We start from the raw sequence: 72,089 nt of genomic DNA on the forward strand, positions 1-72,089 counted from the left end.
ACTTATGCAGATATCAAATGTACTCTGAGGTGTACTTGTGGGTTTAACCTCTCACTTGGCTGGCAAGGAGGTTCAAGTTGTCTTAATGGGTAACGTACACATTAAGTATTTAATTTGTATTTAACCCTTATTTTTACCAGGCAAATTGACTGAGAACACATTCTCATTTACAGCAACAATCTGGGGAATAGTTACAGGGGAGAGGAGGGGGATGAATGAGCCAATTGTAAGCTGGGGATGATTAGGTGGCCATAATAGTGATAATAGTGAGGGCCAGATTGGGAATTTAGCCAGGACACCGGGGTTAACACCCTTACTCTTACAATAAGTGCCATGGGATCTTTAGGCACCATAGAGAGTCAGGACACTTGTTTAATGTCCCGGCTGAAAGTCGACACCCTAAACTTACAACAACAACAACAAAAATATTAGAATCTGGGATGGCACCAATATGGCAGACCTTAGTCAGTGAAGTTGACATATGTCCAAGCTGTTATTGTAAACTCAACCAAGTTAACCCAGATGGTACACATTTGGGGGGCAAGTGCAAGCAACAACATTGAGTGTAGATTTTGAAAAGTGCATATTCACAATAAGGTAATTCGAGTTTATTGAGCCTCCAATCTTTGTAATCTCGGACGCCCAGTGTCCTAAATCTTTCCACAGGATATTATAACCTTGTGACAGTTATTACTGAATCAGATGCAGCTAAGAATTTAGTGGAAACTTGCACCTATCAAGTGCACATGCAATTAGCCTACAGTGCATTCAGAAAGTATTCAGACCCCTTCCTTTTTTACACATTTGTTACGTTACAAACTTATTCTAAAACATTTAAATATGTTTTACACCTCGACAAGCTAATGACAAAGTGATTTGCATATGTATTCAGACCCTTTGCTATGAGACTCTAAATTGAGCTCAAGTGCATCCTGTTTCCATTGATAATCCTTGAGATGTTTCTATAACTTGATTGGAGTCCACCTGGGGTAAATTCAATTGAATGGACATTATTTGGAAAGGCACACACCTGTCTATATTATGTCCCACAGTTGACAGTGCATATCAGAGCAAAAACCAAGCCATGATGTTGAAGGAATTGTCCGTAGAGCTCCGAGACAGGATTGTGTCGAGGCAAAGATCTGGGGAAGGGTACCAAAACATTTCTGCAGCATTGAAGGTCCCCAAGAACACAGTGGCCTCCATCATTCTTAAATGGAAGAAGTTTGAAACCACCAAGACTCTTCTTAGAGCTGGCTGCCTGAGCAAACTGAGCAATCGGGAGAGAAGGGCCTTGGTCAGGGAGGTGACCAAGAACCTGATGGTCCCTCTGACATCAGCTCCAGAGTTCCTCTGTGGAGATGGGAGAACCTTCCAGAAGGACAACCATCTCTGCAGCACTCCACCAATCAGGCCTTTATGTTAGAGTCGCCAGACAGAAGCCACTCCCCAGAAAAAAGGCACATGACAGCCCGCTTGGAGTTTGCCAAAAGGCACCTTAAGGACTCTCAGACCATGAGAAACAAGATTCTCTGGTCTGATGAAAGCAAGATTGAACTCTTTGGCCTGAATGCCAAGCGTCATGTCTGGAGGCTGGCACCATCCCTACAGTGAAGCATGGTGGTGGCAGTATCATAATGTGGGGATGTTTTTCAGCAGCAGGGACTCTGAGACTATTCAGGATCGAGGGAAAGACAAATGGAGCAAAGTACAGAGAGGTCCTTGATGAAAACCTGCTCCAGAGCGCTCAGGACCTCAGACTGGGGCAAATGTTCACCTTTCAACAGGACAACGACCCTAAGCAAACAGCCAAGACAACACAGGATGCGCTTCGGGGCAAGTCTCTGACTGTTTCTGGGTGGCTGAGCCTGAGCCTGGACTTGAAACCGATCAAACATCTCTGGAGAGACCTGAAAATAGCTGTGCAGCGACGCTCCCCATCCAACCTGACAGAGTTTGAAAGAATCTGCAGAGAAGAATGGGAGAATCTCTCCAAATACAGGTGTGCCAATCTTGTAACATCCTACCCAAGAACACTTGAGGCTGTAATCGCTGCCAAAGGTGCTTCAACAAAGTACTGAGTACATTTTGTAAAAACCTGTTTTTGCTTTATCATTATAGGGTATTGTTTGTAGATTGAGGGGGGGGACGGGACTATTTAATCAGTTTTAGAATAAGGCTGTAAAGTAACAAAATGTGGAAAGTCAAGGGGTCTGAATATTTTCCGAATGCACTGTACATATACAGTATGTAAAAATATTTCCAATGTAATATGTGCAAAACAAACAAAGACCCTCTAAGACCAATGTACATGCGCGCGCACACACACACACATGCTCCAGCTCAGTTCTGTCTCCTCAGTGGAAGTGTAGCCTTCCCTCAGCCTCAAACAGCTTCTCTTCCTCTTCAGAAAGACAGTTTCCTTTCAAACTGTGGGTGAGTGATGACAGAGCACCTAATAATCAGGAACCAGCAATGCATTCAAAGACTCACAGACAAAGTAGAAATGGTGAAAGATGTTTTGGAATAACAATTTATTAATATATAAAATACTATATGAATATATAAAATACTATTATTAACCTGGTTTAAAATAGAGGAATGTGCCTTTAAGCGAGCATGAGTGTGACATTGTGTACACTCACCAGATCTCTTTGAGTGATGTGTTGTGGGAGAGAGCCTCTGACAGCTGTCTGATTCCATCCACTGTCAGCTGATTATTGATTAACCTGCGCAGAATGGAACAGAGGGGTCACTAGGTTAACCGGCTAACTTTTATTCACATTCAGAAATACATTTAGTTCACTTTCTGGTTAATTCTAAAGCTAAACTTCGTTATTGGTTGTTGGGAGTGTGTTGAGACGGGCCTGCCTTACCAGAGGTGAGAGAGACCCGTGTTGGATCTGATCAGCTCTGCCAGGTCTGGTGCTACATCATCTGACAACTCGTTTTGCACCAACCTAGAACACCACAACACACATTTAAACTGTACTGTACTCCAAGACACAGATACACCTTGTCAAGTCTTGTGAACATGAGACAAGCATACATGAAGGTTAATTCAAGTCCTACCAGAAAATTCGGAGCCTTCTATTGTCTTTCAGTGCTTTGGCCAAGCTCCGCCCACCTTCTGAAGTGATACCATTGGCTGAGAGACTGAGGGAGAGAAGAGCAGAGTGACATAGTGTAAAACAGATACTATAGTTTCTCTGTGTATCTAAAAGTAAGAGTTCAATAACCTATACTGTATAGCTGATTATACAACAGGTGAGTCTAATCCTGAATGCTGATTGGTTAAAACCCGCATTCCAGCCGAAACCGGCTAAATCTATCACGTTAAAATTCCTAATTACTCTGTTCCACTGACTGCGCAATCCACTGTCTCATCAGCCCAGCCAGACGATATATAAACTTGATCTCCACCATAAAAAGCATCTAGACATTATCTCACATTTCTGTTAACTAAATGTTAGTCTTTCATGTCCCATAGTAATGAATGTGTCGGGAGTCGAAATCTTGAAATCATGAATCAGCATAATTGTTATGGATATAAACAAACAACTATCCCTAGAAAACAGGTCAAAACTAAACAAAGTGCAGCTAGTTTGCAGTCTTTCCAGCTTCAGTTTGATGTGATTTTGTTAGCTGTGTTGTTGGCTAGCTCCTCTGAACCACAGTGTCCTGAGTAGTGAGCACATTTTCCATGCCAGATGAAATCATGCCTCATTAGCTCATGTGGAAGGACCACCAGAGGGCAGGCTGGGCTCACGGATAGTAGCCCAACCAGGCATGTGAGTCAATGTGACCAGAGGCAATTAAGCACAGCTGATGGTACTAATGACTTATTATCTTTTCCCTACAAGAGGGAGGAGGGAACCAGCGAGGAGGGAAGATGAACTATCTCTGGAGGGTGGCCACCAAGAGAGGGGAGCTATTCAAGAAGAACCATTAAGACGGTGACAAACCTGTGGTTTTTGTTATAGTTTAAAGATAAGACGATTATGTTCCTGTTTAATCTAAAGGATATGTTTTTCCTTGGGAGATTCTCATTGATTGTGTTGGAGTGTTTGTATTGACAGAAATCCCTCAATAGAGAACTGTGTTCAATCAAGAAAACCTTCTCCTGACTCGTTTATTCCACCTTTCCACTTTAGAGTGAAACCAAATTACTTGGTCCGCTCACACCCATTATTATGGATGTATCCAAATAAATGTCACTAGAAAACAGCTTAAGCAAATGCTGCTACTTTGTTGATATTCTGGCTACACTGTTTGACTTGACTGTAAGTTAGCCGTAGTTGGCTAGCTAGCAAGCAAGGGATAAGAACGGAACATTGGAACATAAATGGAACATTTAGGACGAACGACTGGGTCGCGTCCATAGATACGAACGACTGGGTCGTGTGCCTGGCACCTAAAACGATAGAACAAATGTCCAGCCGGCTTGGGTAGCAACCCCAGATTTGTGTCGGGACTAAATCTTGTGGAAGGATGAAATAGTATGAATAAACATGAATAAATTCATCAAAATAACGTTTTTAATGAAAATGTCAACCATTATTTGAACATGTTGGTAACCAGTTGCATAAAAGTGATAATGCCCTTGAAGACGATGTTTGGAGGATATATTCGCACGGTTTGCCGGCCCTCGAATTCGTCTCCGGCCTAACAACACCCGTGCCAATATATCCTCCAAACACCGGCTTCTCAGGCGTCATCAATTAAGTGTCCGTTAGTGAAATGATGCGCCAATGGGTTATACAACCTCATTACTGACATCAACTGTCATGAACTACAGCTGTGGGATAACTGAGAATGGCATGGCACAATTAGTGCCACTAGCTAGGTTTCCATTCAATTGGCACATTTTCATGTGAATATCCTAAAAATAAAATATTTTCCCAAAAGTGGTAGGTTTCCACCAAATGGACTTGTTGTGGATAAAAATCAATGCAAGTTGACAGCACACACAAAATGTTATTTTTTGCTAAGTTTTCATGTACCAAACGAAATTCTAATATACCGATCACAAAAGCTGTTGCGTTGAATAGCAAATTTGCCCACTCTAGTCTTGGCAAGTGCACTCTAGCATCAGTTCTCAGATACAGTGAAGGTAGACTAGTCTACATGATGAGAATATTAGGGATATTTCTATTTGTCAAACGGCAGTCAAGCATCGATCATCATGTTACCAGAATAAGACATTCAATATTTATTGGAAAGGAATATCTAGCTCAGCACTGTCCACTTTCAGCACCCTGTGAAGTTCATGATACTTACAGTATTTCATCTGTAGCCTAGTACACTGCATGGTCTCCCAAGTTGTAGTGGGAGGACCACATACCATATCAAAACACCACTCCAAGTTACTTCGATATGATGGTTATTATATCAATATTTGTGGCGTTTCCACCGCCATTTCTTGCATTATTAATTTTACCGACACTAAAAGATCCCACAATGTCCAACAAACCAATGCATTTATAAAGTTGTACCAAAACGTCCTGTTTCCATCACAGCTGTCATGATTGTTTTTATACGGTATGACTTTACCCGCGTAAAAACTGTGGATGGGAATGTGGTTACTGTGCCAAATACTTACTCAGTTAAATAAAAACAATAATGAGATATCTTGCCATCTATCTCACCAGAGGTTGGTAAGACTTGGGTGATTCCTCAGGACCTCTGCGAATGCTCTTGCTCCTTCATCACCAATGCTGTTCTCCCACATTCTGAAAAACAGGAACAATCCATCCCATGCACTCTGTTAATTAAATAAACAAATATTGTAATAGTGCACTTACCCCACGTCAAAGATAGATGTGCTCTTCTGAATGGCACTGGCCAGATACCTGCCACCCACACTGGTGAACTTGTTGCTGCCAACCCTTTGAACAAATCAAAGTGCCAAAAATAAACATTTTAATTCATACACAAGTAATTATATAATTGATTGGACATACTAATTTACATACTTGACGACTCTTAACTTAGGACATTCCTCAATGATATGAGCAATTAGCTTGGCTCCAATGTCCGTGATGTGATTATTGTAAAGTCTGTAAAATCAAGAAAGCAGAAATAGTCACGTTATATGAATTTGTTATACAGCATAATACAGTATAAAGTTCGACAGGCAAGTTGACCCTGATAGACACTGACTCACCCCAAAACCTCCACCACTCTGTATTTGATAAGCTCCTCAGCCAGTACTTCAATGCTGCTGTCTGAGATCTGATTGACACACAACCTGAAATGGAGAAACAAATTTAGCTGAAAAGCTATACTTTATTTATGAGTGCTGGTAGCCTTTTTTTAAACAGTGGCATAAAGTACATAGTGTTTCCATCTGCATGTATTGCTAATTCCTCACCTCACCACGGTCATTTTACTGAATGAAGGCCTGAGCTGCTTGACCCCATAGTCACTGATGTTGTTGTTGTCCATGTCCACCCCTAGCCTCTTCCGCCGGTGCTGCAGCACAAAGTTGAGGGCACTGCAGTCGCCAGAGGACACATTACAGTAGCCCAGCTTGATGTAGTCAGCTGTGATTCCCTTCGCAGTCAGCTGGGCCACCTCTTTACTTCCTGTCTCGAAGATGCAGCGCAGCATCCACAGGAAGTTGGGCAGGACATGCACCTTGCTGCCCTCCTGCTCTGTGCTGTGGAGTGGCAGACCGCGGAGGTGGGACCTCACGCTGGTGGACAGGTAGGACTTGAGGACCGCCCGCTTCCTCTTCAGCAGTGCTGGAGGAACCATGTGCTCCAGCAGGCCGGCATTGGCCTTAGACAGCAGTCCACACAGGAAGAGGTTGGCGTACTGGAGATGCTCATTGGTCTTGAACGGGTCCTTTCCCCTGGGTTTGGAGGAGCCACCGATGCAGGGGAAGACACACGATAAACAAGATGTGTTGTCCCTCCTGCTGCACTCTGTAAAGAACTTGAGGATGTTGCCTACGCTGGCCTGTTCATCCAGAACCAGGGAGAATGCAGCCAAGAAGGACTGTAGGGTGAGATGAAGGAACTCAAAGGTAGAAGGGTTTCCACAGGCATCGTAGCGGCTGACCGGTCGGAGGAAACCCACCTGAAAGTCGTCCTCAGTCAGGCCACAGGAGGTCACCTCCTCCTTGTCGAACACAAAGCCTCCTCTCTCCGTGCCCAGCAGAGACAGCTTGGAGAAGGCTGTCAGTGGCCTCAACCCTGCCCTGAAGGTATCAGCGGGGCACCTGGTGTTTCTCGTCAGGAGGCCCGGTGGGGGAGCGGCCCCCCGGCTGAAGAAGACTTCAGAAAGCAGAAGGAATATGTTAGTGAGGGTCACGCAAGCCTCTGGCAACTCAAAGTCATCGTAGACTGAGTGCAGGTGTTTAAAGCTCTTGAAGACGATCCAGCAGAAGAGGGGGATGGAGCAGAGGCCACAGAGGTGGGGGTTGGCATCCAGCTGGACTGAGACCAGGTCCCTGTGCTCCTGCTCTTTGAAGTGTAGGTTGGTGTAGGTCTGAAGGTGGGCCGGAGAGAACCCACGCAGCGCCACCCTCTTCCGGATCACCCTGCTCTGGACCTCAGTGCCTGTCCGAGCAGTAAGGACCTTCCGGGAACCACTGAGCAGCTTCCCACAGAGCAGGTTAATGAGCAGCAGAAGAGGGTGAGTCTTCTCCTCTGGAGAAACCACCTCAGGCACGTTCCCCGGGTTCATATCAGCCTGGATCTCATCATAGCCGTCAAATGTAAAGAGAACCTTTTCGGGGAAGCGGAGGATGTAGCTGAACACCTCATTGTCCGCATCTTGGTCGGGGTAGCAGTTGTATTTGAAAAGCAGGTCCCTGAGTGAGATCTCGTCTGTCTCCTTGAATGTGCTGAACATCCTACAGCGGAACTTGAAGAAGAACATGGCGTCTGTCTGTTCCAGCTCCCTATTGGACCACAGCCTCTGGAGCTTCTGGAGGAGGATGGACTTGCCCACCCCAGCATCCCCCGTGATGAGCACCGTCTCTGCCTGTGGGTTAAAGACACCCTGCTCTCCCAGGAGCTGCTCCAGACCCTCCAGGTGGCCCAGGCTCTCATTGCGGTCATTCAGGAGCTCCATCAGGGTGTCTGTATAGAGCTCCTCCAGCAGGGTTTCTTCTTGCTGGGCGTAGGATGCAATGAAGAATGTGTCTCGGCTCAGCTCGTGCCTCAGCTTCTCACAGTACCTACTAACTGAGAGGAGGGGGGTAGGGAGAATACACTGGAGTCTCATTCTCAACTGCTGATATTCAGCCAAAATATACAGTAGCTTCCCCCGTGATTTTCGAATAGCTTACATTTTCAATGCACTGTATTTTTTTATTGTTAAGTAAAATTCCAATAACACATATGAAGTGCAGCACCATACAGTTTACTGACACACTTACTAGGGTCCGTGTTCTTCACTGGTATGTCCCGTATGAAGTCTGGTGGCTTGTAGTTGATCTCTTTAAGCCATGGTTGGAGGTCTATGTATGCATCATAAACTTTGTGGACAATATATAGGAAGTATTCACATGCCTGCTCCCCTTTGCTTTGGACCAATTCCAGGATTTTACGCACCTGCGCCATGTCAATCATAAGTAAATCATATTTACTTTACAGTGATTCAATAATAATTTGACAGCTAACAGTTTCCCCCTTTTACACACCTGCGCCATGTCAATCATAAGTAAATCATATTTACTTTACAGTGATTCAATATTTAATAATAATTTGACAGCTAACAGTTCCCCCCTTTTACACACCTGCACAATGGCAATCATATTTACTTACCAGTGATTCATATGTAATTAATATTACTTCCCACATTTTGATTAATATGGCCAAACAGGATTTTTCACAGATAAGATACTGGCAACATACCAAATGTATTGCAAAATCAAGTCTTGTCTTTATATTTTCTCATCTTAAAATCAATTAGTCCATTTTAGTTTGGGCCTAGTAAGCTATTTGTGAATAAAAGAGCATGTCTTTGTGATGGGTACTTTGTCATTTAATGTGTGTTGTCCAAATGGACATGTATCCTCTCTGAAACACTCCTATGTTAAATTACCTGTTCTGTCTTGGTGGCTGAGCGCTGGATGATTTCTGTATCCTCAAAACACAGAAAGCCACTTTGTAGGAGGTTATCCAGAATGCACTGCGTGCTCTTCACCTGGGAGACCAGTAGCTCACGGTGCAAGGTGAACAGTTGGACAGTGGACACATGGCCCATTAGTCCAGCACGGACTTCTTCGGCACTGGAGCCCATAATATTCATGCAGCTGGACTTCAGCTTTTACTGGAAGAGAGTAGGGGGAATTCAATAGCGGAATTGTTTCATTTCAAGAGGATAAAGCAGAGATTTCACAATTGTCGCCTGTGTGCATATTTATCTCCTGTAGCAAATAACAGAGAATCATCAATTAGGAGAGAAATATGGATCCAACAAAATGGATAAAAGACATGTTAATGTGTAATGTACAGAATCACATACAGTATAATATGGGCTGGAACATTTAGCCTACCTTCAAAAACGCGTTGATTACCATGTTCTTATGGGCACTCTCCTAAACCGCTGTGGAAAAACTTGGGAACCACAGCTCTCCATTAAAACAAACTCCTATTGCTTATGAAACTGTTGAAAATAGCGTACAACAGGATATTAATTCAACTTTTCTCTAAGACCAGGATATTTACCAAACGTTTCTCTTGGACTGTTAGAAGAGTGATCTAGTCTTGTCTCAAACAATTTTCTGAAGAGAGGAAAAACACTGAACACTGTACTGGCTCGTTATCGGGTCTTTCCATGAGGAAGTGAAACCCAAAACAGCCTGGGATGCTTGTAATTTCACCTCGGATTGTGTAACTGCGCTTTTGGCATGCTGTGTTATCTGCCTCTTGCCACAACAGGAGCAAAGCATAATAGCAAACACATTATACAGGACCCGGCTCTAGCCTTTTGGGGGCCCTAAGCAAGATTTGGTTGAGGGAACCCGAGCTGGCGGTAAACATTTTTAGGGGCCCGCTCTTCACTGTGGAGAGAAATGTACATTTTAAGGTTACTACAAGCTCCACTCCACTGATCTACGTGCTTGCGTGCACGTGGGCAGAGTGGAATTTTTGGAGTAGTCAACTCCTTTTGGTAAAATTATAAACTCACCGGTTCCACTCCCATTCACAAGGGGGCAATAGAAAAGTATTTTATTTTTGTCTTTTCATTTTGTGAAAACATGAAGTTGCCTTCCCTTGCTAGTAGTAGCTAGCTGGCAGCCTGGCTAGCTGGCTTTAACCTGGCTAAAAACATAGAAAACTAGCCCGTCTTTTTAGCTTCCCATATCTCCATGTGAAATAATCTGATTTATAATAACAAAATATACCAGGGAAATGTTCTTATTTGCCAGTGTAACCTAAAACATTATCCCAGTTTGAAATGCTGCTTGTGTATTCATTCCCATATCAGCTAAAAATAGAACCACGTGTTTTGGTTAGGGAGAAAAAAGCACATACTGTATCTCGCAGCTGTTTTTACCAGTAGCCTGGAATCAGTAGTTATTACTTCTAAACAAAATATATTTTGGGGGGAATTCAAATAAGGATGTTTGGTTTATTGTTTGAACAATCACTGAGAATATATTTGCTTATCAATGCAAAATAGGCTACTTTGATACATAGTCTATTAATAGTCTATAGAGAGAGAATAAAGTAGACGGCGCATGTCAAAAGTCTGATTTATGACCCTATGTCCGGGTGACGCGAACATGCCCAAATATGGGCATCCTGTCAGGACCTCCTGGAGGGAAGGTGTCACGTGGTTATGGCCATATAAGTGCATCCTGTTGTCACGTGTTACAGTGTGTTATTTTATATCTATATTGCATCTATTCCTTTGAAGTTGTCACGATGATTGATGTGTAGGGACCTGGTTGAACTGGGGGGGATGTGTTTGAACATTTCAAAGAGGATGGCCCCACACCCACCATATTTTATTGCCCTTAGGGTTGTTGTCTATGAAACAGGAATGTCCGGTGGGGATTGTGTTTGTGGCAGACGCATTATAAATAAATCCCTGAACATGCGGCCCCATGATGTATAACAGTTGTACAACCAATGTTTATAAATAAAACATACATGCATGTTTCAATATTGCGCAGTAAAATTGTTTTGGATTAATTATAAGATGTTTTAAAGAGGTCTGTACTAAACATTATGAATTAAATACATGGTTTTAAATAGGTACAGTGGGGCAAAAAAGTATTTAGTCAGCCATCAATTGTGCAAGTTCTCCCACTTAAAAAGATGAGAGAGGCCTGTAATTTTCATCATAGGTACACTTCAACTATCTGTCTCTGCATGGGGCGTTTGAAACCAAAAAGGTATGTGAGGCTGTTTAGAATTGGGTGTGCGTCTCTTAAAATGGGCACTTTAGATTCATTAACACACATGCCTTTCAAATACGTATTTATCTCACCCCCAAGGACGTGGGGGGCTAAAAAGTCAAACAACCCCGGCAGAATACATATTGTCGAGACAACCTCCTACGGTTTAAAATAGATGTTATTTCTAATCAGCCCATATACAAACGACCCCCCACTCAGGTCTCTAAATGTATATCGGTGATAAGAGAATTATGTTCTCCAGGTACATCACCCAATTTAATTATGTTACTCTCTGTCTGCAAACCAGAATGTGTAAGATCCTGGTCGAATGAAACAGGCCCAGCTAAATAGTCAAAAAGGTTTATTCATGGGACGTTCTGAAGTCAAGAATACAATCAATTAATTTTATACTGACTTCTCACGCCCACACATACGCGCGAGCACACACACACACACACACACACACACACACACACACACACACACACACACACACACACACACACACACACACACACACACACACACACACACACACACACGATGCATGTTTTGGAATATTGTTTTATTCTGTACAGGCTAACTTCTTTTTACTATCATTTAGGTTAGTATTGTGGAGTAACCGCAATGTTGTTGATCCATCCTCAGTTTTCTCCTATCATAGCCATTAAACTCTGTAACTGTTTTAAAGTCACCATTGGCCTAATGGTGAAATCACTGAGCAGTTTCCTTCCTCTCCGGCAACTGAGTTAGGAAGGACGCCTGTTTCTTTGTAGAGACTCGGTGTATTGATACACCATCGAAAGTGTAATTAATCATTTAACCATGCTCAAATGGATACTCAATGTCTAGGTGCCCTTCTTTGCCAGGCATTAGAAAACCTACCTGGTCTTTGTGGTTGAATCTGTTTGAAAATCTCTGCTCGACTGAGGGACCTTACAATTATCTGTATGTGGGGTACAGAGTCAGTCAGTCCATGCAATTTATGTGACTTTTTGAGCAGATTTTTACTCCTGAACTTATTTAGGCTTGCCATAACAAAGGGGTTGAATACAGTGCATTTGGAAAGTATTCAGAACCCTTGACTTTTTTGATTAAATAAAAAATCCCAATCAATCTATACACACAATACCCCATAATGACAAAGCAAAAACAGATTTTTTATATATTTTCAAATGTATAAAAAAATAACTTAAGTACTGAGTGAAGCGTCTGAATACTTATGCAAATGTGATTTCATTTTTTACATTTGGCAAAAATTCTTAACCTTTTTTGCTTTGTCATTATGGGGTATTGTGTGTAGATTGCTGAGGGGGGAAAAACTATATCTATTTTAGAGTAAGGCTGTAAAGCAACTAAATTTGGAAAATGTCAAGGGGTCTGAATACTTTCTGAATGCACTGTGTGTCTGGAACCGGCCCTGACATTGGGTACAATCAATCAAGTGTGTGTGTGTGTGTGTGAGAGAGAGAGAGAGAGAGAGAGTGTGTGTCTGTCACACTTCCCAAGCAAAATAGAGAAACTTTAGTAAAAGAAAATGCTATGCCAGACATTGTCATTCATTTTTCAATTTATTTGGTATCACATCTAAAATGACTGTCTCACATTTTACACAGAACATTTGGGAATATATACCAGTGTGCCACTTAGTTTTTTTTATTTACTCTAATGCATTTTTACTTAAGCTGATTGTTGCACAAAAGTACAACAGGGACATTTGAACTTAGACAACTGAGTCTTATGTCAATTTCCCTCTAAGGTTGTTACATTAAGTGATTTCTCTTTCATCTTCTTTCCTCTTGTACCATCTACAAGCTTTTTCCTTTATCAGCAGGTTTCAACGCGGTGATGTCATCTAAAATGGACGGACCGCTGTAGCCGTTGGTTTCCACTGCCTCCAGCTTCTTAATGTAATCCAAAGGTAAGCCGTTTTGTTTTGCTCCAAGACAAACAACCTGTATGACAACATTATTTGCTTTTGTTAATAACACGACCCATGGGTATTTGCATAAATCATTCTACTTCTGTATTGGGTTTCGACATTTTGCCATTAAATATAACACAAATGCATTGTTCGTGCATTTGGATATAGCCAATGGAGGCATCCTTCAAACTGGCTATCAAAACAATCATTATTTGTGTATGATTAGGCTACTTTATAGCAAAAGACAGACATATAGCGTACCTGTTTGTATGGAGGCGAGGTCTGGTGAACTGTGAAGTTGTTCATCTGGTAGGTTCGACAGAGGACCTCTCCCTCGTCTGTGTTAATGGTAACGTCTAGTGGACTGTAGAATCCTATTCCCACTCCTTCCTGCCTGGAGAACACACAGTTAAGAGCAGATAGAAGTTGTTCATCCTTTGGAGATACTGTTGATTGAAGTTACAAATTCATGCCATTCTCTACAGTCTGTAAAACAATCCAGAATGTTATATATAAATGCCATAGACATCAGTTGTACCACTTTTTACACTGGAACCAGAATTGTATTAGGACCTGCTTGTGGGAAGAGAACTAGGATAACCATTGATTAAGCCTTCCGGGAAAATATGTACATTTGGAATATCCCACCTCAGGTCCTAGGACATCATCTCAGCAACAATTCCTATTCCGGGCTGTTCAATTTCACAAACCGCACCCCATAGGGATAGGCCTATAACACTGTAAATGAGCCACCCACTTGTCTAAACTTATGAGGTTGTCCTTGTCCATCTTCCAGACCACTCCCCAGACCACATCTCCCTTGGACTCTTCTATAGTAGCAACACCACCATGCCAAGAGTTTGTGTTGTTGAACTCTTTCTTCCAGTATCCAAATTGAATCACATGATCCTGTCAAGTAGAATATTCAAAAGCATACACAGTAACTTCATAATCACATGTACGTAGCCTAATCACAATTATTTGTTAAAGCATTGCTAACATCATAATTAATAGCTTGCACACGTATCATGGCAAATTAAAACTCCGATGCCAACCTACAATGCTTGGTGCCAACTTCTCAGCATCTTCACAACAAAACATACGCACTGAAGCCTACCTTCAAACTGCCAGTTGTAACAAAAACCGCGGATGGATTCTTCAGCTGCAGTCTTTCCTTCAGCAGATTACTGCCATAAGCGAAATACATAAAGTAGTCAGACACGGATGAGTTTGAAACACTTGTTCCGTTATTTTCAGCGGTGGCAGGAACCGCTTTTGACGCAATTTGTTGATGAAACAGTGCAAGTAAAATCGTGTAAGTAAGGTATGACATGGTCTATCCGCTTTGTGACGGTGAGTATGTTAACCAGTTGGTAATGTTGTTATTTTATTACTTGCTGTCTTTAGAGAAAGGGCTCGACTGCTGTACCTCAGCGTGACGGCGCGCTGATTGGCTGAGCGCTAAACGAGGAGGGGCATGCATGAACAGACAAAACAGACAGTGAAATGAGAGTTTAAAAAATATATATATATAATACATTTATGCAATTTAAACTAGTGTGTTAATAGTGCCACTTGAAGCCCAGTGGTATAAAGTACTTAAGTAAAAATACTTTAAAGTACTACTTAAGTCGTTTTGGGGGGTATCTGTACTTTACTTTACTAATTATATTTTTGACAACTTTTAGTTTTACTCCACTACATCCCTAAAGAAAATAATGTACTTTCTACTATTCCCTGACACCCCAAATTATTTGTTACATTTGGAATATTTAGCAGGACAGGAAAATGGTCCAACAAGCTTAAAGAGAAAATCCCTGGTCATCCCTACTGCATCTGATCTGGCAGACTCACTAAACACAAATGCTTTGTTTGTAAATTATGTTGGAGTGTGCTCAACTGAGTATTACAATTGTTGGAAAATTACTTGTGTCATTCACAAAGTAGATGTCCTAACCGACTTCCCAAAACTATAGTTTGTTAACAAGAAATTTGTGGAGTGCTTGAAAAACAAGTTTTAATGACTCCAACCTAAGTGTATGTAAACTTCCGACTTCAACTGTACCTTTACTTTTGATACTTAAGTGTATTTAAAACTGAATACTTTTAGACTTTTACTCAAGTAGTATTTTACTAGGTGACTTTCACTTTTATTTTAGCAATTTTCTATTAAGGTATCTTTACTTTTACTCAAGTATGAGTTGAAACCAGACTTTTTTGCAGTGTTGTTGGGCTTATATTCACATCCGTAGCAACAGCCCATGTAAATCCTTTATCAATAGAAGCATTCAGTGAATTGTAGCTTTAAGATTAAAGTTAAGAAGTACGATTAGGAGATTAGGTTTATGTTAACTACTATATTTTCCAATACTACACGTTTCACTTCCAAAAGGATTCTAAAGTTATATTCCACCGATACAATCATTTTTTAAATGTAATTTGTGCAATACATTTAGTGTATGCATTAATGCATTATTTTGTGGAAAGGGAAGTTAGAGTGTTAGAGGAATTTAATTCCTCTTCATGCTGTTGGTGCTGCTCCATCAGCTTGCTTGGGAATACCTGCTGGCCTTCTGCCACATCATCCGCACCTGGCTGGAGGAGGCTGTACGGAGGTTATTGCTATGATGCCTTTGTATTGTACAGTGAGATTAGCGCTGGGTGGTGGAGCAGCTGCTTCCCGGCCTGGAGCAGAGGGGGTCTCCCTGCGTCTGCATAGCAGGTACTTCCAATTGGGGAAGGACATTGTGGACTACATCACAGACAGCCTCTACGGTAGGTATCCTGGACCACTAGAAATACTATATACAGGTTAAAAATAACAAGCCTAGATGGCATCACCATCTAATGATCCTTCTTACTGGTCTGGTTCCAGGCAGCCGCTACACCGTGTGTGTGGTGAGTTGTAACTACCTGAGCAGTAACTGGCCACACCCTCCGTCTGCTGGTGGAGCAAAGGGTCATCCTTATCTTCCTGGAGGAAATCCCCCCAGCTGTCTGCCCACCACCGCCTGTCTAGGCTGGTCAAGACCAGGTACGTACAGTATGTGGAGAGGGGGTTCTGTGAACTACACTCTATCATTTATTTAACTAGGAAACATCCTTGCGAAAACATACAGTACGTTCGGAAAGCAATCAGACCATTTGAATTTTTCCACATTTTGTTACATGACAGCCTTATTCTAAAATGGATTCAACGTTTGTCTCTGTCCTCTGACAAATTAACTGTACATTTTGGTGAAGTTATTCGGAAACATAATGTTAACTTTCACTGCTATGCGGATGACACACAGCTGTACATTTCGATGAAACATGGTGAAGCCCCAAAATTGCCCTCGCTGGAAGCCTGTGTTTCAGACATAAAGAAGTTGATGGCTGTAAATGTTCTACTTTTAAACTCGGACAAAACAGAAATGCTTGTTCTAGGTCCCAAGAAACGAAGAGATCTTCTGTTGAATCTGACAATTAATCTTGATGGTTGTACAGTTGTCTCAAATAAAGCTGTGAAGGACCTCGGTGTTACTCTGGACCCTGATCTCTCTTTAGACGAACATATCAAGACTGTTTCAAGGACAGCTTTTCTCCATCTACGTAACATTGCAAAAATCAGAAACTGTCCAAAAATTATGCAGAAAAATGTATCCATGCTTTTGTCACTTCTAGGTTAGAATACTGCAATGCTCTACTATCCGGCTACCCGGATAAAGCACTAAATAAACTTCTGTTAGTGCTAAACACGGCTGCCGTGGCGGAGATCTTTGTGAGCTATACTCTGCCTTGTCTCAGGATGGTCTCTCTCTCTCTCTCTCTCTCTCTCTCTCTCTCTCTCTCTCTCTCTCTCTTTCTCGGAGGACCTGAACTCTAGGACCATGACTCAGGACTACCTGGCCTGATGACTCCTTGCTGTCCCCAGTCCATCTGGCCGTGCTGCTGCTCCAGTTTCAACTCTTCTGCCTGCGACTATGGAACCCTGACCTGTTCACCGGATGTGCTACCTGTCCCAGACCTGCTGTTTTCAACACTCTAGAGACAGCAGGAGCGGTAGAGATACTCTGAATGATCGGCTATGAAAAGCCAACTGACATTTACTCCTGAGGTGCTGACCTGTTGCACCCTTGACAACCACTGTGATTGTTATTATTATTTGACCCTGCTGGTAATCTATGAACATTTGAACATCTTGGCCATGTTCTGTTATAATCTCCACCCGGCACCTCCAGAAGAGGACTGGCCACCGCTCATAGCCTGGTTCCTCTCTAGGTTTCTTCCTAGGGAGTTTTTCCTAGCCACCGTGCTTCTACACCTGCATTGCTTTCTGTTCTTGGTTTTAGGCTGTGTTTCTGTACAGCGCTTTGAGATATCAGCTGATGTACGAAGGAAATTTAAGAAGAAAAATAATATTAACATTTTTTTCAATGTCAATCTACACACAATACCCCATAATGACAAAGCGAAAACAGGTTTTTAGACATTTTTGCAAATGTATTAAACATAAAAAACAGAAATACCTTATTTACGTAAGTATTCAGACCCTTTGCTATGAGACTCGAAATTGAGCACATATCTGTGGAAGGGTACCAACAAATTCTGCAGCGTTGAAGGTCCCCAATAACACAGTGGCCATCATTGTAAAATGGAAGAAGTTTGGAACCACCAAGACTCTTCCTAGAGCTGGCGCCCAGCCAAACTGAGCAATCGAGTGAGAAGGGCCATGGTCAGGGAGGAGACCAAGAACCCAATGGTCGCTCTGACAGAGCTCCAGAGTTCCTCTGTGGAGATGGGAGAACCTTCCAGAAGGACAACCATCTCTGTAGCACTCCACCAATCAAACGAAAGCCACTCCTCTATAAAAGGCACATGACAGCCCGATTGGACTTTGTCCAAAGGGTTACCTAAAGGACTCTCAGACCATGAAAAACTCATTGGCCTGAATGGCAAACGTCATTTCTAGAGGAAAACTGGCACCATCCCTACGGTGAAGCATGGTGGTGGCAGCATCATTCTGTAACATAACGAAATGTGGGAATAGTGAAGTGGTCTGAATACTTTCCGAATGTATATATTTTCTATGACCTCGTGTTTTGAGGAACTTGACCTGAAGACCTGAAGGCTTGTCTTCTAAATTCTATGTTCATTATGACTTGAGTATGTTGTCTTTCCTGTGTTGTATAATGCCTTGGGTGTGATAAAAACACTTTATTCTTTAATTCAAATAATCAGTTATTATTGTGATCCCCAGGACCTACCTGGACCAGGCCATGCAGTCTGCCTTCTGGGACAATCTGTTGACCAAACTGGTCCCTCCTGAACCACACCCTGGCCAGTGACCAGATTCAGTACTTCACTCTTTTAAAAAGGGTTCTAAAAGGGGTCTTTGTTGGGTGAAAAGGTTCTACCTGGAACCATAAAGGGTTCTCCTACAGGGATGAGCCAAATAACTATTTAAGGTTTAAGAGAGCACCTATTTTGTGTACATGTCTAGACAGTGGTATTCTGCTTCCAATGAACTTTGTATGAACTGTGTGGATACAATGACCAACCGTTATCAACAGCAGAGGGAGACAAAGACCTTCAATCGTATGTAGTAAACAGACTTCCATTGTTCAAAATATGTTTTCAAGGAAACACATTCTCATCTAACAATGAAGTTTATGGCTTTGCATACAAAGGGGGAGGGGAAGAAGAAAAAGTGATCTTGAATGTAGCCTGGTCCCATATCTTTCTGTGCTGTCTTGACAACGTGGTCCTGTCACTGACCCATACGATTTGGAAAGACACCACAAACAGATCTGAGACCAGGCTATCTTGAATGAGGCTGATTTTTAATGCCATTGTACACTCTATACAGATCAACACAGAACATCCGGGGATGTTTTTTTGTCCGCTGAAGTAATACAAATACACATGATCTTATTCCACATTTAATCCCTATACAGTCTGAGGGATGCTCAGTGTCATCATCATCATCATTGTTATTTGTCAGTAAATACAGTGCCTTGCGAAAGTATTCGGCCCCCTTGAACTTTGCGACCTTTTGCCACATTTCAGGCTTCAAACATAAAGATATAAAACTGTATTTTTTTGTGAAGAATCAACAACAAGTGGGACACAATCATGAAGTGGAACGACATTTATTGGATATTTCAAACTTTTTTAACAAATCAAAAACTGAAAAATTGGGCGTGCAAAATTATTCAGCCCCTTTACTTTCAGTGGAGCAAACTCTCTCCAGAAGTTCAGTGAGGATCTCTGAATGATCCAATGTTGACCTAAATGACTAATGATGATAAATACAATCCACCTGTGTGTAATCAAGTCTCCGTATAAATGCACCTGCACTGTGATAGTCTCAGAGGTCCGTTAAAAGCGCAGAGAGCATCATGAAGAACAAGGAACACACCAGGCAGGTCCGAGATACTGTTGTGAAGAAGTTTAAAGCCGGATTTGGATACAAAAAGATTTCCCAAGCATTAAACATCCCAAGGAGCACTGTGCAAGCGATAATATTGAAATGGAAGGAGTATCAGACCACTGCAAATCTACCAAGACCTGGCCGTCCCTCTAAACTTTCAGCTCATACAAGGAGAAGACTGATCAGAGATGCAGCCAAGAGGCCCATGATCACTCTGGATGAACTGCAGAGATCTACAGCTGAGGTGGGAGACTCTGTCTCTTTGAAATATCCAATAAATGTCGTTCCACTTCATGATTGTGTCCCACTTGTTGTTGATTCTTCACAAAAAAATACAGTTTTATATCTTTATGTTTGAAGCCTGAAATGTGGCAAAAAGTCGCAAAGTTCAAGGGGGCCGAATACTTTCGCAAGGCACTGTAACTATTCCTGAAGAGGACTTATAGATGTAATGTTGAGGGTTTCTCTAACCAGTGGGTTCGTGAACACAGTTCTCTCTCTAGGCAGGTTTGAGTTCCTAGAGAAAAATACATGCTGTCGCTAACTTGCTTTCAAACCAAGGTGCATGAACAGTGGAGCAAACTGGAGATGAGAAGATATTCAGCAACTCTTGGTAGGACAATGGAAGATGTTGAAGCAAACTTATATTGTCCTACCAGGAGTTGAGTTCCCTAACATGGCAGTTTGTTCAAGGTGTTGTTAAGCGTCAGATCGGTGGTTGGCTCTCTCTTTGTCTCTTTTCATAATCCGCTCCAGCTCAGCCATGACAGGCAGTGGGCCCTCATACTTGTTGGTCTAGATGGCCTTCAGCTTCTCCTGGTAGTTCTTCGGCAAGCCATTCTGCTCCGCCCCCATTAAAATCACCTGGGGCAACCAGAGAACAATCAACATAAAACATTTGTAATTTAAACGGAAGTTAAAGCATATTAATCAGACAATCACTTTCTGTTATCTAACGACATAAATGACCATTACAATCCAGAACATCAATAGTAACTACCCTTATGCCATAGTAACTGCCCCAAGAATGTGTCTCTCAAACCCATCGAACCACACACTACATAGAGGAACAATGCACTCAGCTCAACCGTATGAGTCTGGTACACACATGACAGTGCACTGCACAAAGCTTCCGTGGTCACGAAGCCCCGCTCCACACCCGCTCCACACCTGTTACATTCGCTGGCTGTTTTTCTCAGACCACTTTGATTATTTAGCTAGAGCTTTTAGATGTGCAATGAACCATGTGGAAACACAGTTTAGTAACTGTTCACATTGTCCAATACAGTGCATGAGATAGATGGATACATTTTTTAAAAATAAAACAAAATAAAACGTCCTTGTGACAGCCAGAATATGAACCTGGAATGTAGTGGTCCAGATGCTTCAGAAAGGGAGGTTTTAATTTGGAGAGAGGCTGTGAGTGAATAGTAAAAAAAAATCATTGACCTCGGTTGCTGCTCTTTACCTATTGCCTTTTCAACACAAAGCCATCTGCCAGTTGTCAGTGGCAAATGCCAGAAAAAACACCAAAACACTGGTATTTTTGCCACCACAGTGAGTGAGTTACAGAGACTCATTCAAGAGGATGATGTCACCCACACTGTCATCCACAAGTGATGAGTGATGTGTGAATTCCTTTTTCCAATGCTTTAGGTGTGGGTGTTTGATTTGCTGTTTTTCTGGTTATGAATTTGACAATATAGAGTATATTGTTTTATTTACAATTCATTTCAAAAAACATTTGTTGGTTAAATACCTTTTCAGAGACAACTTTCTGCATTTCTATTCATTGTCCCACTGTATATCCATGGTTGAGCACCAGTTTTATTAACAACGTTCCTCTCTACGCTTTGTAAGGTCTCTAACGTCTTACAGAGTTCAGTGTCAAGTCCATGTTCTTAAATGTATTTTGAATAAAGGAGAACTTGATTGAGAAAGTAAGACCGTGTGTGATAGAGAGAGAGGGGGAGGAAAACAGTGTAAAAGGAGGTGTGTCACCTTGAGGTACTGTGGCGATGGTGGAGCGTAAATACAGCTATTCATGATGTAGGTGCGACAGATGAGCTCTTGGCTCCGAGTCTTCACGTTAACCTCCACAGGGCTATTTTTAAATATTTTTTTAAAACTAGGCAAGTCAGTTACGAACAAATTCTTATTTACAATGATGGCCTACACTGACGAAACCCTGGACGACGCTGGGCCAATAGTGCGCCGCCCTATGGGACTCCCAATCAAGGCGGGTTGTGACACAGCCTGGATACAGTAGACACAGTATGTGCCAACGAGGATTAGGTGAACTAGATAACTTTATCTTACCTGTCTAGAGACTCGAGGTCGGCCACATTCATCCTCCATACCACTCCCCACATCTCGTCCCCTGGGCTGTTCTCGATGGTCGCCACACCCCCATGCCAGCGGTCACTGGCCAGACCCTTGTAGTTCCCAAATATCAGCTTGTAGTCCTGGAGAGAAGGAGAGATAGAGAGGGTCAGGTTTCCTCCCAGGTCCTCCTTATAGCCAGGTCAGGTCGGGTCGTACCTTGAGCCTGGCCACACAGTGGATGGAAGCGGAGGGGTTCTTGAGATGGAGCCTTTCCTTCAGTAGGTTACTGCCATAGGCAAAGTACAGGAAGGTGTGGATTTCTATGTTGTCATCCATGCTGACAGAGAGGAGGAGCAGGAGGGGGAAGGGCAGGGTGAGGTGGAGGAGGAGTCGAGGGAAGACAAGGAGGTGGAGGAGAGAATAGAGAGAAACCACAGTCAGCAAGAGTGCTTGGAGGCAGAGCAGAGACACAAGGACAGGTCAAGGAGAGGCGCTATTGTGACAGAGACTAAACTCTGCTTCCCACTCTTTTATACCAGCCCTCTCTCCACTCACTGACTCCCCATTCTCATGCTAATCCAACAGGCCTGGCCTGTGCTGTACCCAACACTGCCACACAATACACACAGCCTGCTGGTTGCTGAGCCTTATGGCCTGAGCTGGCTGAGCTCACAGTCACACCAGCATGTCATTCACAGTGTGCTGCAACAAGCCTGCATAGCACTGTCACGTGGGCAGAGAAGTTAGTGATGTGTTGCAGCTGATGCTTTGACAAATAGGCCAATCCATCACTCATGTTTGCTTGCGTGCACATGGATTTATGTTTCCACCGCCGATGGTAATCAGGCAAACCTCAATTATGTACAATGAAATATCATTAGAACTTTGCTTCGAAATTATGTCATTGGCACTGACTGGTGCAGTGGAGGGTAAATGCAGTCTACACACCTTTTTTATTTTGTGCCAAGCTTTACCAATATTTTGCAGAAAAATGCATTGAAAGTATAGGAAGCATTACTGGTCACGGGAATGGAAGGCTAAACATGGCTGGTCCGTCAAGGTCCAGTAGGTAACTTTGTATGCGATCTGACCAAATTCACATAGAAAAGTGAGTTATAGATTGGTAATTCCTATTGAAAGCAAGTCTGATGCGTGGCATATTTGTTCTGTGTGCTATTTCTATGCTTCCTATGCTTCTTTAGCTTTTGCGTCGTTTGACTTTTGGTTTTGTACACCAGCTTCAAACAGCTTAATATACACTATTTTGGGTTATTGAAAATATATTGGAAACAGCAAAGTTCGTATAGTGATGCAGGTCTAGATGTTGTACACATGAAATTCTGTCATCCCGAAATGTATCTGGAACGTTCTAATTTATTTTGTTGCCACTCTAGCAATACCTCTCCATCCATTCTACAGGTAACTGCCAAACACTTGAGTAAATGAGGGATACAAAGTATATTAAATGCATGGAGTGCTTCCACACAGGAAGTTTCAGACGCTTACAGAATCTATACCAAGGTGCATTGAAGCTGTTCTGACGGCTCCTGGTGGCCCAACTCTGTATTAAGACACTTTATGTTGGCATTTCCTTTATTTTGGCAGTTACCTGTAGCAATATGTTACAATGACAATGGAACAGCTGGATAGGGGAAATGGTTTGAGTTTCACAAACGGGAATATAACATTGCAGACGTACATATGAAATTTTGTCAAACATCTAAAGACCTGTATTTGGGCTCCCGAGTGGCACAGTGGTCTAAGGGACTGCATCTCAGTGTAAGAGGCATCACTACAGTCCGTGGTTTGAATCCAGGCTGTATTGTATCCTGCGGTGATTGGGAGTCCCAGAGGGTGATGAATAATTGGCCCAGGGCAGGCTGTCATTTTGAATACAAATTTGTTCTTAACTTGCCTAGTTAAAAAAAACATTAAACACTATACTGAGATGTTGGCCATTTCTAAAAGGACATAAGTGGACATTTTTGATGCCTTTGTTCGTGTTTTTTTCTAGGCACCCATACTACTCAATGAGGATGATGAAGTGATTTGCTATTTGGGGTAAGTTTCTCAAAAACATGAAATCACAAAAAAAGGTGGCTGGACCATTCTATAACATTCCATTTACATCAGAAATAGAGATCTGGTTGTAAAAATATATATTTGTCCTTTAACAGTGATGACCATGAAAACACAAGACTGATTGCTATGTTCAACAAGTATGTTATTCTTCCTGCTTTATCTAGCTCTATTTGTGATATTTTACCTTGCCTTGCTAGCTTGATAGGTAATCCATCTCAGATGACATGTCACGACCCGGTCCGAAGTCAGTCCCTCTTCTTGTTCGGGCGGCGTTCGGCGGTCGACGTCACCGGCCTTCTAGCCACCACTGATCCACTTTTCATTTTCCATTTGTTCGGTCTTTGTCTTTTACACCTGGCTTCACTCAACCAATTACTTGTTTATTATTTAACCCTCTGTTCCCTATGTTTTGTTTGTGAGTGATTATTCTTTGTACATCGGTCAGTTTGTGTGGGCTCGCTATGTTGCTTTGTATTTTTGTAATTTTGAGTAAGTACGTTGATTACTCATCTGCTGTCCTGCGCCTGACTCTCTACACCAGCTACACACAGGACCATTACATGACATCAGTTATGTTATGTGATGAAGATGCAGTCTGGGGTCGTAAGCACTTACAAATGTGTAACATATTGTCTGAATAATTGGAATTTATAATATATCATAAAACACATTTTTGCAATTGGTTACATATATGCAATGGATGATTTTATTGTATTTTTTATTTTATTTAACCTTTATTTAACTAACGATGTAGTACACAATCGAGCACAATTTTTCCCGTGACTGTTTATGGCAGGTGAGCACTACTTTACAAACTTCTGGTTGAAATGATAAAAAACCTTTGGAGCATCACTTTAATTTGCACAAACTGCATTTGAAGAGGCAAAGACGTTTCTGATGAACTGCATGCGCAACTTTTAATGACGTAGACAGAAAATTGGTCTAAATGGATGATGGTAATGACCCCGTTGTACTCATTGCTTGAGCCCATATGGATTGCATAGACTAGCCAAAGATAATGGAGGAATTTCTCTGAGCCAGCCTACTGGAATATTTTAACCGCACCCACTCAAAACAGCGTTTCGCTCACTGATGGAGGGGGAGAAAGAACTAACCAATAGGAAGCAAGCGCCCAGACCACGTCGTACTCTCGCATCCATCCGCGGAGTGGAAAAATCCATCCCAAACAGGAGGACCACAACCTGTAATTGTCTGTCTATCTGAAGTCTGAAACGGAGCATGTTTCATACATAAACTAAATGTGCTTGAAGGAGAACATTTGATTACATACTGGAGTTGATTAAATCAATTTTTTTTAGTTTAATTCAAATAATGTTGTGTGCGCAGAACGCCTGATTTCTTTGTGCGATAAAAAGGGAGAATTATTAATAAAACCTATACTATGCTTGTTTATCATTCAAGCAGATAGGAAGAGAACACTCCTGGCCAGCGTAATCAAAGGTAATATCCATCAAGTTTTTGTTGTCATTTATCATTATTAAACTTGAAGAATGCTTCTGTAATATTCACATATTGATCAAGAGCATTACTGATCAATAAAAATTATATTTTACAGAACTGAGCCTCGGGGCTAGAATATCTTCCACTTGTGTGTCGCTGGTGTTCTTTGATTTATTGTAGCATGTGCAAGTGAGAGACACATTGACAAGTGAGGGGGTACAATACAATAACGTAATGTTGGTTACATTGTGGTGGTGGGTGTTTTAAAGTGGCATCTATCAGTTATAGCTGCTTCATTTAGCCATTTGAATGCATTCACTTATTTCTACCTTTCTCTCCTTGTTTTATTTATCACAGTTTGTACACAGTATAATTTTTCTTTTACTGTCTGTCTCTGTCGGTCTGCATTAATTTATTCATCTCACCCTTGTTACTTCCAACTACCTATTGGTATATCCATTATATCCTGCATGGATAAAGCTAGAGACATAAGCATGGACAGCCATGGATGATGTTGCCGGTTTTACTGGAGAACATTCTCGGTCTCATACTCAGGCCCAATCATGTTTGTCCTGAGTTGGTGTGAAGAGGGGTGAGAGAGAGCCCCAGTATGGAGCCAGGGAGGGGTCCAGGGTCGGGGGCTGGGGCTGGAGCCCCTTCCTCCATTCACGTCCTCTAGCTCACAGGGGGGTACAACTGTTCACCAATGGAACTGTGGGATAGTGTGGGTCTGCAAAGTGACTCAATAGTTCTGCTAGACATGTTTGCAAGATTTGACTGGGGATCTGGATGGAATAGCTAGATACTTAAGGAAGGATCCTGCTAAAGTCGTAGCTGGTAGGATATCCAAAGATCTTACATGATCCTTGGAAACAATACAGCAGGTTTTGTTTCCAAATGTCAAGTCCATCAATAAACAAGTATAGGTTTATAACTGACCAAGCCTGTTCTTTTTCTATCAGTTGTTAAATGTTTCAGACTTGTGCAGAAATTCACCCTTTGTCTGCCCTATCTGTTTATTCCTGTAGATGGCAGTGTTGCGTTTGAAATGGTCACATACAGTTGATACAGTATCCCATCCACCGTTGGATTAGATCAAATCCCCAATAAAATGAACAAGGGAAAAATAACTCCTTGAAAAAAGATGCTGTTATGATTATAGAATTGTATTATTATTATGGAAATAAAACCTTCACCACAATCAGTCAAACTAGCTGACAAACTCTTACTAACTTAAATCCCTGGTATAGAGCTTTGGACATGTCAAGCCTTAGTGGTGGCAGCCTCCTCATTGAAAAGTACTGTGTTTTCTGGTTGAGTTGAGCCATAAACTTTTCATTTCCATATAGAGAGTTCGGCCAGGTTTTTAAAACGGTTGCCATGTTAGCGCCCAAACAGAACTTAATTATTGACATTTTGATGATGTAACAACACGAGAGCGCCTCTGACAATTCCCTATGAAATTACCTGCTTTAAACAAGCAAAACAGAGCAGTGAATTTGACATATGTTTTTATTGATTAGCATTCAATGTGTATCCAAGTCTGTACTGTGTTGTGCTGTCAACAAATTGCATATTTGCTTTCAATGGAAATCTTCATAGGTTTTGAAAACTCTCAGAAATAAACAGCACAATGCAGAAGTGTCAAATTATCCCTTAGCAACAGCTATGGAGGAGAAAGTGGCGCTGTCGGAATGTTCAGATATATGGCTCTGGTATTTCCGTAGTCCAGTCTTTGCCTTGAAACATTGGTGAATGTGTCAGAACCCCATCCCAAACAAATAATGGAAACAGACAACAATATCTCAACACAAAGAGGGGAGCTGACATGGCAAAAATCAGTTCCGGGTGTTTTGTCACCGAGCAGTAGTACACCCTCTGGCCAGACTTTCCCACGCGGGGCGAGCCAAGAGTCATGCTGCCCTGATGGTGTTCCAGACCAATACCATTAGCAGCAGCAACACATGCGACTCAGGTACTATACTTGATCTTAGCCAAAAGGTTGATGCAGTGGTGTGTTGTGGTGTGACTCTCGCAACAGCAAAAAAATTTAAGCAATTATATTTCATTGTAAATAAACAAGTGTCAAATTGTGAATGAGGGAAAACAAACAATACACTCATTAAGTGTATGCAAATGCTCCCACCTGATGAACCCATCTTGTGACCCATGTACAAGATTTAAGAGCAGACTGGGCACATTGCTTGGAGAGACAGAACAGCCATATGTCAAAGACCCAGTCAGAGACAAAGACCCAGTGAGAGAACTGTTATGTAACGGCGTCTTAACTTTTCAGACAGTCTGTACCGCAACAGTCACTAATTGTCCATTGTTGCCATGGCTTTGGGCCAGCGAGGAGTTGGCTCTCGTTCCTGTAGCGTTCCTGTACTGAGCAGGCATGGGGTCTCTGTTCCTCGCAGCAGCCACAATGCGATGTCAGGACCTGTTAAAGCATTTACCGTCAGAACCCTAACCCAGACGGACTGTGCCTCACTGTGGTGGACGTTTTGTCCAGATCTTTCCAGTCAGATCTGACCCAATCCCAGGCAGCCTCCAGTCTCTGGCCTTTCTGCTTTTTATTTGGAAGGATGTGACCAGTTGAAAGCTCACCATGGTGCAGACTGAGACCAGTTCTGGGTTACAGACAAGAGGATATGATGTTGACCTCCCGCGAGCAGCTCTTGCTAAATTCCACATCTGTCGACAAAACATGTCCCCTCTCCCCCAACCCCTCTCCGATTGTAAATATGCAGGCTGGGTTGCTTTCCTCTACTGCGTTCACTGTCCTTCAGACATTCTCCCTCCTCCCTCCACCCCAATGATCACGCCACACCAGTCCCGTGGGTGTCTTCCTTAACTGTCCAACTAGGACCATTATGAAATCCCAAATAAACACAGCTAATGCATCAGAGAGGGGGATGTCATCTGGGACAAATAGCAATGCATTTGTGTTATGTCAGTGGGGAGCAATGGAAAACAGAATTCAGCTCAATTGTACAGCTGCACCCCTCACTGTGAACCCCACTCTGACCCCCGCCCTCCACCGACCCCCAACCCACCCGTAACCAATCCTGCTGTTCCCTCATAAAGCTCCTCCAACATGGTCCCATGGCCTCGCTCCACGAGGCTCCAGTCCCAACTGGACAGCTCTGACCATTAACTCCTGTTGTGTCCCATTTAGGGCTGAGATGGGAGGTCTACACCTATCGCTGTTTGAGCAGAGCCCAGTCTCCCACCAAAACGATGGCCACTGCCTCCCTAACTTCCCTGACAAACTATTCCACCAGCCTCATCTGGGCCGGATTCAACAACAGTTAAGTGGGATGTGCAGCAAGCAGCAAACCGCACGTGCACCCTTCAGGCGACCATTGCACAACCAGTCTAACCCCCATCTGAGACCCTGGTTTGAAGTGGATGAGTGGAAGGATTGTCACAGTAGGGATTGGGAAATATATGGTGATAATTGTGTTAGACTTGTTCATAAGCTGTTTGTTTCAATTTCAAGTTTGTCACGTGCACAAGTACAGTGAAATGTATTTTTGCAAGCTCTAAACCCTTCATTATCAATGTAGTACTAAAAAACAACATAAAGTAGAAGAAAAACACAGATAGATGTCAGTCTGAAAGGTTCTCCCATTTCCACAGAGGAGCTCTAGAGCAACCATCAAGTTCTTGGTCACCTACTTGACCAAGGCCCTTCTCCCCCAATTGCGCAGTTTTGCCTGGGCGGCCAGTTCTAGGAAGTCTTGGTGTTTCCAAACTTCTTCAATTTAAGAATGATGGAGACCACCATGTTCTTGGGGACCTTCAATGCTGCAAAAAAAAATTGATAACAGATCTGTGCCTCGACACAATTCTGTCTCAGGGCTCTACGGACAATTCATTCAACCCCATGGCTTGCTTTTTGCTCTGACATGCATTGTCAACTGTGGGACCTTATGTAGACAGGTGTCCAATCAATTGAATTTACCATAGGTAGACTCCAATGAAGTTGTAGAAACATCTCAAGGATGATCAATGGGAACAGGAGGCACCTGAGCTCAATTTCAAGTCTCATAACAAAGAGTCTGAATACTTATGTAAGTAAAGTATTTCTGTTTTTTATTTTGTATACATTTGTAAAAATGTCAAAAAAATCTGTTTTCACTTTGTCATTATGGGGGATTGTGTGTAGATTGCTGAGGGATTTAAAAATTGTTATATCCATTTTAGAATAAGGCTGTAATTTAACAAAATGTGGAAAAAGTCAAGGGTTCTGAATACTTTCCGAAGGCACCATATGTATAGGGTTAAAGTGACTAGGCATCAGGATGTACAATAAACAGAGTAGCAGCAGCGTATATAAAAAAAATATGTGGGGGTGTGTCCGTGTGTGTAGAGTCAGTATAAATGTGTGTACCTGTTGTGTGTATTGGAGTGTCAATGTGAGTGTGCATAGAGACAGTACAAAAAAAAATACAAGGGTCAACTCAGATAGTCCTAGTAGCTATCTCAGCAGACAAAACATTACAAACAGCTAGTAGATTGGTCACGAAAGTCAGAAAAGCAATCAAATTAATCACTTACCTTTGATGATCTTCGTATATTTGCACACACGAGACTCCCAGTTACACAATAAATGTTTGTTTTGTTCGATAAAGATTCTCTTTATATCCAAAAACCTCCATTTGGTTGGCGTGTTTTGTTTAGTAATCCACAGGCTCGTGCGGTCACGACGGACAGACGAAAATTCCAAATGGTATCCGTAAAGTTCTTAGAAACATGTCAAACGTTTTTTATAATCAATCCTCAGGTTGTTTTTACAATAAATAATCGATAATATTTCAACTGGACGGTAGCCTTTTCAATAGAAGAGAGAAAGAAAAGGTCACGCTCCCGACGTGCGTGCATGCACAAATCTGACGACATCTGGCTATCCACTGACGAGATGTGAACATTCTCGCTCATTTTTCAGAATAAAAGCCTGAAACTATGTCTAAAGACTGTTCACAGCTTGTGGAAGCCATAGGGAAAGGAATCTGGTTGATGTCCCTTTAAATGGAGGATAGGCTTGCAATGGAAAAGAGTAGTTTCAGGAAAACAGCCCTTCCTGGATGGATTTTCCTCGGGTTTTCGCCTGCCATATCAGTTATGTTATACTCAGACAATATTTTGACAGTTTTGGAAACTTTAGAGTGTTTTCTATCCTAATCTGCCAATAATATGCATATTCTAGCTTCTGGGTCTGATATATAGGCCTGAGAAATGGGCAGTTTACTTTGGGCACGTTTTTCATCCAAACATCAAAATACTGCCCCCTAGCCTAAAGAGCTATTTAACAGTCTTATAGCTTGGGGATAGAAGTGTTTTAGGGGCCTATTGTCACACCCTGATCTGTTTCACCTGTCTTTGTGATTGTCTCCACCCACCTCCAGGTGTCAGCTGTTTTCCTCATTAGTCCCTGGGTACTTAATTCCTGTGTTCCCTGCTTGTCTGTTGCAGGTTCGTCAAGTCAAGCTGGGTGTTATTCCGTTCGCCTGCTTTTTCCTTCGCTCTGTTTTTGCTAGTCCTCCCGGTTGTGACCCTTGCCTGTCTGGATTCTGAACCCACCTGCATCAGTGGATGCATGGTGGCAAGGCGAGAGGGGGTTTCAGGGAAATCTGCAGATAGACACAAGGCCAGCGAGGACATACCCCTGGAGGACATTGTCTCCATTCTACTTTCTTTTGGTTCTATCTTTCATCCTTTATTTGTACTGTATCGTCACTGTGTGTATATTCACACATTTTTTTCGCTGTCTCTCATCTCTCACAGTTCTTTTTTTCCTTTGCTTTTTAATTTAAATGCAATAAAACTGTAATGGAAATGTCCCTTTTTAGGTAGAATAATGTGCATTAACTTCTTACTGATTGACTTCTTACAGAAAACAGCTATTTGAATCATTGATACCTTAACACTGGTTGTGCTGTTTTTGCACGTGTCTCCAGTACTATATTTCAAGTTGTATGAACAGTAAAAAGGAAAATAAATACATTATTTCCAGCACTGAATCTTGTACTGTACTTGTAAATCGCATTGTACAAAAGCAAACACATGCTATCTGAAGCCTACCCTAATGAATATAAAAGGTATTGGTGATGGTCCACTATCTCTATGACAGGCTTATAAAGCCTTGTTTTTAAGAAGAGCTGGGAAAATCAAACATTCACCTGGGTTATGTGAACTCTCTAGCCTATGCCTACCTATTGAAACATTAGGCCCTCCCTCTCAAGTAGGGGTACCTCATTAGAATGGGCAAGCGTTCTATAAACTCCATGCTATTTCTTCAACCATTGCAAATGTGTCTGACTCGAACAGCCTCCTGTTGACACACTTTCCCTGTTTCCCATAGGACGCTGTCATTGGATTTGTTCTATTATCCAGACAGGAGTGCCATCCCTACTCCCGGTACTTCAGACTTAGGCTTGCTGACTGTCAAGGTTGTCCACCGGCACCGCACTGCCACCGACTCGACCGGACCTGAACTTGATTGTGTGCTCAGGACTCAACGATGGGGAAGGACGCCACAAGAGCAGAGTGGGACAATCCCATGCAATTTGTCCTGGCGTGTGTATCATACGCGGTTGGACTGGGAAATGTGTGGCGATTTCCATACTTGTGTCAAATGCATGGCGGGGGTAAGCAATATTTATTTGTTTAGGTGCAGCGCATAGCCTAATTTAGGGTTTAATCCATAATATATTGTACATTTAGGCCTACAGTTATTTTTTATTAAATATCGAACTGCAATATTTGACACTGTGTAAAATGAATGAATTACAATTAGTGTTTACTAATTAATCGTGGTAATGTAGGCTATATGAATAGCCAGTCAGTGTCCAATTTATTCACCTTTATCCATGCGCAATGGCACACTGATCTTGTGCGATTGTAGAATGGGTTAGTTATTATTTTACCCTGGGTGAAACGTTATCAGTTTATTACTAATTTACAGGGAATCGGAACGATTACTACATTGGTTAGCGTCAGTCACCTTGTTAAACATTTCTAGTGGGTGAAGGCGTTACTGTGCAGTCTTGTTTTCTTCCTCTAAAAGTTAGTGGTGCAGGAAATGTGCAATGTTTTTGAAATGATCTCACGTAGTTGTTAGTTCAATTCATATTTTTCATATTCCTCCCCATAAGTCACTGAGAACAGTTAGTTCACTCAAAAACAGAGGGTATGCATGTACCAAAGCGCATACATAAAGGAGCTTTCAAAAGCGCTCGCATAGAAGTACTTTCCGCTCTAAAGTTTGGATTGATACGGAGCCCATTTTAACCCTTAACGCGCCCAGTTGTTTGTCACAGAATAACAATGGATCAACATTTGCTTTTGCATTTCGCTTTTAATGGTCTCAACTGATTGCAAAGTTTTACAATTAGTAGCCTAACAGTCAACAGGTGTCTATGTTGTGTTGTTCCATTCATAGATTCCTAGAAAATGTTCACATACAAGACTCGTTGATGCTTCGGTTGATTTAAGGCCAATATGTCCAATACATAAATACAGGTGTGGTATGCTAGTATAGTTGTTCTGTATTTATTATTGTAGAGTTTTTTGCCTTAATGTAACTGTCCAGTAACAAAATAAATGTAAAAGTTAATATTCTGTTAACTCATACCCAAATAATATTGTCTCGTCCTATACTCGTATTTGTGTCCAAAGCATAAATTGAATAAAATACACTTCAAAAACCCAAACGTGTATCTCAAACAGACAGTTTAAAAAATGTTGGCTATTTCAAATCAATCAAATCAACAACAGAAAATGTCACATGCTTCGTCAACAACAGGTGTAGTCTAAAGGTGAAATATTTACGGGCCGTTCCCAACAATGCAGAGTAATAAACAAGGAATAAATACACAATGAATAACGATAACTTGGCTATATACACTAGGTACCAGTACCGAGTCGATGTGCAGGGTTACGAGGTAATTACGATAGATACTGTATGTACATATAGGTAGGGGTAAAGTGACTAAGCAACAGGATAGATCATAAACAGTAGCAGCAGCGTATGTGATGAGTCAAAATAGTTAGTAAAAAGAGGGTCAGTGCAGATAGTCTGGGTAGCTATTTGGTTAACTATTTTGTAGTCCTATGGCTTGGGGGTCGAAGCAGGATCCTGTTGGTTCCAGACTTGATGCATTGGTACCGCTTGCCGTGCGGTAGAAGAGAGAACAGTCTGTGACTTGGGTGGCTGGAGTCTTTGACAATTTTGAAGGCGTTCTTCTGACACCACCTGGTATAGATGTCAGGAAGCTCGTCCCCAGTGATATACTGGGCCGTAAGCACTACCCTCTGCAGGGCCTTGCGGTCAAATGCTAAGCAGTTGCCATACCAAATGGTGATTCAGCCAGTCAAGATGCTCTCAACTGTGCAGCTATAGAACCTTTTGAGGATCTGAGGGCCCATGCCAAATCTTTTCAGACTTCTGAGGGGGAAGAGGCATTGTCTGCTGTGTTGAACCATGTTAATTCCTTAGTGATGTGGACACAGAGGAACTTGAAACTTTTGACCCGCTCCACTACAGCCACTTCGATGTGGATGGGGGCATGCTCAGCCCTACATGTCCTGTAGTCCACGATCAGCTCATTTTTGAGGTGGATGTCTTGGCACCATACTGCCAGGTCACTGACCTTCTCTCTATAGGCAGTCTCATCATTATTGGTGATCAGGCCTATCACCGTCGTGTCGTCAGCAAACATAATGAAAGTGTGGTCGTGGGAGTACAGGAGGGGACTAAGCACTCACTCCTGAGGGGCCCCCGTGTTGAGGGTCAGTGTGGCGGATGTGTTGTTTGTTGCCTACCCTCACCACCTGGGGCCGGCCCGTCAGGAATTTCAGAGTCCAGTTTCAGGGGGAGGTGTTCAGTCCCAGGGTCCTGAGCTTATTGATGAGCTTGTTAAGGCTCTATGGTGTTGAACGCTGAGCTGTGGTCAATGAAAAACATTCTCACATAGGTTTTCCTCTTGTCCAGGTGGGAGAGGGCAGTGTGGAGTGGGTCTTGGGTGTCTTGGATGACGGTGTTGATGTGAGCCATGCAAAGCATTTCATGACTACAGATGTGAGTGCTACAGGGCAATAGTCATTTAGACACGTTACATTGGCGTTTTTGGGCACAGGGACTATGGTGCTCTGCTTGAAACATGTAGGTATTACAGACTGGGTCAGAGAGAGGTTGAAAATGTCCGTGAAGTCACCCGCCAGCTGGTCAGTGCATGCTCTGAGTAAGCGTCCTGGTAATCCTTTCTGGCCCTGCGGCTTTTTGAATGTTAGCCTGTTTAAAGGTCACATTGCCTATGGAGAACGAGAAAACAGTGATGCTCTCATGACTGGTTCAGTGTTGCTTGCTTCGAAGTGAGCATAGAAGGCATTTAGCTTGCTGGTAGGCTCGTGTCACTGGCCAGCTCACGGCTGGGTTTCCCTTAGTAATCCTTGATAGTTTGCAAACCCTGCCACATCTGACGAGCATCAGAGCCAACGTAGTAGGATTTGATCTTAGTCCTGTATTGACACTTGGCCTATTTGAAGGCTCAACAGATGTTGTAGCGGGATTTCTTATAAGCATAGTGTCCCGCTTCTTGAAAGCGACAGCTCTAGCCTTTAGCTCAGTGCGGATGTTGCCTGTTAGCCATGGATTTTGGTTGGGATATGTACCTACGGTCACTGTGGGGATGACGTTGTTGAAGCACTTATTAATGAAGCCAGTGACTGATGTGGTAATCTCCTCAATGTTATTGGATGAATCCCGGAACATATTCCAGTCTGTGCTTGCGAAGCAGCCCCTGTAGCTTAGCATCCGCTTCATCGGGCCACTTCTGTATTGAGTGAATCACTGGTACTTCCTGTTTGAGTTTTCGCTTGTAAGCAGGGATACGGAGGATAGAGATGCGGTCAGATTTGCCATAGGGAGGGCAAGGGAGAGTCTTGAATGCATTTCTGTGTGTGAAGTAAAGGTGACCTAGAGTTTTGTTGACTGTAGTTGCACAGGTTACATGATGGTAAAAACGAGTCAAAACTCTAGGTTTCCCTGCATTCAAATCCCCGGCCACGAGAAGTGCCCTGTCCTGATGTGGATTTTCTATACAGCGTGTTGAGTGTGTTTGAGTGCAATCTTAGTGCCATCATCAGTTTGTGGTGTATGATTTCATACTACGGAGGAGGATGAGATGACCAATCAGCGGTCTAGAGGGGCATGAGCTGGCCAATCAGTGATCTACTCGCATTAATATTTTGAATGACCGGTATACACCCACAACATTCTGTTGTTGGGGTATGCCCACACCACAGGAGGTTGGTGGCACCTTAATTGGGGAGGACTGGCTCGTGGTAATGGCTGGAGTGGAATGAGTGGACTGGTATCAAATACCATTCCATTTGCTCTGTTCCAGCCATTATTATGAGCCGTCCTCCCCTCAGCAGCCTCCACTGGCCCACACCATTCCAACACAGAAAAGCTGATTTTTAACACTCATATTGTAAGTAATTGAAGAGTTTCCTTCCAAAATGCTATATAGATTTTTTCAGAAATGTTGGTAAATTAGGTCTTATTGTTTAAAGAACTTATGAAAGATTAGTGTGTTATTTCACCCTCTAATCAGGGCATGGGCTTGTTCATTGACAGACATGTATTTGTTTAAAATCACTTAATGGTTTCATTTCAGAGAAACAAATAATCATGTTTTTTTTTTAAACTTGAGAAATAAGTACTACTGCTGGGTTTTATACAGTTAAATGTGACAAATAACGAAATGTTTATTAAAGAACTGTACAAATTATACATTTGTAAAATCAATATTATAATTTTTTTAATAAAAAATGAATCGCTATAGTAATGTGAGATCTGTATGTAAAATATTTACATTTGACGTTTTAGTCATTTAGCAGATGCTCTTATCTTATCCAGAGTGGCAGTTAGTGCATTAAGACAGGTGAGACAGCCATATATCACTGTCATATATACAGGATACGAACATTCCATTCCAACTAAACAGTGGATACATGGTGTTTTGCAAAAAAAACAAAAACATTTGAATATACATCAAAAATCTATGAATAGAAAATCTGACAACAGTAATATTTTACACACGGATGAAGGTGCCCATAAGCAATAATTTTTTGGTGAAAAAACACAACTATGAAAAATGTGAGGATATAGCCTTTTGGAACTAAAGTTCAATTATAGGTCATATTTAATTGAATTCTGGAAACACTGGACAGTAACATTAAGGCAATGCCCCACCAACTTGACACTGACAGAGATAAGATGACGGAAGAAAAATACACTTGAATTACCTCATGAAATGGTATACCTTTGTTATTCTACCATGTACATTGCTCTACAATGGCATATCCCTATGAGGCTTTGGTTTAGGAGAACCTATTCAATACTAATAATCTACAGCAAGCTTACACCTAATGACAGGACTTCAAGCATACAGTAATCAATATGACATGTAGGACAAACAGTACATCATGAGCGTGGACAAATGACAGGAGGTCCCACAAATCCTATAAAATGTCATGTCCCTCTCATTGTTAACAGATCACAACGTAAAACAGAAAGATGGGACATTAGAGGTTAGGGGTCTTACATTATACACATTGAAGCCCCCCTTAAGTTCTATATTATAGTTACCATTGCGTTGTGCATTATTTATTTTACAGTGTTCAAAAAATGATTTGTCATAGTGTAAATAATCACCTGATACACATCACAATAACTTGATTTTACAATCGTGTATTTCTTGTGCAACAACTTGAGGAATCTGAGATTACGGTACAGGAAAAGCTATTTATTCCAATATATCCAACTATTTCAACTTCCGTCTAATCCTTATCCGATTATACATGCTGTTTCTGTGTGAACACTCATTCACAAGGGTTCATTACAGTCAAGGGAAGGTAGCATGAAGAATCTGAGAGCTAGAAGCATGGAATCTTCCATCTAACTGCTAAATTATGGACAATGACATGCTTTTTAATACCATTATGTTCACCCACTGAATGAATGAATGAATTAATAAAAAATTGAATGGACGGATGGATGAGTAAATGAATGAACGAGTGAATTAATGAATCCCAAAAGGGTTCCAGTGGCTGACCCTGCTCTAAACTCTCTTTGACTTTGTGTTTGTGTCACTGAGCATGTCCCCCTGCTCCCCTGTCCCTCCTCACCCCCTGCCCCCTTCACTCTCTGCCCTACTGCCTGCTTCCTGTAATTACTGTCGACGACTCAGACTAGCAGAATGGAAATCACAGTAGACAGGTCACTTTGCTTTCAGTCCCATGGGTCATGGGGTGACCCAGGCCAGACTGTTTTTTTGTGATTGTCATGAATACTGAGAAAGTCCAGGGGGAACAGAACCCAGTAGAAACATGAATAAAGCTTTGTTTAGATGTTAGACCATTGATCAAAGAATAATGAAGGAAGCACTGCACTGCACTGCACCCTTTCTTTCCATTAATATATAGGGAGAAGAAAAATGCAACAGAATACAAGGACCAAGGCCACATTCATTGTGTAAATGAAATAAGAATTAAGAATTAAGAATGAGAACACATTTTCCGGGTGTCATATGAATCTGAAGCTCAGTGCATCACCTTATAGATCATGTGTGTGTTTTTGTCTCTGCTACTGCAGGTCTTTTGAATGGTCAAATATACTGTATGTGTGTCCTTTTTCTGTCCTCAGGTGGGTTCCTGATCCCATACCTGCTTATGCTGGTCCTGTTGGGGGTACCCCTGTTCTACATGGAGTTAGCCATTGGCCAGAAGATGCGTCTGGGCAGCATTGGAGCATGGAGAGCTATTAACCCCTATCTGGGAGGAGTGGGTGAGTACTGAATATACAGTACCAGTCTATAGTTTGGACACACCTACTCATTCAAAGGTTTTTCTTTATTTTTACTATTTTCTACTGTAACGATGTGCGCTGAGAGTTGGGAAGCAAGTTCAGGGAGTGAGTGTTTTAATAAATAAACGCAACGTAAAACAAGTAACACGAACAACACACAGACATGACACTGGAACAGAATCAATAACGCCTGGGGAAGGAACCAAAGGGAGTGACATACGTATATATGGAAGGTAATAAGGGAGGTGATGGAGTCCAGGTGCGCGTAACGATGGTGACAAGTGTGCGTCATAACGAGCAGCCTGGTGACCTAGAGGCCGGAGAGGGAGCACACTAGTGAACACTATAATAGTGAAGACATCAAAACTATGAAATAACACATATGGAATCATGTAGTAACCAAAAACGTATGAAATAAAATATTGAAAGTAGCCAACCTTTGTCTTGATGACAACTTTGCACACTCTTGGCATTCTCTCAACTATCTTCACCTGGAATGCTTTTCCAACAGTCTTGAAGGAGTTCCCACATATGCTGAGCACTTGTTGGTTGCTTTTCCTTCACCCTGCAGTCCAACTCATCCCAAACCATCTCAATTGGGTTGAGGTCAGGTGATTGTGGAGACCAGGTCATCTGATGCATCACCCTCCTTCTTGGTCAAATAGCCCTTACACAGCCTGGAGGTGTGTTTTGGGTCACTGTCCTGTTGAAAAACAAATGATAGTCCCACTAAGCGCAAACCAGATGGGAAGGCGATGCTGGTTAAGTGTGCCATGAATTCTAAATAAATCACACACAGTGTCACAAGCAAAGCACCCCCACACCTCCTCCTCCATGCTTCACGGTGGGAACCACACATGCGGAGATCATCCGTTCCACAAAGAAATCCACAAATTAACTTTTAACAAGGCACACCTGTTAATTGATTCAAGGTGACTACCTCATTAATCTGGTTGAGAGAATGTCAAGAGTCTACAAATGTGTCATCAAGGCAAAGGGTGGCCACTTTGAAGAATCTCAAAAATGAAATATATTTTGATTTGTTTAACACTTTTAGAGAAAGACCATAGAGAAACAAAGGCTCTCTATGGTCAGGGCGTGACAAAAGTGTAACTGGGGAGTATTCTAGTTTATTATTTCTATGTGGGGTTCTAGTTTATTATTTCTATGTTGGTAATTTGTATGATTCCCAATTAGAGGCAGCTGGTAATCATTGTCTCTAATTGGGGATCATATTTAGGTAGCATTTTCCCACCTGTGTTTGTGGGATATTATTTTGTGTTTTGTGCATGTGCACCACATAGTCACGTTTCGTTGTTAGTTTATTGATTTATTTGTTTTTGCTAAGTTTCACTTTATTAATAAATTATGTGGAACTCAACATCCGCTGTGCCTTGGTCAGTCTCTCCACACGTATGTGACAGAATAACCCACCAACAAAGGACCAAGCAGCGTGAAAAGGAGGTAAGGAAGTTTTGGACTTGGGAGGACATGAGAGGACACAAGACCCTTCCTTGGCGGGAGTCAGCAAGGAGCATGGAAGGACAGCGGGCACCAAGGCCACAGAAACCCCAAGACATTTTTGGGGGGTGGCACATGGAGCTGTCGGCAGAGCCAAGGAGTGAACCAGAGCCAGTCTGGGAGAAGAGGGAGAAACTGGAGGAGAGTGAACGGAGAGAGTCAGAGACCGTCAGTGAGTGGATGGAGATATTGGAGGAGAGAGAACGGAGAGAGTTGTTGAGTTGGTGGAGGATGCACGACATTTGCCCTAAGGAGCGTGTTATCAGTTTAATGCCACCTGAGTCAGCTCTCCGTACTCGTCCTGAGGAGCGTGCTATCAGTCTGGTAAAATCTGTGCCGGCTCCACGCACCAGGTCTCCAGTACGCCTTCACAGCCCAGTACGTCCTGTGCCAGCTCCTCGCACCGCCCTGAAGTGCATGTCACCAGTCCGGTGCCAACTTTGCCGGCTCCAAGCACTAGGCCTCCAGTGCGTATTCCCAGTCCAGAGCTTCTGGCGGCGGTTCACAGTCCAGAGCTTCTGGCGACGGTTTCCAGTCCAGAGCTTCCTGCGACGGTTTCCAGTCCAGAGCTTCCGGCGACAGTTTCCAGTCCAGAGCTTCCTGCAACAGTTTCCAGTCCAGAGCTTCCGGCGACAGTTTCCAGTCCATAGCTTCCGGCGACAGTTTCCAGTCCAGAGCTTCCTGCGACAGTTTCCAGTCCAGAGCTTCCGGCGACAGTTTCCAGTCCAGAGCTTCCGGCAACAGTTTCCAGTCCAGAGCTTCCTGCAACGGTCCACAGTCCGGAACCTCCTACTACGGTCCACAGTCCGGAACCTCCTACGACGGTCCACAGTCCAGAACCTCCAGCGACGGTCTACAGTCCGGAACCTCCTGCGACGTTCCACAGTCAGGAACCTCCTGCGACGGTCCACAGTCCAGATCCTCCTGCGACGGTCTACAGTCCGGAACCTCCTGCGACGTTCCACAGTCCGGAACCTCCTGCGACGTTCCACAGTCAGGAACCTCCTGCGACGGTCCACAGTCCAGAACCTCCAGCGACGGTCTACAGTCCGGAACCTCCTGCGACGTTCCACAGTCAGGAACCTCCTGCGACGGTCCACAGTCCAGATCCTCCTGCGACGGTCTACAGTCCGGAACCTCCTGCGACGGTCCACAGTCCAGATCCTCCTGCGACAGTCTACAGTCCGGAACCTCCTGCGACGGTCCACAGTCCAGATCCTCCTGCGACGGTCTACAGTCCGGAACCTCCTGCGACGGTCCACAGTCCTTTTTTTCTTTTTCATTTTTTTCTTTATTACTTATTATAATATTGTTTGGGACAGTAGACACTGCACATAGAGTGCTACACATGTATGGGTGCACACTGCCATTGAATAAAGTAACATACATTTGCCTTTAATTAATCACATTACACACGTTTAAAAAAAAAAAAATGGTTACATTTAGGCCAGTACTTTTGTGTCAAATTTACAGTATCGGGAAGCTACTCTAAAAATATAGTTTATAGTTTAAGCTACCAATTTCTTCACACTGGAAGAACAATATAGTTTACTTAACTAAAGTTACTTTGAAAAAGTAGTTCACTACATACAAATTAGATCACTTTGGGGTCATATGTTAACAAAATGTGTAATTTAGCTTATTAAACACAAAAACTATGCTTCAAGTGAGAATTAGGCATGTCTGACTGAAAAAGAAAGGAAAGTATTGCCTACATATTGTCTATTCTTTTTGCAAAAAAATGTAGTATGTAGTTTGTGTAGTTAACTACACCTCTACATGGCAACAAAGTAATTAACTAGAGGGTTCTACATGGAACCCAAATGGGTTCTACCTGGAACTAAAAAGGGTTCAACCTGCAACCAAAAAGAGTTCTGCTATGGGGACATCCGAAGAACCCTAAAATGTAAGCTACTGTAAAATGTAATTAAATTAATAGTTGAAAAACATGCAGTGTACTTCTTCCCAACACTGCAAATGTATTTCAACAACCTAATAAAAGTATCCTTATCAAAGATGCAAATTAGATAATATCTGCTTATAGTTTAAATGTATCTGTTCCTCTCTCTGCTGGTTCCAGGTCTGGCCAGTGTTGTGACCTCCATGTACCTATGCCTCTATTACAATGTCATCAATGCATGGAGTTTCTGGTACCTCTTTCATTCATTCCAGGTTAGTTCCAGTCTCACAATGGCAAAATTATCTTTATTTTCAATAGAGCAATTCATAGTATTTGACCTCCATTCAGATGTATGATGCGATCATAAAATGTAGACGATCTTCAATAACTTGTTACAATCTTATTACCAGATGGATCAACAGGCTCACTCAGCTTTGAGGACACACTATTGGTCCTGTGCAGACTGTTTTGTTTGGAATCTTAGAAAATGCAGTTCATTGCTCTAGTGCTATCTGTAACATCCTGTGCCTGACCTGACCTGTGCTGTTTCCTCCCACTCTGCCCCAGTCGGTCCTGCCATGGGCAGAGTGCCCGGTTAACAGCAACCTGACCGGCCCTGTGGAGGAGTGTGAGCGGGCCACGCCCACCCAGTACTTCTTCTACAGAGAGACCCTGGACATCTCCGGGTCCATTGAGGAGAACGGAGGGATTCACATGGGACAGGCACTCTGCCTCCTGCTGGCCTGGATGATTGTCTACCTGTTTATCGTCAAGGGGGTCAAGTCCACCGGGAAGGTGAGAGGTCAGAGATCAGCTCGGTAATGATGGACAGGGTCAAGACAGTTATGGTACCCTTATGTCATGCTAGCTGAGGATCTAGTGGACATAGGTCACTATCGTCTCCTGTGTCATACAGGGAACTGCCAAAATAAAGGAAACACCAACATAAAGTGTCTTAATAGATTATTGGGTCACCACGAGCCAGAACAGCATCAATGCACCTTGACATAGATTCTATAAGTGTCTGGAACTCTGTCGGAGGGATGCAACACCATTCTTCCATGAGAAATTCCATAATTTGGTGTTTTGTTGCTGGTGGTGAAAACGCTCTTGCAGGCACCCCTCCAGAATCTCCCATAAGTGTTAAATTGGGTTGAGATCTGGTGAATAAGATGGCCATGGTATATGGTTTACATCATTTTCATGCTCATCAGACTATTCAGTGTCACCTCATGCCCTGTGAATGGGGGCATTGTCATCCTATGTGGGCATAGCCATGGTGGCCAAAATAATGGCCTGCCCAGCATTTTTGCTTAATTAACTCAACTGCTTTCAGTATACTTTGTATCCCTCATTTAGTCAAATGTTTCCTTTATTTTGGCAGTTACCTGCATTTTTACTGAGCAGAGGAAAACAGTCAGCTGAGAGGTGACCTCGATAACAAAGGAAAGGGTCAAGAAAGTTATTTGTAATGGCGAGACAAGGTACAAACAGTTCAATATTCTATATGGTCAGATAGTTGTCCATCAAGGCCTGGCGAATAAAACAGTCAAAGTTTGTGGCTGCAGTTTGCCAACTCAGAATTATGGAGCAGGGAAAGGAGAAGCAGATCCAACGGATCTTTACTGAACTGAGGAAAACATCTGCTGAGAGAGTGATTTTTGAAAACCTTGGCCTACTTCATTACATAACTATGTAGAGTGGGAGTCTCTGAGGAGACAAGCCAGGGTGAAAGTAAAGGATACCGTGTCAACACAGACAGAGAACTGTTTGCTGTTTGCTGTCTGCTGATCACAGTGGATTCATGGCAGAACTGGTGTTATGGGCGGGCCCTATGGGGTCTAGCACGCCCTGCCGTACCTCCTTGCCCGTCCAAATGAAATATTGAAATATGAATGATTTATTTGACGGAGATGCGCACAGACACAAAGACGCATCAATCTCAGATAAAGCATCCGAGCGAGCGAAACAGCACCCCTCTGTCTCCTTATGTGTAGACCATGTATCTGATGCTCTCTGGACAAAAGGACTATGGCATGCCTTACTTTTTCTGGCCAGACAGCATCAGATACATCTGCTACATTTTTACATTCCATTTTAAAAAACTTGTAATTTAGCAGACACTCTTATCCAGGGTGCTCATTCTTGACTAAATCTGTCCTGAATATGCCCAATGTGTTTCTATAGTCATAATATGCAGACCTAAGCTTGTAGCCTACATTGCTTTGGCTGAACGACTCGCATTGTTAATGTGGAGAAATGAGAATCTCGTCATTAAAGGAAAGTTGGTGGGTGCACAGTGCACTGTTCAGATGCTGGCTTCCCCTAAAGTAAATTGATGTTTTGCCAAAATTACATAATTACATAGTTCTTAATTTAAAAAAATATATATCTGTTGATTGTTTCCAATCACAAGTGCGTAGGCCTATGCCTATTTGGGAAGCCAGCAATTTTGGCAGCGCGCATGGCAATACAGTGCCTTGCAAAAGCATTTTTGAAAAGGTGTTTTTCCTATTTTGTATAATTACAACCTGTAATTTAAATGGATTTTATTTGGATTTCATGTAATGGACATACACAAGATAGTCCAAATTGTGAAGTGAAATGAAAAAGCTTACTTGTTAACAAAATGAAAAATAATAATAAATATCGAAAAGTGGTGCGTGCGTATGTATTCACCCCCTTTGCTATGAATCCCCTAAATAAGATCTGGTGCAACCAATTACCTTCAGAAGTCACATAATTAGTTAAACAAAGTCCACCTGTGTGCAATCTAAGTGTCACATGATTTGTTACATGATCTCAGTATGTATACACCTGTTCTGAAAGGCCCCAGAGTCTGAAACACCACTAAGCAAGGGGCACCACCAAGCAAGCGGCACCATGAAGACCAAGGAGCTCTCCAAACAGGTCAGGGACAAAGTTGTGGAGAAGTACAGATCAGGGTTGGGTTATACAAACATATCAGAAACTTTGAACATCCCTCAGAGCACTGTTAAATCCATTATTAAAAAATTGAAAGAATATGGCACCACAACAAACCTGCCAAGAGAGGGCCGCCCACCAAAACACACGGACCAGGCAAGGAGGGCATTAATCAGAGAGGCAACAACGAGACCAAAGATAACCCTGAAGGAGCTGCAATGCTCCACAGCGGAGATTGGAGTATCTGTCCATAGGATCACTTTAAGCCGTACACTCCACAGAGCTGGGCTTTACGGAAGAGTGGCCAGAAAAAGCCATTGCTTAAAGAAAAAAATAAGTAAACACGTTTGGTGTTCACCAAAAGGCATGTAGAGACTCCCCCAACATATGGAAGAAGGTACTCTGGTCAGATGAGACTAAAATGTAGCTTTTTGGCCATCAAGGAAAACGCTATGTCTGGCGCAAACCCAACACCTCTCATCACCCTGAGAACACCATCCCCAGGGCATGTTTTTCATCAGCAGGGACTGGGAAACTGGTCAGAGTTGAAGGAATGATGGATGGCGCTAAATACAGGGACATTTTTGAGGGAAACTTGTTTGTCTTCCAGAGATTTGAGACTGGGACAGAGGTTCACATTCCAGCAGGACAATGACCCTAATTATTCTGCTAAAGCAACACTCAAGTGGTTTAAGGGGAAACATTTAAATTTTTTGGAATGGCCTAGTCAAAGCCCAGACCTCAATACAATTGAAAATCTGTGGTACGACTTAAAGATTACTGTACACGAGCAGAACCCATCCAACCAGAAGGAGCTGGAGCAGTTTTGCCTTGAAGAATGGGCAAAAATCCCAATGGCTAGATGTGCCAAGCTTATAGAGACATACCCCAAGAGACTTGCAGCTGTAGTTGCTGAACAAGGTGGCTCTACAAAGTATCGACTTTGGGGAGGTGAATAGTTATACATGCTCAAGTTCTGTTTTTTGTCTTATTTCTTGATTGTTTCACCCCAAAATATATTTTGCATCTTCAAGGTGGTAGGCATGTTGTGTAAATAAAATGATGCAAACATAAAAAATGTAAAATAAAAATTCCAGGTTGTAAGGTAACAAAATAGGAAAAATGCCAAGGGGGGTGAATACTTTCGCAGGCCTAGCTGATTATTGAGTTGCATATGTCCGTGAAAAGCATCTAAAATGTGTGAAGATAATGTGTCTTGAGTATAATTTAAAATGTTGAGACAAGAATAAGGGAACGCGTGTGACGAAAATATGTCTGCGTCTCTCTCCAGAATGCATGCACTCAGCTCTCAATAATGTGCTCCAATGTCTTCCAACAATTCTTGCACATTCATTGGTTTATTGTGTGAATTGTTTTCCCTTTGTTTATTTTTGGTCAATTCCCCATTACATACAGTATGTAACATGTAAAGCCTTGTCAAGGTAACGTTAATCCCTTGTCATTTGGTTATGAAAGGGGTTCACCTAGGGGTCATGATAGAGGCTGTACCAAATGTTTGATGTATTATGATAATTGATTATGCTTGTGTTGTATTAAGAGAAGGGGAGGGGTTATAAGACCCCTCCCTCCTTACATTTATAGGGTCCTAGACTACAGATTAACAATATATATATATACATTATGAGGTTTAATATTGTTCCACAGTACTTTTCTAGTCTCTCTGCCTCTTATGAAGAAACTGTCTGAGAAATGTGTGACTGTGAAGACAGAACTCTGCAGGGGAGTGTAAGAGATAAGAGATTAGTTAGACATTCCACTATAAATCAACTTGGACATTTACTGCTAAGCTTTTAGATAGCTATATAAACAAGAGTTTTAGTGTTGAGTAGGCATGGTTTTGGTCTCAGGAGTAGAAGATAATGACGTAGGCAGTGACATCACTAGGGCTGGATTTCAGGTTTAATAAAATAACTTGGGACCTTTTATATTTTGCAGAACTTACTCAGAAACATGCGTGCTATGTTCCTGGTGTCAACTTCTGTCTGCAATTACATTAATAAAGGTTTTTGAATGATTTAATTAAAGATATTGTCATAATGCTATTTTCACCAATGAGCCAATGATTGACAAGTAACAAGGAAACAAACCCCTTACAGTAACAGACATTTCTGTTAATTCATGTATTACAGTAATTTACTGCTCTCATTCTTGGAGTGGAAACGTTGTTTGCAGAGTTCACAACCTGCTATACTTGTGAGAAACACGTTTTGGTTTATTTAGGAGTTTTGCTAATTTTTTCTATGTATTTTGTTTGGAGTGCTCCATGTGAGAAATGAGCATGTGTATGGTTTCTCTGTCATAACATGGAGGGAGCGCACACATCTGAGCACGCCAACCTGCTGAGTTGATACAATGTTCCACTTCACTAGCGATAGCTCAAATCAAGACAGATAGAAAGGGAGGCAGACAGGCAGAGAGATTAATCCGATTGAAAAAAACAGAATTTATATCAGGATATTTTCTACTGTTTTAATTTGTGTTAAGCCTTACTAAGTTGACGATGAAAGTGATAGGCCTACTGCTGCATTGGCCTATAGGCTATCTCTGAGTTCCATGTGCTAATTTCTTTAGCCGCCAATGGATCACAGTGTATCAATGTGTCCATGTGTCCAAGGCTGGTGCTCTTGCATTAGTTGAGATTTTTATCATTTTAATTCAGATTTTTCTGATTAACCATGTGATAGTAATTTTGAGAAACAAAAACATTATTATTTTTTTATAATTATTTTATTTATCTCACCTTTATTTAACCAGGTAGGCAAGTTGATAACAAGTTCTCATTTACAACTGCGACCTGGCCTAGATAAAGCAAAGCAGTGCGGCAAAAACAACGACAGAGTTAAACATGGAATAAACAAACGTACAGTCAATAACACAATAGAAAAAATCTATATACAGTGTGTGCAAATGAGGAAAGATTAGGGGGGTACGGCAATGAATAGGCCATAGTGGCGAAGTAATTGTCATGACTTCCGCCGAAGTCGGTCCCTCTCCTTGTTCGTGCGGTGTTCGGCGGTCGACGTCACCGACCTTCTAGCCATCGCTGATCCATTTTTCATTTTCCATTGGTTTTGTCTTGTCTTCCATCACACCTGGTTCCAATCCCATCAATTACATGTTGTGTATTTAACACTCTGTTCCCCCTCATGTCCTTTTCGGTGATTGTTTATTGTAAGTGTATGTGTATGTCTGTACTGGTGTGCGTCGGGTTATGTTACCCATTGATTTTTATTATTTTTTTGTAAATAAACTGCGCCATTGGAAACAGTTATTTCTCTCCTGCGTCTGACTTCTCTGCCACCAGTTCACACCCTTACAGTAATTACAATTTAATAATTAAACACTGGAGTGATAGATGTGCAGAAGATGAATGTGCAAGTAGAGATATTGGGGTGCAAGGGAGCAAAAAAGAAATAAATAACAATATGGGGATGAGGTAGTTGGATGGGCTATTTACAGATGGGCTATGTACAGGTGCAATGCTATGTGAGCTGATCTGACAGCTGATGCTTAAAGTTAGTGAGGGAGATATGAGTCTCCAGATTCAGTGATTTTTGCAATTCGTTCCAGTCATTGGCAGCGAGAACTGGAAGGAAAGGCGGCCAAAGTAGGAATTGGCTCTGGAGGTGACCAGTGAAATATTCCTACTGGAGCACGTGCTACGGGTGGGTGCTGTTATGGTGACCAGTGAGCTGAGATAAGGTGGGGCTTTACCTAGCAAAGACTTATAGATGACCTGGAGCCAGGGGGTTTGGCCACAAATATGAAGCGAGGGCAAGCCAACGAAAGCTTACAGTGGTGGGTATATGGGACTTTGGTGACAAAATGGATGGCACTGTGATAGACTGCATCCAATTTGCTGAGTAGAGTGTGGAAGGCTATTTTGTAAATGACATCGCCAAAGTCAAGGATCGGTAGGATAGTCAGTTTTACAAGGGTATGTTTGGCAGCATGAGTGAATGATGCTTTTTTGCTAAATAGGAAGCCGATTCTAGATTTATTTTTGGATTGGAGATGCTTAATGTGAGTCTGGAAGGAGATTTAAATGAAACTGTTCTATGAAGAATAGCTGGCACGCAGATAGGTAGAAATCGTGATAAATTGTAAGCTTCCCCAAACTTGAAACTCACAAGCTGCCTATGATGTTTATTATAACGTGCAAGTGCATGCACACAGGAGGTCCCTTTAAAACTGATTCGTTCTGAATCGTTCTGATTCGTTCTGGCAAGGGGCTTTTGATTTTTATATGATCTCTCATCTAAAATTACCTAAAAGAGGTTCATCAAAATAAATCACATCACATTTTAATCATCACATGCTTCGTAAGCAACATGTGTAGGTTAACAGTGAAATGGTTTCATACGGCCCTTCCCAACAATACAGAGATAAATAATAGAAAAGTAATAAGATCGTTATCAATTGATGGAAAGACATACACAAACAAGTTCACTTCCACCTACAACTTCACAGTAAATTCAGTGAGCAATGTTATAAAACCGTAGGACAAGTGGTCCAAATCTGTGTTAGAAAACAGGCAATCAGTGCAGCATAGTTGAACTTTGACCCTGAATCCCCCTGCTGTTTCTCCCCTCCCTAGGTGGTGTACTTCACAGCCACATTCCCCTACCTGGTCCTCATCATCTACCTCATCCGTGGGGTCACCCTTCACGGAGCCATCAACGGTGTAAAGTACATGTTCACGCCCAAGGTACGAATGATTAGATGAATGAAAGAACAGTATTGATCAAATACAATACAATTTGATTGTTCACATACACATGGTTAGCAGATGTTATTGCAAGTGTAGTGAAATGCTTGTGCTTCTAGTTCCGACAGTGCAGCAATATCTAACAAGTAATTTAACAATTCTACAACAACTACCTAATACACACACATCTAAGTAAAAGGCTGGAATAAGAATATGTACATACATATACATTTATTGATGAGCAAAGACAGAGCGGCATAGATGAGATGCAATAGATCTACGTTTTCACAGCCAAGGTATGGTAGCTCATGTACATTGTTCTGTTATGTTTAATCCTGCTTTACATACAGTGGCAAGAAAAATTACGTAAACCCTTTGGAATTATCTGGATTTAGTCATAAATTGGTCATACAATTAGATCTGATCTTCGTCTAAGTCACAACAACAGACAAACACAGTGTGCTTAAACTAACAACACACAAAGTATTGTATTTTTCTTGTCTATATTGAACACATAATTTAGACATTCAAAGTGTAGGTTGGGGAAAGTATGTGATCCCCTAGGCTAATGACTTCTCCAAAAGCTAATTGGAGTCAGGAGTCAGCTAACCTTGAGTACAATCATTGAGACGAGATTGGAGATGTTGGTTAGAGCTGACCTGCCCTATAAAAAACAATCACAACATTTGAGTTTGCTATTCACAAGAAGCATCTAGTTTAGTTTAGTTTATTAATTCGACCATTTAAAAAAACAAACACACATAAAACCTAAAAACCATACATGCACATGAATAAAATCATTGAGGATAACACAGAATAAAGTCTGGGACTTATTTCCATTGTTGTCCTCTTGAAACAATACTTATTTTCCACCATAATTTGCAAATAAATTCATTAAAAATCCTACAATGTGATCTTCTGGATTTTTTTTCTCATTTTGTCTGTCATAGTTGAAGTGTACCTATGATGAAAATTACAGGCCTCTCTCATCTTTTTAAGTGGGAGAACTTGCACAATTGGTGGCTGACTAATTACTTTTTTGCCACACTGTATCTCATCATTCCAGTTACATTATAGGGGTTATTCATATGGGCACAGAGAACATCAAACATATTTGCCTGAATGAACCATGCCTCGAACAAAAGAGATCTCAGAAGACCCAAGATTAAGAATTGTTGATTTGCATAAAGCTGGAAAGGGTTACAGAACTATCTCTAAAAGCCTTGGTGTTCATCAGTGCACGGTAAGACACATTGTCTATAAATGGAGAAAGTTCAGCACTGTTGCTACTCTCCCTAGGAGTGGCCGTCCTGCAAAGATGACTGCAAGAGCACAGCGCAGAATGCTCAGTGAGGTTAAGAAGAATCCTAGAGTGTCAGCTAAAGACTAGCAGAAATCTCTGGAACATGCTAGCATCTCTGTTAACAAGTCTATGATATGTAACACACTAAACAAGAATGGTGTTCATGGCAGGAAACCACGGAAGAAGCCACTCTGAAGTTCGCGAAAGAGCATCTGGATGTTTCACAGCGCTACTGGCAAAATATTCTGTGGACCGATGAAACTACAGTTGAGTTGTTTGGAAGAAACACACAACACTATGTGTGGAGAACAAAAATTCACGCTACACCAACATCAAAACCTCATCCCAACTGCAAAGTATGGTGAAGGGAACATCGTGGTTGAAAGCTGCTTTGCAGCCTCAGAGCCTGGACAGCTTGCTATCATCGACGGAAAAATAAATTCCCAAGTTTATCAACACATTTTGCAGGAGAATGTAAGGCTATCTGTCCGCCAATTGAAGCTCAACAGAAGTTGGGTGATGCAACAGAACAACGACCCAAAACACAGAAGTAAATCAACAACAGAATGGCTTCAACAGAAGAAAATGCGCCTTCTGGAGTGACCCAGTCAGAGACCTGACCTCAACCCATTTGAGATGCCGTGGCATAACCTCAAGAAAGCAGTTCACACCAGACATCCCAAGAATATTGCTGAACTGAAACAGTTTTGTAACGAGGAATGGTCAAAAATTCCTCCTGACCGTTGTGCAGGTCTGATCCGCAACTACAGAAAATGTTTGGTTGAGGTTATTGCTGCCAAAGGAGGGTTAACCAGTTATTAAATCCAAGGGTTCACATACTTTTCCCAACCTGCTCTGTGAATGTTTACACAGTGTGTTCAATAAAGACATGAAAACATATACAGTAATTGTTTGTGTGTTATTAGTTTAAGCAGACTGTGTTTGTCTATTGTTGTGACTTAGATGAAGATCAGATCAAATTTTATGACCAATTTATGCAGAAGTCCAGGTAATTCCAAAGGGTTCACATACTTTTTCTTGCCACTGTATGTGTGTGTGCTACTAATATGCTTTACTAATATGTGTGTGTGTGTGTGTGTGTGTGTGTGTGTGTGTGTGTGTGTGTGTGTGTGTGTTTGCTGTCTTAGATGGAACAGCTGGCTAACCCCACTACATGGATCAATGCGGCCACTCAGATCTTCTTCTCTCTGGGCCTGGGCTTTGGATCCCTCATCGCCTTTGCCAGCTACAACCAGTACAACAACAACTTTGAGAAGCAGGCCATCGTCGTGTCCACGGTCAACAGTAGCACCTCCATCTTCGCCAGTATCGTCACCTTCTCCATCTATGGCTTTAAGGCCACCTTCAACTACGAGAGCTGCCTGGAGAGGTGAGGCCCTGGGTGGGGTCGCGGTCTGGTTGGTTGTCTCATTGACTTTGTATTGAACTTTCAACTCAGAGAAGTAGGTAACACCAGTCAGCAGCACTAAGCCACTGCAAACGTAAACAATTTTAGGTCAAACATATACAATTAATTTAACGTCTGTAGACTGTAGCAGTTTCTGCAGACGTACAAATGGAAGAAATGGCAGGTGCTTGGACTTGGGAAGGCATTGAAATCTAGATCAGCAATGAGAGGAATTGTATAAGGGGCTAGATATACTGTATGATTCAGATCAGAAATGCCCTTCCCAGTGGCGTAGCATGCAGCGACTGGAAAGGGCTGGGGGGTCCCAAACCAAAAATGTATAAACGTCATAAACCATGGCAAAACGTTTAGAATTACAGGAAATTAGCTATAAAACTGCTAAATCTTCTCTCAATCTCATGGCAAAATGTGTAGAATTTCAGGAAGTTACCTGGCCCCCTCCCCTCCCCCACCTAAAAAAAAAGGTTTCAGAGAAACTGCGCTACACCACTTGTCCTTTCATGACACTGACATTTCTCTTCTTCTCCCAGGGTGCGACTGCTGCTCCTGAACACCTTTGATCTGGCAGAGGACACCATCAGTCTGGAGAATGTCAACCACTGGATCGCTGAGCTGAACAGGACACACACGGAACAGTTTGCCAGTCTGGGAGGTAGGCTGGAGACCTGTGACCTAGAGGCTGAACTAGACACGGTAGGTCATGATGAGACACAACTCAAATGAACTAATAGGAAAACTTGTGCAAAATACTGATAAGACAACTTCATTTGCTACTTCTCTTAGGGCTTGATTCAATCTGAATCGCAGAAGTTCTGCAATATAGCGAGATTGAAATTGAAATGCAGTGTTCCCGCGTTAACGGAGACTGCATTCAGGGTAAATGCTGCATAAGTCGTCTCAATCTGATCTTACCTTAACATTTTTGCGCTATAGCTCAGAATTTCCGCAATATGGATTGAATCGAGCCCTTAATCTAACAACATACAGTACCTCTGGTTTCCTGACAATATGTTATCATGTAGCAACAAAATAAATGGATTTTACTGTGAGGCAATAAAAACTTCACTCACCATTCTATAAATATTTCATATTTAATCATAGTTCAATGTCACCTATACAACTTTATTTGACTCTGTGGTGGTGGTAGTGAGATGTGGCAAATATCATGGGCTGTTGCAGTTACAATTAACGCTAATATTTTATTTTCAATACTCTTCTGTATTTTCCATTTTGTCTTTAATAAACCATCCCACTTAAGTTTCCAATGGAGGAAAGCAAAACATGTAAAACTGACTTCAGAAACTTTTGCACTATGCAGGACTGAATATCCACTAAACTCTCTCTCTCTCCATCTCTCTCCCTCCTCCCAGGCTGTTGAGGGTACAGGCCTGGCCTTCATAGTGTACAGTGAGGCCATTAAGAACATGCCCGTGTCTCAGCTGTGGTCGGTGCTCTACTTCATCATGCTGCTGCTGCTGGGCATGGGCAGTATGCTGGGCAACGTCATCGCCGTCATCACCCCCCTCAGTGACTTGAAGTTCATCAGCCGCTACATGAGCACCAAAACACTCAATGGTGAGAGAGAAGAGGTGATGAGGGGAAGGGGGAAGAGGGGTTTAGGGTTGAGCTAAGGTGTGGTCGTGAAGCTAGGTTTATGGTTGTGGTTGAGGGTAAGAATTGAGCTAAGGTGTGAACATGAAACAAGGGTTAGGGTGGACCCGGGCGTGTCTTGTCCTTAGGTTGGTGTGTCTGTTCTGCCTGCTGCTTGAGTTAGGTGTGTGTGTGTGTGTGCGTTTGTGTGTGTGTGTGTGTGTGTGTGTTTGTGTGTGTGTGTGTGTGTGTGTGTGTGTGTGTGTGTGTGTGTGTGTGTGTGTGTGTGTGTGTGTGTGTGTGTGTGTGTGTGTGTGTGTGTGTGTGTGTGTGTGTGTGTGTGTGTGTGTGTGTGTGTGTGAGAGAGACTAACAGGTGTGTTGTCCCATCCTAAATTTTACATTTTAGTCATTTAGCAGATGCTCTTATCCAGAGTGACTTACAGTTACTGCATTCATCTTAAAATAGCTAGATGAGATAACTACATAACACCATTGTAGTAAGTACGTTTTTCTCATGTCTTATTTATTATCTTATTTAAGATACTATTTGATGAGATAGGTTTTCAGAAGATGGGCAGGGACTCTGCTGTCCTAACTTCGGGGGAAGCTGGCTCAACCATTGGGTTGCCAGGACAGAGATAAGCTTGGAGTGGGCCAATACTCTAGGTTTGGTGTGTGTGTGTGACTAACATGTGTGTTGTCATAACCTGTAGGTCTGGTGTGTGTCTGACTAACAGGTGTGTTGTCATATCCTGTAGGTCTGGTGTGTCTATTCTGCCTGCTGCTTGGCCTGGGCTTCACCACCCGTTCTGGGAACTACTGGTTCACCATGTTCAACGACTATGGAGCCACCTTCTCTCTGCTCTTCATCGTCCTCATTGAAGTTATCACCGTCTGCTACATATATGGCATCAAAAGGTGTGTGTGTGTGTGTGTGTGTGTGTGTGTGTGTGTGTGTGTGTGTGTGTGTGTGTGTGTGTGTGTGTGTGTGTGTGTGTGCGCGTGTGTGTGTACAATATTGATAATGAAGAATGACTCATTTCAGAAGCTTTCTAAGCATCATCACCTTTGCTGTTCGAAATCAGAAAAACTAACACATCTTGTCATACAGTACCTTTTCTCCAAGAAACAATAGTTGAGCTGACATTATTTGAAACAGTTTCTACTGGAGAATGTGTAGCCCTACTGCAGTTGTGTTAGCAGCCAGTAGAGTTAAGTCTTTAAAGTACCTCATAAAAGCTGTATTGTGTCCAGTAATGCCAAACAACACTTGGCATAATCATCCACAAATACCTCACATTCCTTTCACTCTTCTCTCAGGATTTTGACTGAACTGCACTGTAGTTTTTTAAGTTGGGCTTGTACTGTTTATTAATAGCAAAATGGCTTAAGAAGCATATAAGCAATTTCCTTTGAATGTTGAATGAATGTTTAAACTAAAATACCATGGTTGTCTTTTGCCCGTACAGAATATATGATAGTATTTTAGGAAGGGAACGGAGATACCTAGTCAGTTGCACAGCTGAATGTATTCAGCCAAAATGTGTCTTCTGCATTCAACCCAACCCCTCTGAATCAGAGCGGTGCGGGGTGCTGCCTTAATCGACAGGGTCCTCATGTCAATGCTCCTGCAACCTTTCTCTCTCCAGGTTTGAGAAGGATGTAGAAGACATGTTAGGTCATCGTCTTAACTGCTACTGGAAGATCATGTTGGCAGGAGTCAGTCCCATCCTCCTCATTGCCCTATTCATCTTCTACATCGTCAACTACATCCAGGGAGGAACGCCCACATACCAGGCCTGGAACAAAGAACTGGTAAGGCCTCTCTTTTTGTCTCCAATATCGTATCAATAACCCTGTCATTACACTAACAAGCACTCGGACCAAAAAATGGGTAAGATAAGATTGTACTTTATGAATCCCCAACGGGAGACTTGATTGTACCAGTCATACATGAATGAAAGAAAAGCACTGGAACAGAATATGCTGCACCCAAATACAATGTTGATCTCTGCCTGTCCTGTTGTCTTCCCTTTCCTCCAGGGGAAGTCTGTGGTGACGGAGTATCCTCCCTACGCCCAAGCCTTCATCGGCCTCCTCCTAGCCTCCTCTGTCTGCTGTATCCCTTTGACGGCCCTCTACACCTACTGTAAGAAGAGGAACCTGGCCAGTGGGAAGAGAGAGCGCACTGTCAGCACTGTGTCATTGTAAAGACCGACGTATTGGTTGACAGACAGAGTGACACAAGGCAGAGCTGCTACATTACGGCTCTGAGACTGACTGGACCCTCTAGTTATAGGATCGACTGATCGACAGCCCACCGTCCGTATCATGGCTGTCTTAACAGAACAGTACCTCACTCTCCTCGTGCAGTGGTTCATGCCACACCACAAACCAAAGGCCCTCTTTCTCCGCCCGGGGCAGGCTGGCTCTGCCGCTGTGCTGCTGGTGGACAGACCGCCAGATCTGTACCAAGCATTAGCCCTAGTTGTCCTTTGGCATCTAACACTTACTGGGTGATAATAATGAACTTTTGTATTTTGTAGTTGTGGTTCTGAGCAGGGCTTAGAACTACATCCAAAATATTTCAGAAGTGAAAAACGAACAAATAATCTTGTGAATGGTTTATTGCATTGTTTAAAGGCCCAGTGCAGTAAAAAAAAATAATGATTTCCTGTGTTTTGTACATATTTCCAGGCTATGAGGTTGGAATAATAAAGTGAAATTGGGAACATTATTATAATCCCCTTTTAGTGTAAGAGCTGTTTGGTGGGATGGAGCGTGGTAAATTAGTTAATAGACCAATAAGAAAGAGATCCAAACCTCTGCATATAACAGCTAGTTTTCCATTTTCCCTTCCCCACTCAGACCTCTACAAGACAGTCCTAGCAACATTTTTGCTTGAGAAATAGCTCTTTGCTAAGAAGGTATTTTGGTTTCTTTTTGACCATTCTAAATGAAAACAATCACAGTAAGGTACTTATTAATTGTAACCCATCAATTATTTGATATTGAGATAAAAACGGCTGCATTGGATCTTTAATGTTTAGCTTTCAGTAGCAGATTCTTTGAGAAACAGTGTGTCAACCCTCTTTATTTAAAGCGCCACAAAATGTTTAAGATATTTTTTCCCTTAAATGTCATTATGGTGAAGTATGTTGTATCCCATTGGTTTACTGTAGATATTCTGTAGATTACTCAATGAGTTGTGAGATATGTTGAGTGCCTGGATGTACAAGGCAGACCTTCGTCTGACTCGGTTATGACTGAATACAGTCTGACTGGTGTCAAATGACCAAAAACAACTTATAGCAATAGCTGTATGTGATTTAGTGTTTGCAAACATACTGATAATTTCACATATAACGAACAAATCTCTATGAACAGGACCAAGACCATATCTATACCTATGGGCTTTGCTGTCAATTCACCATCAGTGACTTCTTACCAGGATCATACTCAATCGGGTGCAATGTAACAGAATGTTCAGATAGATAAATATTCTGTAGAACAGACACTATTCTCTGTCATATAGAATAGTTAGCTCATGTTAGCTCTATAGGAAGCATTTCTTTCTGCAACATTCCAGAGCGTTTCACCTCCTGAACGTGTGAAAGATTGTGTGCTCTTCTAATTAGAAAGTATTGCAGTGTTGCACTGCTGTCATAGAATCCACATCAACTGGACTTAGGATACAGCCCAATGGTTATGCACCAATGTGCTGTGCATATTCACGAGCAAAAAAATAGAGTGTAGACCTACTCTTTTTACAGGAAAATGTATGGGTTTGCACAGAAACAATTGCCAAACATGTTGTAATGCTGTGAGCATTTTTCATGTTAACAATTTGAAACCATCCATTTATAATAACAGGGGCGCAACTTTGACTGGGGATGGGGGGACAGGTCCCCCCTACATTCTGAAAAATTCATTTTTGTCCCCCGCTGATGTTATCATTGGAATGGGATTTTAAAAATGAGGCAATGGTGTGCTTTAGGACCATGCAGAAGCCTCCGAGCGGTCAGGTAGGCTGTTTGGAGTGTTTATCGGACTGGATTAAAAAAACATGTATGTCCCCTCACTTCTAAAATCAAAGTTGTTCCCCTGTACAGTGATGGAAACACTGTGTAAATATATTTGTACAATGTTTAATACAGGTTGGTGTTAGTGTGAACCAAGTATCGGTGTGAACAATTATTATTTTAACTGCTGTACCACAATGATGTGTTCATGTTTTATAAGTAGTATTTTCTATGGTGAAATTATTGAAGACATGAAGACATTTGAACCATTGTTATTAGTGAACAAGATACACTTACAGCAGCCAGCCTGTTGCAAACCAGGCATTTAATTCAGTCCAACTTGCTAGTAGCCAGCAAGGATGACACATTTCAATGTTATGAAATCTGGATTTTTTAAAAGTGTTTGGTTTGACAAGCTATCTACTTTATAATACCATTAAATGTATAGACCACAAAAATATAAACGCAACATGCAACAATTTCAATGATTTTACTGAGTTACAGTTCACATAAGGAAACCAGTCAATTGAAGTAAATAAATTAGGCTCTAATCTATGGATTTCATATGACTGGGCAAGGACACAGCCATGGGTGGGCCTGGGAGGGTATAGGCTCATGACTTGGGAGCCAGGCCCACTCATTGGAGAACCAGGCCCAGCAAATCAGAATGATGTGGAGGTCCTGGGCTGGCGTGGCTACAAGTGGTCTGCGGTTGTGAGGCCCATTGAACCTACGTGCCAAATTCTATAAAACGATATTGGATGCAGCTTATGGTAGAGAAATGGACATTAAATTCTCTGGCAACAGCTTTGGTGGACATTCCTGCAAGCAGCATACCAATTCCATGCTCCCTCAAAACTTGCGACATCTGTGACATTGTGTTGTAAGACAAAACTGCACATTCTAGAGTGGCATTTTATTGTGTAATATCATTACTGTGTAATGATCATGCTGTTTAATCAGCTTATTGATATGCCACACCTGTCAGGTGGGTCGATTATCTTGGCAAAGGAGAAATTCTCACTAATAGTGATGTAAACAAATTTGAGCACAACATTTGAGAGAAATAAGCTTTTTGTGCATATGGACAATATCTGGGATGGTTTATTTCAGCTCATGAAACATGGGACCAACACTTTACATGTTGCATTTATATTTTTGTCCAGTATAGCATAAGATTATATTTCTATGGGATAGACATGGGCTGAATATAACGGGGTCGTTCTTCAAATAGAGTGCCTTTTGCGTCTCTTTGATATTTTAAGTAGACATTTTAAAGCCTGCTATATTAAATGAAGTGCCCTTTAATACAAATCACATGGAAAATGTAATATATCCTATTTTTTATATGAATAAAGATTTGCTAAGGTGCCAAAACACTACATTTTGACATGGCCCACGTCATGTTTTTCTGACATATATATATATATATATATATATATATATATATATATATATATATATATATATATATATATATATATATATATATTTTCTTGCATTAGTGATTAATTTACGTTTGTCCCACATTTTAAGGTCAAGCCTGATGTGTAAACTAGACAAATGTTAATATGCTGGAGCTATTTCTAGTTGTGCAGTGGTCCCGAGTTGCACAGCGGTCCCCGAGTGGCGCGGCGGTCCCCGAGTGGCGCGGCAGTCCCCGAATGGCGCAGCGGTCTAAGGCACTGCATCTCAGTGCTAGAGGTGTCACTACAGACACACTGGTTCGAATCCAGGCTGTATCACAACTGGCTGTGATTGGGAGTCCCATAGGGCGGTGCACAGTTGGACCAGTGTCATCCGGGTTTGGCCGGTGTAGGCCGTCATTGTAAATAAGAATTTGTTCTTAACTGACTTGTCTAGTTAAATAAAGGTTAAATAAAAAATGATTATAAGCTGGTTCTATGGTTTTTTTCTCTTGTTTTGTGGTAGAAAACTGTTAGCGTTGAGCATAACACTTCGAGCATAGATGGGCTAGAACTGTTTCAAGTTTTTTTTTTGAGCTTGCAGGGGGTTATGGCTGATTTAAGATAAAATTGTCAACCCTGTTACTATTAATTGCCATTTTTTAAATTAATTTGACCTCTTGAATAGGGAATGTGAATGTGTGCTCCTTATGACAGAATGATAATATTAGGTGAAATATGTTTTTTTGACAAAATAACACTACCCAAAAGTCACTCTTTTTGTGGAACAATCCAAAGGGTAATATAAACAGGAAAGTGTTATCTCCCAAATCTCAATACCCAGTAATAGTTCCATACTTCCAATAGCAGGACCACCAAGGTCCACCTTTTCAGTATAAATTAATTTTGTGTATATGAGATTGAGTAGTTCATTTTGTAATATCTGTAGTCTGTTTCAATATCTGTATGGAAATAAAAGCATTTCGTACTATTTTGTGATGATGTGTCAACAATGTGACTCTGCAATATCAGAAATGTACTGACACGTGCTATGGAAATGTACAGACACAAGCTATGGAAATGTACAGACACAAGCTATGGAAATGTACAGACACAAGCTATGGAAATGTACTGACACACACTATGGAAATATACAGACACAAGCTATGGAAATGTACTGACACAAGCTATGGAAATGTACAGACACAAGCTATGGAAATATACAGACACAAGCTATGGAAATGTAATGACACACACTATGGAAATGTACAGACACAAGCTATGGAAATGTAATGACACACACTATGGAAATGTACAGACACAAGCTATGGAAATGTACTGACACAAGCTATGGAAATGTACAGACACACACTATGGAAATATACAGACACAAGTTATGGAAATGTAATGACACACACTATGGAAATGTACAGACACAAGCTATGGAAATGTACTGACACACACTATGGAAATGTAATGACACACACTATGGAAATGTACAGACACAAGCTATGGAAATGTACTGATACACACTATGGAAATGTACAGACACACACTATGGAAATGTACTGATACACACTATGGAAATGTACAGACACACACTATGGAAATGTAATGACACACACTATAGAAATGTAATGACACACACTATGGAAATGTAATGACACACACTATGGAAATGTACAGACACAAGCTATGGAAATGTACTGATACACACTATGGAAATGTACTGATACACACTATGGAAATGTACAGACACACACTATGGAAATGTACTGACACAAGCTATGGAAATGTACTGACACACACTATGGAAATGTACAGACACAAGTTATGGAAATGTAATGACACACACTATGGAAATGTACAGACACACACTATGGAAATGTACTGATACACACTATGGAAATGTACTGAAACACACTATGGAAATGTACAGACACAAGCTATGGAAATGTACTGATACACACTATGGAAATGTACTGATACACACTATGGAAATGTACAGACACAAGCTATGGAAATGTACTGATACACACTATGGAAATGTACTGACACAAGCTATGGAAATGTACTGATACACACTATGGAAATGTACAGACACAAGCTATGGAAATATACAGACACAAGCTATGGAAATGTAATGACACACACTATGGAAATGTACAGACACAAGCTATGGAAATGTACTGATACACACTATGGAAATGTACAGACAAAAGCTATGGAAATGTACTGATACACACTATGGAAATGTACAGACACAAGCTATGGAAATATACAGACACAAGCTATGGAAATGTAATGACACACACTATGGAAATGTACAGACACAAGCTATGGAAATGTACTGATACACACTATGGAAATGTACAGACACAAGCTATGGAAATATACAGACACAAGCTACGGAAATGTAATGACACACAATATGGAAATGTACAGACACAAGCTATGGAAATGTACAGACACAAGCTATGGAAATGTAATGACACACACTATGGAAATGTACAGACACAAGCTATGGAAATGTACAGACACACACTATGGAAATGTACTGACACAAGCTATGGAAATGTACTGACACACACTATGGAAATGTACAGACACAAGCTATGGAAATGTAATGACACACACTATGGAAATGTACAGACACAAGCTATGGAAATGTACTGATACACACTATGGAAATGTACTGACACACACTATGGAAATGTACAGACACAAGCTATGGAAATGTACTGATACACACTATGGAAATGTACAGACACAAGCTATGGAAATGTACTGATACAAGCTATGGAAATATACAGACACAAGCTATGGAAATATACAGACACAAGCTACGGAAATGTAATGACACACAATATGGAAATGTACAGACACAAGCTATGGAAATGTACAGACACAAGCTATGGAAATGTAATGACACACACTATGGAAATGTACAGACACAAGCTATGGAAATGTACTGATACACACTATGGAAATGTACAGACACACACTATGGAAATGTACTGACACAAGCTATGGAAATGTACTGACACACACTATGGAAATGTAATGACACACACTATGGAAATGTACAGACACAAGCTATGGAAATGTAATGACACACACTATGGAAATATACAGACACAAGCTATGGAAATGTAATGACACACACTATGGAAATGTACAGACACAAGCTATGGAAATGTAATGACACACACTATGGAAATGTACAGACACAAGCTATGGAAATGTACTGACACAAGCTATGGAAATGTAATGACACACAATATGGAAATGTACAGACACAAGCTATGGAAATGTACAGACACAAGCTATGGAAATGTAATGACACACACTATGGAAATGTACAGACACAAGCTATGGAAATGTACTGACACAAGCTATGGAAATGTACTGACACACACTATGGAAATGTACAGACACAAGCTATGGAAATGTACAGACACAAGCTATGGAAATGTAATGACACACACTATGGAAATGTACAGACACAAGCTATGGAAATGTACTGACACAAGCTATGGAAATATACAGACACAAGCTATGGAAATGTAATGACACACACTATGGAAATGTAATGACACACACTATGGAAATGTACAGACACAAGCTATGGAAATGTACTGACACAAGCTATGGAAATATACAGACACAAGCTATGGAAATGTACTGACACACACTATGGAAATGTACAGACACAAGCTATGGAAATGTACAGACACAAGCTATGGAAATGTAATGACACACACTATGGAAATGTACAGACACAAGCTATGGAAATGTACTGACACAAGCTATGGAAATATACAGACACAAGCTATGGAAATGTAATGACACACACTATGGAAATGTTCTGACACAAGCTATCTAAATGTACAGACACAAGCTATGGAAATGTAATGACACACAATATGGAAATGTACAGACACAAGCTATGGAAATGTACAGACACAAGCTATGGAAATGTAATGACACACAATATGGAAATGTACAGACACAAGCTATGGAAATGTACAGACACAAGCTATGGAAATGTAATGACACACAATATGGAAATGTACAGACACAAGCTCTGGAAATGTACAGACACAAGCTATGGAAATGTAATGACACACACTATGGAAATGTACAGACACACACTATGGAAATGTACTGACACAAGCTATGGAAATGTACTGACACAAGCTATGGAAATGTAATGACACACACTATGGAAATATACTGATACACACTATGGAAATGTAATGACACACACTATGGAAATATACTGACACACACTATGGAAATGTACTGACACAAGCTATGGAAATGTAATGACACACACTATGGAAATGTAATGACACACACTATGGAAATATACTGATACACACTATGGAAATGTAATGACACACACTATGGAAATATACTGATACACACTATGGAAATGTAATGACACACACTATGGAAATATACTGATACACACTATGGAAATATACTGATACACACTATGGAAATGTACTGATACACACTATGGAAATGTACTGACACACACTATGGAAATGTACTGACACAAGCTATGGAAATGTACAGACACAAGCTATGGAAATGTAATGACACACACTATGGAAATGTACAGACACACACTATGGAAATGTAATGACACACACTATGGAAATATACTGACACACACTATGGAAATATACTGATACACACTATGGAAATATACTGACACACACTATGGAAATATACTGACACACACTATGGAAATATACTGATACACACTATGGAAATGTAATGACACACACTATGGAAATATACTGACACACACTATGGAAATGTACTGACACAAGCTATGGAAATGTAATGACACACACTATGGAAATGTAATGACACACACTATGGAAATATACTGATACACACTATGGAAATGTAATGACACACACTATGGAAATATACTGATACACACTATGGAAATGTAATGACACACACTATGGAAATATACTGATACACACTATGGAAATATACTGATACACACTATGGAAATGTACTGATACACACTATGGAAATGTACTGACACACACTATGGAAATGTACTGACACAAGCTATGGAAATGTACTGATACACACTATGGAAATGTACTGATACACACTATGGAAATGTACTGACACACACTATGGAAATGTACTGGAGTGCTGACTGACATGCACTTAACTTTCCCTTTGTGTAGCTCCCTGTCTCTCTTCCTCCTCAAATATTGATTCTTCACATCACTGGAAGGTGTGAAGTGAGTGAGGACATGCTCCAGACATATCGTACAAGTTTCATATTGGCTGCCGAGTCAAGAGAGGAATAGCTGAGTATGCTAAATGTTTTTATTTTCTGAATATGGTCCAATAAGATAATGTTCCCAACATTTATTAGGGCTCAATTCAATCAGTAGCGCTGAAGAATTTCAATAGCACTATGGAGCTGACCTTCAGCATTATGGATTAAATCGAGCCCTTAATTAAAGTACATTTTACCTGAAAAAATGTGATTCTTAATGTAATTGTATACAAAACTGACCAATCACAGCTTTGCACACTCCTCTTAATTGAAATGCATTCCAGGTGACTACCTCATGAAGCTGGTTTAGAGAATGCCAAGAGTGTGCAAAACTGTCATCAAGGTAAAGGGTGGCTATTTTGAAATAATCTGTATTTGGCATTACTGCTATTAGCCCATTCACACACATTGAATAACATAATCATTACATAGAACAACAGATAGAAAATGAAGTTTATTCTGAAGTGTTTGTCCTACATTTGAGTGATATAAGAAAAATCAGGAAACTTTTTAAAAATTTTTTTTTTTATACATGCGCCTCCATATATACTTCCAAAGATGTTTTCAACTTGTCACACCCTGATCTGGTTCACCTGTCCTTGTGATTGTCTCCACCCCCTCCAGTGTTGCTTATTATCCCCGGTGTATATATCTCTGTGTTTCCTGTCTCTCTGTGCCAGTTGGTCTTGTTTGCCAAGTCAACAAGCGGGTTTCCTTGCTCCTATTTTTTCCCCCCAGTCTCTGTTTGTTTTTAGTCCTCCTGGTTTCGACCCTTGCCTGTCCTGACTCCGAACCCGCCTGCCTGACCATTCTGCCTGTTCTGACTACCAGCCTGCCTATCCCCTTGTACTGTTTTGGACTCAGATCTGGTTTCTGACCCCTGCCTGGCTTGACCTCGAGACTGCCTATCGTCTGGTACTGTTTGGACTCTGACCTGGTTTATGAACTCTCGCCTGTTCCCGACCTGCCTATGCCTACTCCCTTCGTTATAATAAATATCGGAGCTCTAACATCTGCCTCCTGTGTCTGCATTTGGGTCTCGCCTTGTGCCCTTATACAACTTGTACCGTGGACTTTCAGATGAGTCTTGTGAGGACATTGGGCATCCTGGAGCAAAACAACCAACAAGTACTTGTTTGTGAGAGTCTCGCCTTTCAAGAGATATGTCATTTTCGTGTGTAGCCTAAACTGTTCGGACACTACAGTTGGTGGATTGGCTGTACCAACTTCAGACGAGTCCCAATACGCTTGTATGGGTTGTAGAGCAAAACAGAGAACACCATTGCGTTCATGAGTCCCATCTTTCCATAGAGGGGGTAATAATTTTGTAGTCCAAACCGTTCGGATGCTACAGACTATTTTGTGAGAAGACCGATTTTCGTGATTTCTCATGGTCTGACAAACACCCCTCTAGCTCTACCACCTTTCACCGCAGAAGTGAGACATAGGCGGATGTGGTGGATTAAACTGACATCTTTTTATGGGGATTGGGACATCGACTTTAGGTGTTTAAATTCACAATTAACCCTGTGTTGTCCGCTGAGCAGTATCCAATACCACACATCGACAACCTTTTCCTTGGCTTAGCTGGGGGTTATAAATTCAGCAAAATCGACCTCTGCCACACCTACTTGCAGATGCATGTGGATGAAAAGTCAAAGGAGCTGCTGTCGTGACAGACAAGGGGCACTTCAGGCAATGGATCAGATCTTGAGTGGCTTGCCAGAAGTACATTGCTACCTGTATGTCATCCTTGTTACTGGAAAGGACAAAGAGGACCGTCAATTGGATGCGACCTTACAGAGCTTGAACATTCTCTTGAACACCTTTGTTGGCACAGGGAAGAGAATAATCATCTCTGGCCCACTGCAGTGCTATAGAAGGGTTTAGAATGTTACAGCTGCCTCGCTACCCTAAACAAGTTCCTGAAGAAACTGCAAAGACAAGAATGTCTTCTTTTGTGACAATTTTTCATTGCTATAGGAGCAATCAACACTCTTTAAAACTCCTATTATGTTGCTGGTCAATTTGATCCATTTCTACTTTTGAGTTGTCTAAAACATTACTTAACCTCCCTTTTTCTCCATGAAATTAAATTACTTTTCCTCATTTAGGGTCATGTACCTAACTTCAAAATGTGGACACACTGATGTGTTGTGGAATGTTGTGGGTCATTTTGACCCGGAGGCTTTCACAGTGTATAGATATTTGCACCGGTCCAAAATAAACAAGTGTCTTCGATGCATTTTGTTTTGACTGGTTCTAGTTGCACTTTTTAAATTATGTTTGGGTGAAAAGGATCTTTCCCAAGCCTCTCCTTCTCAGTGCGAGAGCAGCAGATCTCTGACACAGACACTCAAAAATGAGCTCCAAACAGAAAACGCTTTGTTTGTGAGAGGAAATATGTTTAACAAATAGTTCTTAAATATAGAGTTTTTGAAATCAAATGTTCTTGTATTTGTTATTTATGACAGGTCTGACAAGACAAAATAAAGTTCTGTCTGTTTTTACTTGATTCTTTGACTGTCTCTTACCCATCCCACAATGGACGTAATTGTTTTACAGAAAAGCACAAGGGATGGGATTCACCCCAACCACAGGGGTTCCAGGATTATCTTCATCAACAGCTTAGAGACTGGGTTTCGTAGCACTCCGGTCCTCCCTGTCATAATCAGCAACAGAGGACATGTAAATCATATTATATCCTGGAGAAATAGAAGTGCAGACAATGTAAGTAACCTAATCTATGTTCCTTCATGCAACAGGTGGGTCTAATCCTGAATGCTGATTGGTTAAAACCACATTCCAGCCAGTGTCTATTCCACAAGTTACCACCAGCTAAATCTATGACTTTAAAATGCCTATTTACTCTATTCCATCTGCCTGCGCAATGCACTGTCTCCTTAAAATCAAATCAAACTTTGTCACAAGCGCCGAATACAAGTGTAGACCTTACCGTGAAATGCTTACTTACAAACCCTTCACCAACAGGGCAGTTCAAGATTCAAGGAGAGTTAAGAAAATATTTACCAAATGAACTAAAGTAAAAATAATAAAAAGTAACACAATAAAATAACGAGGCTATATACAGGGGGTACAGGTACACAGTCAGTGTGCAGGGGTAGAGGTTAGTTGAGGTAATTTGTACATGTAGGTAGGGGTGAAGTGACTATGCTTAGATAATAAACAGCGAGTAGCAGCAGTGTACAAAACAAATGGAGGGGGGGGGGAGTGTCAATGTAAATAGTCCGGTGGGTATTTGATTAATTGTTCAGAAGTCTTATGACTCCGGGATAGAAGCTGTTAAGGAGCCTTTTGGTCCTAGACCTGGCGCTCAGGTACCGCTTGCCATGCGGTGGCAGAGAAAACAGTCTATGACTTTGGTGACTGGAGTCTCTGATGATATTATGGGCTTTCCTCTACCACCAACCTATTATATAGGTTCTGGATGGCAGGAAGCTTGGCCCTAGTGATGTAGCATGCTTCCCTACGGTGAAGTATGGTGGTGGCAGCAACATGTTGTGGGGATGTTTTTCAGCGGCAGGAGCTGGGAGACTAGTCAGGATCAAAGGAAAGATGACCACAGTAAAGTACAGAAAGATCCTAGATGAAAACCTGCTCCAGAGCGCTCCCAACCTCAGACTAGGGCTAAGGTTCACCTTCCAACAGGACAACGACCCTAAGCCCACAGCCAAAACAACTTAGGAGTGGCTTTGAAACAAGTCTCTGAATGTCCTTGAGTGGCCCAGCCAGAGCCCGAACTTTAATCCGATCTAACATCTCTGGAGAGACCTGGAAATACATTGGGGAGGACAAGTATTTGATACACTGCCGACTTTGCAGGTTTTCCTACTTTCAAAGCATGTAGAGGTCTGTAATTTTTCTCATAGGTACTCTTCAACTGCGAGAGACGGAATCTAAAACAAAAATCCAGAAAATCACATTGTTTGATTTTTAAGTAATTCATTTGCATTTTATTGCATGACATAAGTATTTGATACATCAGAAAAGCAGAACCTAATATTTGGTACAGAAACCTTTGTTTCTGTAAACCTGGTCAAGAACTACAGGAAACGTATGATCTCTGTAATTGCAAACAAAGGTTTCTGTACCAAATATTAGGTTCTGCTTTTCTGATGTATCAAATACTTATGTCATGCAATAAAATGCAAATCATACAATGTGAAACTGTCTCTCACAGTTGAAGTGTACCTATGATAAAAATTACAGACCTCTACATGCTTTGTAAGTAGGGAAACCTGCAAAATTGGCATTCTCCCCACTGTAGCGGTGCAGCGAGGCTCCCCATCCAACCTGACAGAGCTTGAGAGAATCTGCAGAAAAGAATGGGAGAAACTCCCCAAATACAGGTCTGCCAAGCTTGTAGCGTCATACCCAAGAAGACTTGAGATTGTAATTGCTGCCAAAGGTGCTTCAACAAAGTAAAGGGTATGAATAATTATGTAAATGTGATATTTCAGTTAAATTTTTTTATACATTTGCTAACATTTCTAAAAAAAAACAACAGTTTTTGCTTTGTCATTATAGGATAATATGAAACTATTTAATACATTTTAGAATAAGGCCATAACGTAACAAAATGTGGAAAAAGTGAAGGGGTGTGAATACTTTCTGAATACACTGTAAAGTATTAGCTAGCTAGCTAGGTGGCTTGCAGGGAAAATAACTTACTTAACTAGCCACTGTATTTCAAATCCAATCACATTTTATTGGTCACATACACATATTTATCAGATGTTATTGCGGGTGTAGCGAAATGCTTGTGTTCCTAGCAGATTTGTCATCTGCCCTGTTGGTGCTGGCATCAGCTGCAGCCAAGCTTCTAGTTAAATCCAACTCTTTGTATTGAATCCTCTTCACAATATTCTGGTTGAAACATGTATGGTTGAATGCCACCATGTAGCTCACAGAACATTTTTTTAAATGCTCCATTTTCGAATTTGTGTTGATGAGAGGAATCACTCAAAACCATTGCAGTCTTGTCAGTTTTTTCAGTTTTTCCTGAAGGATTGTGTCGTCAGAGTCCACCTACCTTTCAAAAAATCCCCCCATGGGGTAGAGACAGTGCCAGAGCACGAAGCACCTGTGCCACATCAGTTGTAGTCTTTCAGAGACTGAAAAAAAGGCATCAGGTTGTATATTTAGCAATGAATCCACCATTAAGAACATCACTAAAAGACATCCAATGGCATTATCGAACAAGGACAACCATATCTATCCGCACAAAAATGAATAGTGCGATCAGTATAACACAGAGCCCTCACGAAATGGCACAAACAGGACTACAATTATTTCAGATCTCGCACCTCCCATCAATACACCGGAAGTCGTCAAAGGGAAACCCTAACCTGCCTTCCTCCTTGGCAATTATGTGTAAAACACATCTCACGGACCTAGAAATGCCTCAGACATGAAAACAAGCCTGAATTCCCACAGGGTGAAATTCCTCTTTAAGCAATGGTGACTCCTAAAATCAGACAAAATCCATAGCTGTCAAGAAAGACTGGGCAATAAATCTTGACTGTCAGGCAGATCAGTAATTACCCTCACTCTCTGTTAAGACTAGTCTGTTTTAATATCTCTGATGTGTTATGTTGTAATGCCATGCTGTTTATTGGGCTATGGAAATATCCAATTGTGTAGCTTGCAGTACCATTGTTAATATGCATGTTTATTTCTATTCTAAACCACAAAAATGACTTTTGGTGCAAATGTGTTTGTGTGTGTGTGCAACTGTGTGATGGTGACTAAGAGAATAAAACATTGTATATGGACACATCTGCCTGGTATTTGCCGGACCACCTGTAGTGGGTCAGATCAAAGTAGAGTCAGCTGAAATCACTAGCAAATGAGGGCTCAGAAGCCAACCGCTCAGGCGGCTTCAGTTAGCCGTTTTTACATGTTCCATCGAGACAGATTCTGACCTGCTATAGTTGTGATGTTGAGGTGCCCTGAAGAGGAGTTTGTGTGTCCACGAGACGCCTATCACCACCCATCTCAGCCCACATTGCCACACAAAGCCGTCATACACCTGAGGAAGCTGAGAGGCCTTATGCACCTCTCTCATCTAAGAGACTTCTACAAGCCCTGCTCCAGGGCACCTCAGTGGCTACACCCTCTCCAGTTGGGAACTGCTGAGATAATATGAGGAGTTGTCTATGAAATGGAACAGTTCACGAGAGTGTACTGTAGGCCCTCCTGACCTGGGTCACCGCAGCGGGAGCACCAATACCGTCGCTACTCTCCTGACCACCACCGCTCTAAGCCAGTTATTCACCAGATTCACTTAACGCTTTGTATTCAGGACTTGAAGCACAGTTATTTGCCAAATTTTGGGCAGTTTTACTTCAGTGCCTTATTGCAAACAGTACACATCTTTTAGAATATTTTTGTTCTGTACAAGTTTCCATCTTTTCACTCTGTCAATTAGGTTAATATTGTAGAGCTTTCTCCGTTTTCTCGATTCACAGCCATTAACCTTTTACTACAGGGTCACACAAAGTTTCTTAGTAGTCTTAAACAAATCTATGTTGAAACAAAAGTATACACTTCACACACATGGTTACGGGCTTAAAAAAGAAGCCACCTGTACCATGTCAGATATGGAGTTGACGTGTAATAATGTTGAGATTGCATCCCAATATTACATCACAGAAGACTGAAATAGAACAAAACCATTTGACATGGAAACACTGGATTTTCTGACCAAAAAAATAGGTGTATTAATTATGAAATTATGAAAAAATATGAATAACATTCCCTGCATGATGCCACTAGGTTATTTGACTGCAGTAAAGTGATACACGCTGTAACTGTTCCAAAGTCATAATTTGCCTCATGGTGAAATCCCTGAGCGGTTCCCTTCCTCTACAGCATCTGGGCTAGGAAGGGTGCTCTCAAAGTTAATCAATAAACTAAGGACCCTGGGACGAGGTCTGGATGACGTGGCAGCGCGGTAGGCACAGCTTGTCCCATGAATTCATCACAAAAATTAAGGATTAGCTAATAACTACGAAACAAACATTCTGGATAATATAGAGAATCTGAAACTATTTATTGATCAGAATTTTGATGTGCTCGTAAAAGAAACGCATACATCGAAGCGAACAAGAGAAGCCCTTTCCTCGAGTTCTGCGAGCGAAACAGGAGGAAAGCCGCTGTCTAAAATTCCAAATTTAACATTGGAGGCGGACGTTTTTATAACGGTCTCCAGAGGATAGAGCATTGCTTACATGCATGATAAAAGAGTTAACAAAACTGGATATATTGCCTGGGCTACAGGGGGAGGCTGAGGCCATAAAAACATGAATGGGTTACAGTAATAAAATGATGGAAGAAATACGAGCGGAAAATAAGATATTGTGTGGGAGGGGGAGGGAGTGGACACCGTGGAAAGCCGAATTACTTGATCTAGAGTGCAGAAGTATGAAAAATAATATTGTTATAATGGGAATAAAGGAGGATGAAAACGATCT

At 41.6% G+C, this 72,089-nt stretch overlaps 3 protein-coding genes and 1 pseudogene across 5 annotated transcripts; 1 reads left to right on the plus strand and 3 right to left on the minus strand.

Moving 5' to 3' along the window:
* Positions 1-2,153: 2,153 nt before the first annotated feature.
* LOC110511898 (nucleotide-binding oligomerization domain-containing protein 1) lies at positions 2,154-9,784 on the minus strand. Of its 3 annotated transcripts, none has more exons than XM_021592602.2 (13): positions 9,684-9,784; positions 9,512-9,572; positions 9,058-9,285; positions 8,390-8,564; positions 6,374-8,195; positions 6,167-6,250; positions 5,976-6,059; positions 5,805-5,888; positions 5,649-5,732; positions 3,073-3,156; positions 2,877-2,960; positions 2,646-2,729; positions 2,154-2,430 (listed from the first exon to the last, which is right to left on the minus strand). In XM_021592602.2, the coding sequence occupies exons 3-13, from the start codon at positions 9,262-9,264 to the stop codon at positions 2,358-2,360; spliced, it is 2,865 nt and encodes a 954-aa protein (XP_021448277.2). In that variant the 5' UTR covers positions 9,265-9,285; positions 9,512-9,572; positions 9,684-9,784; the 3' UTR covers positions 2,154-2,357. The 3 variants fall into 3 exon arrangements, with proteins under 3 accessions (XP_021448277.2, XP_036826475.1, XP_021448271.2); XM_036970580.1 differs by having other exon boundaries at positions 2,154-2,455; XM_021592596.2 differs by having other exon boundaries at positions 9,512-9,742.
* Positions 9,785-12,914: 3,130 nt separating this feature from the next.
* Positions 12,915-14,757, minus strand: LOC110511884 (gamma-glutamylcyclotransferase). The gene is made up of 4 exons (XM_021592592.2): positions 14,404-14,757; positions 14,044-14,195; positions 13,548-13,680; positions 12,915-13,317 (listed from the first exon to the last, which is right to left on the minus strand). The coding sequence occupies exons 1-4, from the start codon at positions 14,617-14,619 to the stop codon at positions 13,171-13,173; spliced, it is 648 nt and encodes a 215-aa protein (XP_021448267.1). The 5' UTR covers positions 14,620-14,757; the 3' UTR covers positions 12,915-13,170.
* A 5,308-nt stretch (positions 14,758-20,065) lies between these two features.
* LOC110505118 lies at positions 20,066-22,559 on the minus strand (annotated as a pseudogene).
* An 8,353-nt stretch (positions 22,560-30,912) lies between these two features.
* Positions 30,913-56,828, plus strand: LOC110511872 (sodium- and chloride-dependent transporter XTRP3). Its single transcript, XM_036970582.1, has 11 exons — positions 30,913-32,222; positions 38,285-38,425; positions 42,048-42,139; positions 42,435-42,662; positions 49,411-49,521; positions 51,973-52,214; positions 52,784-52,946; positions 53,624-53,828; positions 54,604-54,763; positions 55,495-55,660; positions 55,889-56,828. Exons 1-11 carry the CDS (start codon positions 32,096-32,098, stop codon positions 56,054-56,056), a joined length of 1,803 nt encoding a protein of 600 aa, XP_036826477.1. The 5' UTR covers positions 30,913-32,095; the 3' UTR covers positions 56,057-56,828.
* The last annotated feature ends 15,261 nt before the right edge of the window (positions 56,829-72,089 follow it).

This window comes from Oncorhynchus mykiss, chromosome 3 (genome assembly GCF_013265735.2).
Source record: "Oncorhynchus mykiss isolate Arlee chromosome 3, USDA_OmykA_1.1, whole genome shotgun sequence".
Classification (NCBI taxonomy): Eukaryota; Metazoa; Chordata; class Actinopteri; order Salmoniformes; family Salmonidae; genus Oncorhynchus; species Oncorhynchus mykiss.

Excerpts from the sequence above, each read along its gene's own strand:
- LOC110511898 (XM_021592602.2), bottom strand. The coding sequence starts at position 9,264 with ATGAATATTATGGGCTCCAGTGCCGAAGAAGTCCGTGCTGGACTAATG. Across the intron at positions 5,889-5,975 it reads CCTAAGTTAAGAGTCGTCAA|GGTTGGCAGCAACAAGTTCA; the intron begins GTATGTAAATTA and ends ATTTGTTCAAAG. Across the intron at positions 2,961-3,072 it reads AGAAGGCTCCGAATTTTCTG|GTTGGTGCAAAACGAGTTGT; the intron begins GTAGGACTTGAA and ends GTGGTGTTCTAG.
- LOC110511884 (XM_021592592.2), bottom strand. The coding sequence starts at position 14,619 with ATGTCATACCTTACTTACACGATTTTACTTGCACTGTTTCATCAACAA. Across the intron at positions 14,196-14,403 it reads TTACAACTGGCAGTTTGAAG|GATCATGTGATTCAATTTGG; the intron begins GTAGGCTTCAGT and ends TCTACTTGACAG. Across the intron at positions 13,681-14,043 it reads AACCTCATAAGTTTAGACAA|GCAGGAAGGAGTGGGAATAG; the intron begins GTGGGTGGCTCA and ends TGTGTTCTCCAG.
- LOC110511872 (XM_036970582.1), top strand. The coding sequence starts at position 32,096 with ATGGGGAAGGACGCCACAAGAGCAGAGTGGGACAATCCCATGCAATTT. Across the intron at positions 42,663-49,410 it reads GGGTCAAGTCCACCGGGAAG|GTGGTGTACTTCACAGCCAC; the intron begins GTGAGAGGTCAG and ends TCCCCTCCCTAG. Across the intron at positions 52,215-52,783 it reads TACGAGAGCTGCCTGGAGAG|GGTGCGACTGCTGCTCCTGA; the intron begins GTGAGGCCCTGG and ends TTCTTCTCCCAG.